At 44.6% G+C, this 63,537-nt stretch overlaps 1 protein-coding gene and 2 long non-coding RNA genes across 5 annotated transcripts; 2 read left to right on the top strand and 1 right to left on the bottom strand.

Moving 5' to 3' along the window:
• Nucleotides 1-8,075: 8,075 nt before the first annotated feature.
• On the bottom strand, nucleotides 8,076-12,594 carry LOC135580251 (uncharacterized). Of its 2 annotated transcripts, none has more exons than XR_010474759.1 (2): nucleotides 12,495-12,594; nucleotides 8,076-11,447 (listed from the first exon to the last, which is right to left on the bottom strand). It is a non-coding gene; the product is annotated as an uncharacterized LOC135580251 (long non-coding RNA). The 2 variants fall into 2 exon arrangements; XR_010474742.1 differs by having other exon boundaries at nucleotides 12,296-12,569.
• THAP12 (THAP domain containing 12) lies at nucleotides 11,970-28,219 on the top strand. 2 transcript variants are annotated; one of them, XM_065074098.1, is made up of 6 exons: nucleotides 12,050-12,330; nucleotides 16,499-16,649; nucleotides 21,328-21,448; nucleotides 23,070-23,177; nucleotides 24,145-24,181; nucleotides 25,360-28,219. In XM_065074098.1, the coding sequence occupies exons 3-6, from the start codon at nucleotides 21,434-21,436 to the stop codon at nucleotides 27,306-27,308; spliced, it is 2,109 nt and encodes a 702-aa protein (XP_064930170.1). In that variant the 5' UTR covers nucleotides 12,050-12,330; nucleotides 16,499-16,649; nucleotides 21,328-21,433; the 3' UTR covers nucleotides 27,309-28,219. The 2 variants fall into 2 exon arrangements, with proteins under 2 accessions (XP_064930094.1, XP_064930170.1); XM_065074022.1 differs by lacking the exon at nucleotides 16,499-16,649 and having other exon boundaries at nucleotides 11,970-12,330.
• Nucleotides 28,220-32,205: 3,986 nt separating this feature from the next.
• On the top strand, nucleotides 32,206-33,350 carry LOC110357530 (uncharacterized). Its single transcript, XR_002411245.2, has 3 exons — nucleotides 32,206-32,344; nucleotides 32,823-32,932; nucleotides 33,218-33,350. It is a non-coding gene; the product is annotated as an uncharacterized LOC110357530 (long non-coding RNA).
• The last annotated feature ends 30,187 nt before the right edge of the window (nucleotides 33,351-63,537 follow it).

Raw genomic sequence — 63,537 nt, 5'->3', positions numbered from 1 at the left:
CCCCCTTAGTCTCCTCTTCTCCAAACTAAAGACACCCAGCTCCCTCAGCCTTTCCTCACACGGGAGATGCTCCACTCCCTTCAGCATCTTTGTTGCCCTACGCTGGACTCTCTCCAGAAGTTCCCTGTCCTTCTGGAACTGAGGGGCCACAACTGGACACAATATTCCAGGTGTGGTCTCCCCAGGGCAGAGCAGAGGGGCAGGAGAACCTCTCTGACCTACTGACCACCCCCCTTCTAACCCACCCCAGGTACCATTGGCCTTCCTGGCCACAAGGGCACAGTGCTGGCTCATGGTCATCCTGTTGTCCCCAGGACCCCCAGGTCCCTTTCCCCTACACTGCTCTCTAATATGTAATTCCCCAACTTACACTGGAACCTGGGGTTGTTCCTGCCAGATACAAGACTCTACACTTGCCCTTGTTCTAGTTCATTACATTTCTCCCCACCCAACTCTCCAGCCTGTCCAGGTCTCTGGATGGCAGCACAGACTTCTGGTGTGTCAGCAACTCCTCCCAGCTTGGTGTCATCAGCAAACTTGCTGATAGTACACTCTATTCCCTCATCTAAATCGTTAATGTATATATTGAATAATATTGGCCCCAGTACTGACCCCTGAGGCACTGCACTAGATACTGGCCTCCAAAAACCATCCTGGAGGCGACCGCTGGAAAATAATACGAAAACCCCTTCAGGATGAGCGTTTGTGGTCGGGTCTCCACCTCACAACACTTCGTTTTTGCTGCGGGTGCTTATTTTCCACGCTTCGTCTTGCACGGTTTTCTGATGTGGCAAACAGGCCCCCCTGGGGGGACGGGAGGTTTGATGAAGAGGAGGGAAGGGCTCCTCCTCATTCCGCTTGAAATAAATAACTTACGCTTTTTCTATGGATAAACAACGTTTAATCCAATTCCTTAATTGTATTCTTTAAACACGTGTTCATTAGAGCATAAGCAAAACAGCGCTGGGTGCGCGGGGGATTCACTCCGCCCAACACGCACACTTTTAACAAGAAGAAGTGTGCTTAAATACAGTATGGTATTACATATTCATAATGACCCCAGAAACGCCTATACATATTCATGACCTTTCCCGCTTTTTATTAAAATGAGTCTCAAATAACCATTTACATATTCCCCTCCTTGACCCTCCCCTGTTGCGCCTGCGCAATGTCACTTGGTGAATTTGAGGAAGGGTCTTTAGGGGTCTTTGGATGAAGGCTCCTTCAGCTTCGTCACAGCGGACTTTTTACCTTTGGCTTGTTAGAAGGAACTGGCTGGAATCCAAGCTACCAAACCAACTGGAACCAGCCTGGTGCCTCCTTTTTGCTGTAAATCTTGGCTATCTTGTCTCCTCAAGGTTGCAGCTGGTGCTGTAAAAATTCTTATCTCGGCATTTAATGAAGTCCTGCCTTTTTTTTTTTTAGCACAATTAGTTACATACAGCTCTAAACTAGATATTAATTATGTGGTTTAAAATGTTAGCTTGTTAGTAGGCCCTTATTATATAGTTGCTTAACCCTTAAAATGTTAGTTCGCTCTATGAATATAACTTCCTAAACAAGTTTCGTAACTTTTTACATAGAACTTAATCACCTTTCCCAAGTTCAGAGTCCGTGCCTCATTTGGTTATACCTGTAAACATTAAACATCTTAGCATGAATCACAACTGCATTTTTCACACGCTTTATCCTATAAAATCCTGTTGTATAGTTTGGGTTCAGAGTGCTGGAAACAGCTGGACGTTTGCTGAGGTGAAGATGAGGGAATTGGATGGTGTGTGTTGGTAACACCTATTTCCACATCTTTATTTATTTAATTTTCCCACCTAACTACAGATAAATTGTTTCTTCCCCGTGATCATTAATGAACATTTTTCTCGCTTGCAATTTCCTATTGTTCTTCACAGCAGCATAAACCTCAAGTACTTGAGAACAATTATGCTGAACAGTACAGGAGAACTAGAACAATTTTCCTTTAATGCCTTCTTAAACAAGAATAAGCTGAAGGCAAGTAGCATTATATCTGCATAATATTACCTAATAAAAACAAATGTCCTCAGCTTTGTACAAAACTGAGGAAGATGAAAAGCAGTTCAGCGTCAGGAGTTGCAGTTTTCCTTTGCAGGTCGGAGACACCACAGCAAACAGATCGGAAAATGTGGCTTTTAGGTGGATTACCCTGGTCAATGGGAACAGGCAGGACAGTGTCACTGCTTAGCAGAATAAAATAAGCTTTTTGTGAGGTTTATTCATCAGTTTTAACTCCGATGCTCTAGCAGAGTATGGGTTTTATTGCGTCTGAAGTGTTTAACATCTGCCCCTTAGATTTGCAGAATAAATCATTGTGTGAGCAAAGAAACCATCAAAACTTCTTAAGAAAATGCATCTACCAAGGTGTGGATTTTAGTTGAATGTGTTCTTGGAGTTTGTGGGTTTATTAATGCACTTTGTTCTCATACTCTGCTCTCAATCTCTGCTAAGAAGGCAGCTCGGGGAGAGCACAAATACGTTTTCTTAGCTCTGCTCAGCAGTGATATTCGTTAAACTTAATTAGATCAGTTCGGTGGGGTTTTTTGGACCTTTTTTGTTTGGTTGGTTGGTTTTTTGTTTTTTCCAAAAGTGGATGAAACTAGCCAATGGGATCAAAAGGTATTATGGGCAAGGTGGACAGACATGCATTGACACTCACGTATGTGCATATATATATACTCAATACATATATGCTTAATTTCCTTCAGCACACGCAATAGAAAAGAGACGCATAATAAAAAATGAGCCAGTTACGTATGAAGTACCTGAAGCTGCGATTGGTCCAGAAAATCTGAAGGCCAAATTCTGAATGTAGTTACAGCAGTAACATCTCCATTTAGTTCAGATTAACCTACAATCATTTCTTTATTACCCATAAAAATGGGAGGGCAGAGATACCATGGGCAAAGAAAAAAAGACCCAAAACATACAAATAATGAGTCCTGAAAAGCTTAAGCGACCTGAGCTTTGAGGTGGTTGATCACCTGGGATGGGTCCACCAAAGTTGTCCCAGCAGATGCACCAGCAGGTTCTGGTTTGTGGTCATGAGAGTCTTTTCAAGTCAAGAAGACCTAACTGGACCCAGGAGCATCATGGAGCTTTCCAGAAGACTCAGTTAAGGTTATCTGGACTCAGGATGAGCGTACGAGCCAGTTTGGATCCTCTGTCCTAATCCAGGGAGGTCACCTGAAGGAGGCTGAAACTTGGCAGCATTTCTTTATGTCTGATGAATGAAATGTCTATTTTGAATTTGTCGGTATGAAAATAAAACAATATAGTCTAGACTTACTTCACTAATAGAGAAGAATAGCTAAACGTCCCACAGGTGAAATTTTCCCAGTTAATTCCTGTAATATAAACAAATTCACTGTGGGTGAAGGAAGAAAATGCAGAATGTGAAAATGCCAGTGTTTTTTTCTCGCCTGAGTTGCCTTCCAGATGTTAATCACTTTCTTAGTTCTCATTACCTACATCCGCAGTCTCTGACTGAGTCATCGGTTAAGGACGCCCAAAATTACAGAGCGCTTTCTGACAAAAACAACAGAGAAACTTGTCGATAGCAGCAACATTTTGTTGTTTCATAAGGAGGCGAAGCTCAACAGTATAAAAAAAACCTACAAAGTAAAAGTAATTTGTAATAATCTGTTTTATTTTGCAGTCGAAGCAAGCTAGGAACTCGCATAATTTAAAAGAGCCTCAAGGGGTAAAATCAGTGAATTTTGGTAGAAATGAAATGGGGATCTACCAGGACCTGCAGTATTCTTCATCTGATGGTGACCTAGTGAGCAACCCACACAAGTTGTGTCACCTCTCTTGCGCCTCCACTTCCCCCTTTTATAAAGCATTTAAAAAACTAATCAGTGATATACATAAGCCATGCATTATTATTTATAACAGCACACTGCTGGGTTTTCTGTTTAAGAAATTGCTCAATTATATGCATTTAAGCAACATATGTTCCCCCTTCCAATAAGGGAAAGAAATGTAGCAACCGTCAACCACTCTTACTTTGTTTTGTGCAACTTTGAGTACCCCCTCAGCTTGAACAATACGATTCTCATCAATTAGAGACACCGGTCTAATTAATTAAGCTTTCTGAGCACTAACAGAATAATCTCTGTCTTACCACACGTCCTTTTGTACCTTAAGACAATGGAAAGGGGAAGACAATGAGCTCGGAAGCATCAGGGGGGAGATTTTCAGGTGGAGAAGGTGATTTGTATGCAGCCCAGGTCACCAGGCTCATAGTTCTTGCTGGATTATTCACTACATCTCCACTCACATTGCTACAACATGATGGATACAGACTCCAAAATAATCCTTTTTTCTTTTCTTTTTTGAGCAGGGTTTCCTGGGTAGATGAGAGGCGCATCAGCTTGGTGCGAGATGAGAATGATGCAGCTGCTTCTTTTCTGCCATAAACACTAAATTTTCAGCTTCCAAGAGCCTGACGTTGGTAATTTCAAAAGCAAAATTGGAAAATCAAGGAAAAAAAAATATATATATTATTTGTATCAGTTTGACAGCAACTGAGAAAAGAAGAAAGAAACCAGCTATGCTTTTATACTAAGATGAATGCAACATTGTAAGTAATTTAAATGTGAAGAATTTAAAGATGGTTTAAATTATCTTCTCTGTCTTGCATAAGAGAGAAATAGCCTATATTCTAACAAAAATATCTGTATCAAAACCAGCGTGGTTAGCAGGACAAGGGCAGTGATCCTTCCTCTGTGCTCTGCATTGGGGAGGCCACACCTGGAGTATTGTGTTCAGTTCTGGGCCCCTCAGCTCAGGAAAGAGATTGAAGTGCTGGAGCGGGTCCAGAGAAGAGCAACAAGACTGGGGAAGGGACTTGAGCACAAGCCCTATGGGGAGAGGCTGAGGGAGCTGGGCTTGTTTAGTCTGGAGAAGAGGAGGCTTAGAGGTGAGCTCAGCACTCTCTAGAACTACCTGAAGGGCAGTTCTAGCCAGGTGGGATTGGTCTCTTCTCCCAGGCAGTCAGCAATAGGACAAGGGGCCATGGGCTTCAACTCTGCCAGGGGAAATTGAGGCTGGAGATTAGAAAGCAATTCTTTGCAGAGAGAGTGGTCAGGCATTGGAATGGCTGCCCAGGGAGGTGCTGGACTCACTGGCCCTGGAGGTTTTTAAGCTGAGATTGGACATGGCACTTAGTGCCATGATCTAGTCAATGGACTGGAGTTGGACCAAGGGTTGGACTGGATGATCTCTGAGGTCTTTTCCAACCCAGTCGACTCTGTGATTCTGTGAAAAGTTTAATTATTTCTTGGCCTTTTTTTGTTTCTGAGTTAAATGGTCTAAACAATGCAGTTCCCACTTGTCTGAAGAGATAATTCAGTGACTCGATGTGCTTTCCTGACATAAGCATCTCTATTTTAATTTCATTCCATTGCCCTCAGACCACTCCCAAACTCTCTCTTGCCCCTCAAACACTTTCCCCATCACATTTTTTTCTCCTGGTTAAGATAAAAGCAGAAGCCTCAGCAATGGTTGGGTGCTGGCAGTTTGCCAGAGAAGCCTTTTATATACACTTTGTCAGATACAGGGATTGTCACCCAGGACTATTTGTATTTAAATCCACAAAGGTATTTCAACTGCTTTCATGGAAGACAGCTGTGTGTTGCCAGTTAATGTATTTTTCTTCCCCTTATTGTAAGTAATACATATTATATTAAAAGTGTATTTATTTTACAAAGCGTAAGAGCTTCAGTGCTGAAAGTACCTAAATTCAGCAAGGCTTAAATCCATCAAAACGCCACCGTGCGTCGAACCGAGCGCTGATTTAAGCACTTTGCAAAAACTTGATTATATAACCTCAGATAACGAAAAATACCCACAACTTCATTGTGTCATTCTGCAGCATATCAAACAGCGAATTAAAGTCGGTGCCCTCTGCAATTTAGGGAGGCAGACGCAGCCACTTTGTAGCCTGCTGTATTGGTGCAGAACATATAAACTTGCTGCGAAGAAAGCAAATGCGCTTCTCAGAATAGCAAGCGTGGGAATAAGGTGAAGTATTAAAATTATCGCTTCGCCGTGCAACTTGTGTCCTTATCTATGGTCACATACGTGTATTACAAACCATCGGTAACTCTTGACATACTTCTGCAATTCAATGAACACACCCCAGATTAGCATTAAGTAAAATTCAGCCGCAATAGAACCTAATTTGCATTGTATTTTAGGGGAGATTGCGTTTTCTCCCCTGAATTGCACTTCTAACCCATGAAGAGTGACAGTGTATTGCGTCAAAGTCCAACACAACTCATAAGTGAATTATTTGCTCCTGATTTTGACTAATTTTTACGAGGCTAAGATGGGGAACTAAATAAATGCTGGGGAAGCAAGTGAACATATTGACTGGTAAAGGATGTATTTTATCACTCTGCAGAGACTGCAAAACAAATGCAGCTCCACAGCCAACAGGATAAGCAGTTAATGATTGTAATTACCAATGAAATTAGGCATTTGCTTATCTGGACAATCACCGACCTTGTTTCTCCTAGCAATACAATAATTTACAAACTCTATGCCCAACTGTGTTTGAAGGATCCTATTCATTTGCTGTGCCCTGGATTCAAGAAATTAATATTGATCCTGGAACGCTTTGTGAAAGGAAGTTTATTTAAACGTCCTGTATTGTTACGGGGTGAAAACAGCAGTGGAAATGAAAAGCAAGCTAGCGCTGAGTTTGTAAACCAGAAAGAAATAATGTTTCTGTGCAGTCTTCCCTGAAAATTTGGGAAAAAACTCATGTACTTTTTATGAGATTGGTCTTAATACTGGTAGTAGCAAGGCTTCTGCAGTCAAATAAAGACAAGCTGTCACTCCCAGTGACAGCAAATAGGGAAAATAAAAGGTGACTCAGATTCCCTCACTTGAAATCCTTCATGGTGAGATGTATGTCTGTCTGTCCGTTAGCATGTACTGTATCATCTGCTTGGGCTGGCTGAGCCCTTCAGAAGCTGCAGCAGCTCCAGTGGAAGCGAGGATGGGATTCAGAGCAGCTGCTTGTAATATTGAAGCCTGCTTTCCTGTGCAGGGAGCGTAGCTGTAGGCCAGAATACAGCTCAGTATGAGTAAATCACATAGTAAGGTCATTTTAAAAGCTACACCTGTGCACAAAACCACGTCATTTGGGCAGAGTCTGACACAACACCCTTGTGTTACAAGGACTGATGGTTTTAAACTAAATGGGGGGGAGACTCAGGCCAGACATGTGGAAGGAGTTTTTTTTACACTGAGGGTGATGAGAGCCTGTCCCAGGTTGGCCAGAGAGGTGGTGGATGAACCATCCCTGGAGACATCCCAGGCCAGGCTGGACGGGGCTCCGAGCAACCTGAGCTGGTGAAGATGTCCCTGCTCATGGCAGGGGGGGCACTGGGGGAGCTTTGAAGGTCCCTTCCAACCCAGACTACTCTGTGATTCTATAAAAGTACAGTGCTGCAACACCAACAGCCCTCTGGATTCCCTCATGTTGAAGACCTGATACAAAACCTATGAAAAATCAGCATTCTTTGAATCAGACAAGAAAAAAAAAAAGATGCTACTGAAATAGGGGAAAATGCGATGGGAAATGGGTCTGATAACCCTTGATTATCATCACAGACATCACTAGCTTTCATTTGCCAAAAAACTAGCCCTGAGGGAGGAAGCAGGGCGCTGCATGATTCCAACTGAGGGTTGTGAGCGAAGCTGCATGTTGGTCACTAACGTTGCACACTGAGTGTGCACCCACGTGGCCTCACAGATCCTCTCACACAGTGTTCAAGATTTGAGTCATTCCCCACCTTTCCCTTCCTGTTCTCCAGGACTGCAGACAAACCCTGGACATAAACAACGTGTTTTTCGTCCTGTCATTGTGAATTTCAGCACATCTCAAAGAGACACCTACAAAAATACCTCTGTGGGATTAACCTGATGTCCCTTGGGTTCTGACGAAAAAGTTATCCCAACAATGCGGCTGTAAGACTTGCAAGACAATATAATAGTGATAAGAGTCCCGAAAGCTTTTCAGACTTCAAATATTCTCTTGCAAACAAACTTTTAATAGCAGGAGGCCTGCATGAGTAGACAATTGCACTTAAACAGTACAATCAGAAAATAAAGGCATACTGACTTTTACTTTAGGATCATTTCCAGAAATAAATTAGAGAGCTTATTTTACAACCACTATTTATGATATACAATCCTGGATTTGAGACACAGCTGACCTTAAAGACACAGCATTCAAATAAAGCAATTAAGACATCCACATGAACACACAAAATTCCTTAAAGAATAATTTATCCAGAGAATAGAGATCATACATACAAGGCTACTAACACAGTCTATAATACATAATAGACAGACACACTTGGAAATACATTGTGAGCAATACTGCAATAATATGGAGGATTGTTTAAGACACAAAATTACCAGCATACAAATTATATATGTACAATTCAAAGGCTGCTCTGCAAGAAAATAAAAGGGTTTTGTGGTTTCTGTACTCTAAAAAAGAAGCTAATTTTTGGAATTTTCAACTTAGTAAACTAATTTTCTTTAAAAATAATGGGCTTCTAATAATATTGTTGGGTTTTGAAAATAATTAAGTTTGTGTTCTTTTGATTATATAGGAATTGCTTCAAAATTAGTCTCCCCATAAAAAAAGATCGCCTAGAAGCCTTCACTAAGTTAACTTTATGTGTAAGCCATTGCATTAATTTTATTAGGAAGGCTCATATGCAAATATATACACATTTAGGAGGTAAAAGCCATAACATGCTTGTGTAGCAATTCCAACACAAACTGTTCAATGATTCTATAATTCAAATGATGCAGTATCAACAGAAGCTTCAGTCAGAAGCAACAGTTCAGAAATATGTGCCATGTTTAATTTAATATTGTTATTACAATGTTCTGGTTTTGCTTGTCCAGAACCATAAGACAGAGTTTCAGTACATATGCACTTTCATTTGGTGAATCAGTTTGGAGGGGAAAAGGCCCTTCGATCTTGGGCAAAAGATAAGAGTTATTTAAGGGTGAAGAAGTACTTTTTCATACCAAAGCAGATTTTAAAAGAGTTTGAAAATTACACAGCTTCACATTAACATTATACAGTCATACAACTGAAGATGATCCTGCTCTCTTCTGTGTGTTCCTCTGCATCAGCAGAAACACTTAGGCAATCTGCACAACAAATCAGATGGCAGCTACCCAAATTACATCTAACCTAAAGGCAAATGAGTGTACTTAAAAAAAGGTTACTTATCTGATTAACTCCCTTGTACAGTTCACTATATACAAACCTTGGCAATTGCCCAGTAAAGTGCAAGCAGTCAGGTGCAGCTAAACTTATCTTTAGTATTGGCTTAATCAACTACTCAAAACCACTTGGAAGGAATGAACTGAGATACATGCCTGAGTTCTGGTAAAGAATTAACACCAAATAAATTGATGTTATTGATATTAGTCAAATGAAACATGCTTTGAGATTCCTATTTTGAAGGGTGCATGATGACAAGGCCTTCTCATGTAGACGACAGCTTTTGTTCTACTCATATCGAACAAAAAAGCTTACAAGTTTTGAAGACAAAAGGAATCAAGGGACTTCTTTTTTTTTGTTTTTCCTTTATGCCCTTTTGGCCATTTCATACATTTGGACTATGTTTTCTAAAGCCCAACAAATCCCAATATCAGGATGTTTTTTCGTGGCTTTTAAGATATACAAAAGGTTTATCAAAGCTGAATTTTTACACTATAGCACTACCACACCTGAAACAATTATCATTTGCCATCAGCACTCATACATTTCACAGCTGCTGTATCTACTTCAAACTACCAGCAGACCACATTTGGGGAATTATTCTTTTTCTTCTTCCAACTACCCAGTTTTCTGTTTCTTTTTCTTTTCCTTTCATACAGATCATCGATAAAGAGATTAAACAGAACTGGCCCCAATACTGAGCCCTGGGGAACAGCGCTTGTGACCGGCTGCCAACCAGATTTGGCTCCATTCACCACAGCTCTTTGAGCCCGCTCCTTCAGCCAGTTCTTTATCCATGGCAGAGTGCTCCCATCCAGGTAGAAGTTAATTAGAGCATTGTTTTACACCACCATGGAGTGGGACTTGCTCCAAAAATCCTCAAGACATCTTGACGAGGGAATAGAGTGACTATCAGCAAGTTTACTGATGACACCAAGCTGGGAGGAGTGGCTGACACGCCAGAGGCTGTGCTGCCATCAGAGACCTGGACAGGCTGGAGAGTTGGGCGGGGAATAACCTAATGAAATTTAACGAGGGAAAGTGTAGAGTCTTGTATCTGGGCAGGAACAACCCCAGGTTCCAGTATAGGTTGGGAAATTACATATTAGAGAGCAGTGTAGGGGAAAGGGACCTGGGGGTCCTGGGGACAGCAGGATGACCATGAGCCAGCACTGTGCCCTTGTGGCCAGGAAGGCCAATGGTACCTGGGGTGGATGAGAAGGGGGGTGGTCAGTAGGTCAGAGACGTTCTCCTGCCCCTCTACTCTGCCCTGGGGAGACCACACCTGGAATATTGTGTCCAGTTCTGGGCCCCTCAGTTCAAGAAGGACAGGGAACTGCTGGAGAGGGTCCAGCGTAGGGCAACAAAGATGCTGAAGGGAGTGGAGCATCTCCCTTATGAAGAAAGGCTGAGGGAGCTGGGTCTCTTTAGTCTGGAGAAGAGGAGACTAAGGGGGGACCTCATTAATGTTTACAAATATATAAAGGGTGAGTGCCATGAGGATGGAGCCAGGCTCTTCTCGGTGGCAAACAATGATAGGACAAGGGGTAATGGGATCAAGCTGGAACACAAGAGGTTCCGCTTAAATTTGAGAAGAAACTTCTTCTCAGTGAGGGTGGCAGAGCCTGGCCCAGGCTGCCCAGGGAGGTTGTGGAGTCTCCTTCTCTGCAGACATTCAAAACCCGCCTGGACATGTTCCTGTGCGACCTCACTTAGGCGTTCCTGCTCCAGCAGGGGGATTGGACTAGATGATCTTTTGAGACCCCTTCCAATCCCAAACATACTGTGATACTGTGATATAGAGCTAGCTGATGCATTCCTATATTGTTGCTTGGTACTGCATAGAGTTCTAGCTCAAATCCTGAAGCCAGTTGCCTATCACCAAGTCCAGTTACTTCAGATACAGACCAAGCTATACATCTTCCAGTTTTGGAGCCAGCTGAGCAGCTACCTGAGATTTCTTTGCTTATAATCTATGATAACAAGTGTGTATGCTTGTCCTTTTTTTTTCCTAAGCTTTGTCTCATTTTACCCTATGCCAGACCTGACAAACTCTTCATGCTGGGTACACTCCCTGTTGGATTACTTTATTGCTTGAAACATTTGTGGTTCCTCTCATTATTCATCTTGGCTGTGGCATAACGACACCTTCCTAAAAAGCAAAACAGAAGAAAATAATACAATCATTTTGGTTGGAAAAGACCCTCAAGGTCAAGTCCAACCATCAACCCACTAAACATTGTCCCTAAGAACCTCATCTCTGCATCCTTTAAACCTCTCCACGGATGGTGACTCCACCACTGCCCTGGGCAGCCTGTTCCAATGCCCAACAACCCTTTCCAGGAAAATATTGTTCCCAAGATCCAATCTAAACCTCCCCTCATGCATCTTTACGCCGTTTCCTCTCGTTCTATCGCATGTTACTTGAGAAACGAGACCAACACCCTCTTAACACACAAAGGAAAAAAGCTATGACATCATTCCACAGCCTCAGGTCATTTTTAAGGTAAACATATTCATTATACCACACATATATATATATATATATATATATATATATATAGTTCCACACCGCGGTGCGGCCCAGCGCTGCAGGCTGGCTTCCGCCTCACGGCGCATGCGCAACACCGCCCGCCGCCGCTCCCCCTGCGCAGGCGCTCAGCCCCGCCCCTCTGCACACGCATGCGCACCGCTCACGCCGGCGCCGCGCATGGGCACCCCGCCGCGGTGCACTGTGGGAAGGAGGCGGCTCTTGTCCCGGCGGAGGGTGGCGGTGAATCCTCCCGGCCGCTCACAGCAGTGTGGAGCCGCTTCCCCCCCTACCCCCCTCCTCCCTCCCTCCCCCCCGGCCTCCTCCTCCACCCCACATACACACCCTCCCCCCCTCCTCCCTCCGGCCCGCCGATTTAAAGGGGCAGCGGCGCCAACCCAGGGCGGGGGGGGATCATGCCGAACTTCTGTGCGGCCCCCAACTGCACCCGCAAGAGCACTCAGTCCGACCTGGCCTTCTTCCGCTTCCCCCGGGACCCGGTCAGGTGAGAGAACAGCCGGGAACTACCGGCGCCGCCTCGGGAAGGCAGCCCCGCGGTGCCGAGGGGCGGGTGGGGGGGCGGGAGGTGTTACCCGCAGCCTGAGGAGACACCGCGGCGGGGAGGCGTCTCCTTCCCTCCCCCTGCAACCCCTCTCCGCGCCTCCTCACCTCGGCGGGGGGGTACAGCGGGGTGTGAGGGGCCGGCGGCCGCTGCCCGGAGCTGCCGGTTCTCCCGCCGCGCTCAGAGCCGGCGCCGGGGGGGGGCGGGCGGGCGGCTGCGCATGCGCGGGAGCGGCCGCCGGTCGGGGCCTCCCGGGGCGGGAAGGGGGGACTCGTGGGAGGGGAAAGTGACGGGTTCAGGGTTTGGGAGTTCAGGATTCACAGAATGTCAGGGGTGGGAAGGGACCTGGAAAGCTCATGCAGTGCAATCCCCCCATGGAGCAGGAACACCCAGATAAGGTTACACAGGAAGGTGTCCAGGCGGGTTGGAATGTCTGCAGAGAAGGAGACTCCACAACCTCCCTGGGCAGCCTGGGCCAGGCTCTGCCACCCTCACTGAGAAGAAGTTCCTTCTCATATTTAAAGTGGAACCACCTGTGTTCCAGTTTGTACCCATTGCCCCTTGTCCTATCATTGGTTGTCACTGAGAAGAGCCTGGCTCCATCCTCATGATGCTCACCCTTTGTATATGTATTGATCACAGAATCACAGAATGTCAGGGGTTGGAAGAGACCTCCAAAGCTCATCCAGTTCAATCCCCCCGCCGGAGCAGGAACACCCAGATGAGGTTACGCAGGAAGGTGTCCAGGCGGGTTTGAATGCCTCCAGAGTAGGAGATTCCACAACCTTCCTGGGCAGCCTGGGCCAGGCTCTGCCACCCTCACTGAGAATAAACATTAATAAGGTCACTTTTCAGTGTCCTCCAGGCTCAAGAGCCCCAGCTCCCTCAGCCTTTCCTCACACGGGAGATGCTCCACTCCCTTCAGCATCTTTGTTGCCCTGCGCTGGACTCTCTCCAGCAGTTCCCTGTCCTGCTGGAACTGACGGGCCCAGAACTGGACACAATATTCCAGCTGTGGTCTCCCCAGGGCAGAGTAGAGGGGCAGGAGAACCTCTCAGACCTACTGACCACCCCCTTCTAACCCACCCCAGGTACCATTGGCCTTCCTGGCCACAAGGGCCCAGTGCTGGCTCATGGTCACCCTGCTGTCCCCAGGACCCCCAGGTCCCTTTCCCCTACACTGCTCTCCAACAGGGCGTTCCCCAACTTACACTGGAACCAGGGGTTGTTCCTGCCCAGATGCAAGACTCTACACTTGTCCTTGTTATATTTCGTTAATTTTTTCCCTGCCCTACTCTCCAGCCTGTCCAGGTCTCGCTGGATGGCAGCACAGCCTCTGGCGTGTCAGCAGGGTATGGGGGTGGAGGGTTTGGAGATGCAGGGTTTAGGGTAGAAGGATCTTGGGGTGCAGGGTTGGTGAGGGTTTGAGAGTTCATGTGTTCAGCAACTGGGGGTGCAGGGTTTAAGGGGGCAGGATTTGGGGAATCAGGATTTAAGGGTGCAGAGTTTGTGGGTGATCACTAGTGATCACTTGCTCTGCCTGGTATTTACCTTCATTCTTGTCCCTCCACCCTTCCCACTGTTCTCTCCTGTATTCTCTTTTCGTTTCCATCACACTCTTGACACAGACCTCACCCACTGAGAATATTCCAGCACACAATGATACAAACCCTGGTGTGACCTTTAGGCTCTATTACAGTGTGAAAATTGAGTGTGCAGCTGAATCAGAGAATCATTTTGGTTGGAAAACACCTTGAAGATCATCGAGTCCAACTATAACCCACTCCAAGCACTTCCCCATGTCCCTCAGGACCTTATGTGGAAACCCCTCCAGGGATGGTGACTCCACTATTGCCCTGGGCAGCCTGTTCCAGTGCCTGACAGCCCTTTCTGTGAGGAAAAGTTTCCAATATCCAGTCAGAACCTCAACTGGTACAATTGGAGGCCATTTCCTCTCATCCTGTCACTTGTTACTTGGGAAGAGTCACAGAACCCTGTTCCCTTGGCACTTGGTGGTGCAGCTTTGAGGAGTGTTGGGAGAGAATGAGAGGGGTATGTGGTTATAGAGATGCTGGAAAGCAGTTCCGCAGAGAAGGATCTGGGGTTCTCGTCAATGGCAAGTTGAATGTGAGCCGATAGTGTCCCTGGCAGAGAAGATGAACCCGTGTCCTGGGTGTATCCAGCACAGCATGGCCAGCAGAGCAGGGTGGGGATCGTCCTGCTTTGCTCTGGTCTCACCTGGAGCACTGTGTACAGGTCTAGGTGCCACAGGATAAAAAGATATAAAGCTACTAGAGAATGTCCAGAAGGGGCTACAAAGTTGGTGAAGGATTTGGAGGGGAAACCGTATGAGGAGCAGCTGAAGTCACTGGGTTTATTCAGCCTGGAGAAGAGGAGACTGAGGTGAGAGCTCACGGTGGCTACAGCTTCCTCACATGGGGAGGTGGAGGGACAGGCACCGAACTCTTCTCTTTAGTGACCAGTGACAGAACCTGAGGGAATGGCAGGAAGGTGTACCAGGGTAGGTTCAGGTTGTACATGAGGAAAAGGTTCTTCACCCAGAGGGTGCTGGACACTGGAACAGGCTCCCCAGGGAGGTGTCACGGCCCCAAGCCTAACAGTGTTCAAGAAGAGACTGTACAACGTCCTCAGACACATGGTGTGAACTGTGGGGTTGTCCTGTGCAGGGACAGGAGTTGGACTCGATGATCCTTGTGGGTCCCTTCCAGCTCAGGACATTCTACAATTCTATGAGAGGCTGCCTGGCCGTGAGTGGCCACTCCAGAGGGTGGCAGGTGAGGGGCTGCCTGGATGTGAGGGCTGCCTGGTTATGGGAGAGTTGGGGAGCTGTGATGGGCTGCCTGGCCATGAGAGGAGTGGGGGAATGCGAGTGTGGGGGGCTGTGAGGGGCTGCCTGGCTTTGAGGAGTGTAGGAGGGAAGGGAAAGGGAGTGTGCCTGGCTATGATGTATATAGGAAGATATGAGAAGGTACCTGGGTGTGAGGGGCTGCACATCTGTTAGGGATGTGGGACAGGAACAATGGGATAAGGCAGGGGAGCCCATGCATCATGGGGACCCTATTCAGGGCCAGCACGGTGGTGGAAGTCTGTCAGTCCTACTGTGTATGCTGAGGTGACGTGGCTCTGGACAACAACGTGTCTGCATTACAAATAGGACACTGGTGTGACAGGCAACTGTCACAGGCTTGCGAGGGTGATGGTTGGTGGTGAAGCAGCATGAGAAACAGCAAAGTGATGGGATGTTCAGGTTCCCAATGGGTAAAAAGCAGGTGTGGTGCACTGGTAGAGCAAGAAGTGTCTGAGTGAAAGGGCATGGAAAATGTCCTGAAAATAAATCATGCGCTTAGGCATAGAAACTCCTGTATGGTAGCTCACATTTAAATCTAGATAATGTTCTTAAAATCATTTACTTAACTTGTTCCTCACAATTTTGGAAGGTATTTAGGTGCTAGAGCAATACTGGTTATCTCTTTCCTAACAGTAGGTAATTAAGGCTGAAATTTTTGATGATTTACACATTATATTCTCTTGCTTCCTTCCTTCAAGCTGCTTGACCTGATTTATGGGAAATTTCAAAACCCATGGGAATTATGGGTACACAGGGTTTTTTTTTCCCTAAGAAAACAGTCTCCTGTAAGTGGTTTCAAATGAAGATACAAAAAGCTCATATAGGTAGTAGCTGCTGCTTAAAGCCGTGTTTTCCACTATGTTGTTGAGTTCTCCTGGGTGAATGCCTTGTGTTAAAGCCAGAATAACCAGACCTCTTCCTGATGCCCAAACACTGCAAGGCTGGGCACTGTTAATGACAGTGTGTTGGTCATACTACTTGCTGTCATAGAAACTTCTTACTGTTATAGGTCAAACTTGTCCAGCGAGCAAAGTACTTTATGCCAAAAATGTGTTATTTGCACTTGGCAGCTTACGGTGAGAAAGCTGAGTATAATGGCATTAGAGTACATCTTTAAAAATAAATTTTAATTTAAAGAAAATCATTGCAGAGATATACATAGTCCCAGGTAAATTGTCTCTACTACTTTACTGCTTTCAGTTTTTCTGCAATAACCAAATAATTCCCTTTACATTTTCCCAGTTCAGTGCTAAGCAGTTCCAGTTAGATGTTCCAAGTCTGTGAGAACAAACCAGTTATTTAAGACCAGTTTCAATTATTGTTGCTGCCTGAGAAAACAAGAAGGGCTGCACAGATGAGGCTTTGCAAAAGAACCAGCTGCATTTACTGAATGGTATGTGGTCTTTCCATATCAAACATTAATGTAAATAGCCTCTGCTACCCCAGTAAGGATGCATATTTTTATAGCTTTGTGCAGTCTGGACAGTAACATCTGTTTATTTAGCCCTATCCATGTTTCTGACTCTGTTTGTCATGGCCAGGTGTGAGTTTTTAGAACAGAATACTTTTTAAGCAAAGAGATGGTGTTCTCCTGCAGTTGACCAATATTGGGGTAACATAAAACACTGTCCACACTTAAATAAAATGCCATTTAAGCTTCCATGAGATGTCAGCAGATCCCTGAAAATGTGGAGTTTGTGACTGAAGAAAACCTTTGTAAAAGCTAATGAGCGATACCCGAGCAGTGCTTTAATATATTGCAACGAAATGGCTTTTAATTTGTTCCAAATATTTTGCAACTAAAGCATGTGTGCAGCTGTATACAGTGTGTTAGTTGAATACTAAAAAACTGGAGAAAGCTTTATACATAATTTCATTTTAAAATAATCTAATTGCTGCTTAGATAATACAATGAAGAGCTATGTTGGGTGGCTTCAGGGATCTGACCTCCTTTTTCTTTGTTCTTCCATTTCTCATTCCTTGGAGAGCATTTGATTTGGCGCCAAATTTGTAGTGAGACCAAAGGGCCGAATTCAGACTCCGATGGAGTTTGTGTCCAGTCACACAACCTCCACCATCTCCCTCTAGTCCTGCAGCAACCTGAGAAAGCATCAACGCTCCAGCCTTTGCCAGTGGAGTTTTCTAGATGTCTGGAGCTCCGGTTTCCCATCTGCTGTTCTGATGGGCTGATGATCTCAGTGCTCATGTCTGATCAGGATCCACAAACTGGGGCTCCACATGCCAAGGGCTTATTTTGAATCATCTGCTCAGTGTGCACCTTGTACAACAAGGTGACCCACCTAGTAGATGAGGGAAAGGCTGTGGGTGTTGTGTGCTTACACTTCAGTAAGGCCTGTGACGCCATATCCCACAGCATCTCCTGGAGAAGCTGCAGCTGATGGTCTGGATGGTGTATCTGTGACAGATAAAGAACTGGCTGGAGAGCTGGGCCAAAGAGTTGTGGTGAACGGAGCCAAATGCGATTGTTGGCCAGTCACGAGTGGTGTCCCCAGGGCTCAGTGTTGGGGCCAGTTCTGTTCAATCTCTTTATCAATGATCTGGATGAGGGGATTGAGTGGACCCTTAGTAAGTTTGCAGATGATGCCAAATTGGGTGGGAGTGTTGATGTGCTGGAGGGTGGGAAGGCCAGACAGAGGGATCTGGACTGGCTGGATCATTGGCCTGAGGCCAGTTGTCTGAGGTTCAACAAGGCCAGGTATCAGGTCCTGCACTTGGGTCACACCAACCCCAGGCAGCGCTACAGGCTCGGGGAGGAGTGGCTGGAAAGTGTCCAGTGGAAAAGGAGCTGGGGGTGTTGGTAACAGTGGCTGAACATGAGCCAGCGTGTGCCCAGGTGGCTAAGAAGGCCACCAGTATAATGGCTGGTACCAGCACTGGTGTGGCCAGCAGGGCTAGAGAAGTGATTGTGCCACTGTACTCGACACTGGTGAGGCCCTACCTTGAATCCTGGGGGCAGTTTTGGGCCCCTCATCATAAGAAGGAAATTGAGGCACTAGAGAGAGCACAGAGGAGGGTGAGAAAGCTGGTGAGGGGCCTGGAGCACAAGTGTGATGAGGAACAGTTGAGGGACCTGAAGGGTTCAGCCTGGAGAACAGGAGCTGATGGGAGACCTTCTCGTTCTCTGCATCTGCCTGAAAGGAGGTTGTAGCATGGAGGGGGTTGGTCACTTCCCTCAAGTAGAAAGTGATAGGACAAGAGGAAATGTCCTCAAGTTGCACCAGTGGAGGTTTAGATTTGATATTAGGAAAAAATTATTCCTGGAAAGGGCTGTCGGGCATTGGAACAGGCTGCCCAGGGCAGTGGTGGAGTCACCATCTCTGGAGGTGTTTAAAAGGTGTTTAGACGAGGTTCTTCAGGACATGGTTTAGTGCTAGAGTTAAGTTATGGTTGGACTCAATCATCCTGAGAGTGTTTTCCAACTGAAATGGTTCTATGGTTCTATATTGACTTCAGCACAGAAGGCAGTGGCCACAGCTGCTTCTATGTAACTGTACAAGATGTTGGGAAGGGAGAGGATTATTGGGTGGTTAACTTAATCTCTGTGAGCCTCGTTTCCCGTCTCTGAAGAGCTCACGGTGCCTTTTGCCATCATTCATGATTCTTACCTGCTGTTACTAGTATCTGCTTAACTTGTTCTCTGGTTGGCAGCAGCATTGAAGGCGAGGGATTCAGGCTGATTTTTGTCTGTCCTCGACAATTATGTGCCAGTTCTCTGGCTTTGCTCCCCGACAGCTTCCCTGGGTCACAGAGAGGCAGAAAAGACACCTGTGATCAGGCTCTTCCTCTGGATACCCCTCTGGACTGAAACCTTCCCCACTGACTGCAGGGAGGCTCATCAGCCTTTGTGACAGCCCAATGTGATCACATTTAATGAGTTATCTAGTAATCAGCGCCTACTCAGAAAGTATGAGAGCCTTATTCAATGTAATCTGCATGCTAAAGGTCTCCCATGTGAAAATACCATGTTTATACTGTTTGGTTACATGAAGAACTCTTTCCTGTTCTCTTGTTGGGGTGATAGCACTGTCCACGCAGGAGTGCAAGGCCAAAAAACTGATATATTTATTTGTTTTTTTAAAAACATTTCTTACATCATTATTAAGGCTATTATGTGTGGAGCTCCAAGAGCAATATTATAAATTATTCCTGGTTTATGGTGCTTGCTGCCACTGTTATTTTGATATTTTGCATGAACAAAAAAATTCAGATGAACAAACCGCTCAGCCAGCAGAGATCAGAATCCAAGTTTCCTCCCTTTTCATCTTCACAGTTGCCCTTTATTGCACTTTGTTAAGTTAGAGGTGATGCTGCATCCACTCAGAGCTGTGGATTTCCTCATTTGCGCTGCCCATCAAAACATCTGGCGAGACAGCCTTCATTCCTAAATTGTTGAATAATCCCTAATTATTTTCCTCCCTCCTTCCTCCTGTGAGCAATAATGCCATGTTTGCAGACAAAAATAATATTCTAATAAAAACGCTTTCTTTTAACTTCTAGCTGTTTCTTGGCTCGGGACCTGTCTTTTTTAATTTAGGAATAACAAAGAAGTTTTAAAGCCTTTTGTTTTTCAGTGGGCTGAGTAATTCTTTCACTTTCATGAGTTTCAGCAATGCTTGGGTTGTGAAGACATCTCCCCTACTGTGCCTTGCTGATATAGTAGATTCTTCATGTAACTTCTCTGTGTAGGTTCCTTGAACTTTGTGGACATTGCCAACATTACCAATTAAAACCAAAAACTACACAACACTTTAAAATATGAGTCCACGTTGAAAAGTATGTAGCGGAGTGGTGGATTGTGAAGTAAAATAAGGCACTGAGACTGTAGCGAAAGTTCCTTCTTCTTTTTGCTGTAGATTTGTTGTGATATTACTGTGATTCTTTATAATGTACTTGTCTCTGGTGTTCTTGAGTTTGTCTGGGGAAGGAGGAATGGGAGCTTGTGTCACCACTCTGTATGGTTAAAATAATGAACAAATCATCAGTTGCATTCATGTGAAGGTTTATAGTCATCTGTATCATATGTTTTCAACTGCTTACTTATGTGCTGTTGTAAACTGGTGGCTCTGGATGCCACTGGTTGTAAGCAAAGACATTGAAATAATGCTGCTTCAGAGGATTATTTTTGCAGGAAGGAAATGACTTTTTTAAAAAACAAACTTTTAAATACAAAGATCTCAATAGCTGCTGGAGTCTTGTTAATTTATAGATATCTTTTACCGCATAAATAAAATAGCAGATGAGTTTTACTGGAGTAGCTGTGCAGAATCAGTCTAAGTGTGCTGTTGCTCAAAAACCCATAGCAAGAAAGTGATTGCATGGACCCCGCTGGGGGAAATACGAGCTGACTAATGCATTTGCATCAATTATTGCAAGCGGTTTACTCACCAGAAGAAACAGTTTCTTGCGTATCTGCAAGGAGCTCTGTTAGCAGGTGAAGTGTTTCTTTAGCATTGTGTTATAGCTTAGAGAACTAATCTAAAGCAGAATTAAATGTAAAAATATGCCTGTAACAAAAACTTCAGGGGAGTGAGCGCTGTCTGTAAAACGTTTGCTTTTTGATTTTTATTATTTCACTTCTCAGAAATCTACTCTAAACTCCTCAATGACCACAATAAATAAGAAAAATGCTGTATTTTGGAGGGAGGCGGCGAAGACAACTATTGTAACAGCTGCCTTCGAAACTTTATGACCTTAGTCTACAAGCTCATCTTTCTTTTTTAACTTTCTAATATTAAATTCTTAAGAATTAAATGGTCAGGTTTCATGAGCAACTGCATTAACATCTGTTGCGTGTGTGAGACAAAGGCAAAAATATATGAAATAAGGGAAAAGATTAATGAATTTGCTGGGGCAGCGTTAAGTGGTGAGCAAAAGGAGAAAAACAGATCTTTAAAATCTTTGATAGTAAGTTACAGCAGAAGGTGTACGGAACTTTCTTTAGTCTCACATAAAGAGCAGGGCTCGCTGCGCTCCCAATTTTGAGTATGGTTTGAAATTGTGGGGGATTTTGTTTTACCTTGAAACTACCTAAATCTTTTGCTTACATGCAGGTGTCAAAGATGGGTAGAGAACTGCCGAAGGGCAGATTTAGAAGATAAAACTCCAGATCAACTGAACAAGCATTACAGATTGTGCGCCAAACATTTTGAGACTTCTATGATATGTAGAAGTGTAAGTAAAACCAAGCATTTGTTTATTGCCTCTTGCAAAATGTGACTGATGTTTTTCCTCAGAGTGCCGCATTTTAATCTTTGATCCTCTGGGTATTCCGGAATTAATTTTTAGTCTTAATTGAGATCGTTGTTGTGGTTCAGGGCACTGCACGGACTCACAGATGTTGGCACAAAGGATGAGGTGGAAATGAGCAGTTGGGGAAGAGAAAAGCGGAGCTGTTCCTGATGGTTTAATGTGTTCCATGGAGCCCTGGTCTTCACTGCAGTTCTTTCCTCATGCAAAGCAATGCTCATTTTGTTTATTGTCACTAGGTGTTACAACATTATATTAATTTATGGGGTGTAAGTATGTAAGTTTGCATACCTCTAATTATTTAAAATCATTAATGTGCTGTTACTGAAGTGTGTACATAGTGTGATTCAGTCAAATTACACACTCTTGTGGCCAAGAGATTTAAATATTCTTTGCATCTATCAAGCTTTTGGTTCCTGTTCTGTTTTATCCAGCTGAAATCATGGCACTGTTTCCTGGCAATGAAATAATAGCTTTCAATTCTTCTTGCTAACATGATAATGCTGATTTGAACAGCTTTCATAACAGTAAGAAATGGTGGATTTGGGACTTTGGATAAAGTTTTAATTCCCAGCCTGAATTTTATGTTGATACATAGGCAAGATCAGTCCTGTAATTATGAAGGATAATTAAAATAGCAGGTCAGACTTTGAGCTCCTGGTAGTGTTCCATGTGACAGGGTCTCTGATGAGCCAGCATCGCAGAAACAAACAAAAAACTGAATGTTGGAAGTGATTCTGAATTACAAATGAAGCTTTATGAAACTCAGTTTGTTTAAAATGTATTTCAATCTAATGACAGGTATAAACATAATCAGTTAAAATTCTCTACTTACTGGAAATTAGGCAGTTTAGAACACATAAGTCTGCAATATATCCAAATATAAACTTAAAATATTTTTCTTTAATTGCTAGAAACATTTACATGACCATCTAGAAGTCTTTTATTCCTCCTGCTTGTTTGACAGATGCATTTTCCTTCAGTGTTATCTTTCACAGTACTGATTTGTGGAATTTGTAAAGACTGATGTCTTATTCATAAAGAATGATGATTCTGTCTACATAAAGAAGCAGTTGGACATTTGCATTGTGAAAATGATTGTGTGATTGTTTCTGGAACTGTGAAATAAGTGACAAAAGCTAGAGCTCAGTACTAACAAAAGGTTTCCTTTCTGATGTCTTTTTATTGAGGAAAAAAAAAAAAGTCATAATATTACAGTATTAATCATTGCATTTGGGGTCCTTGATGTGAAGATAACAGGGAAGAAAAAGTGTTTGTGGTTTGAGTGGGGTGGTGCTTTATTTAAAAAATATTTCTCATTTTCAGTGTTCTCTTGATACCCCAAAATGTAAATTGCACAGCGTGACTTTCTCTTTGGTTTTTAAACTTCAGAAAGTGAAAATAATTTTTTAAAAAAAGGAATTAAAAAGAAAAGGAGGGTGGGCATGGTATGTGAAACTCTGTTTGCTTGGGGTTTTCCTTTTTGTGCATACACAGTGAGAATTTCCCAAAGAAATCTCTAATCCAGATGTCTTTCTTCTTACAGAGCCCTTACAGAACAGTGTTACGGGATAATGCTGTGCCAACTATATTTGATCTTACAAGTCACCTGAACAATCCCCACAGCAGGCATAGGAAAAGGATAAAAGAGCTGGTAAGTTTTTTCACGTCAGACTTTCTGCTTTTAATATAGTATTTCAATATTTTGTATACAAGTGTCAAAGAATAATATTTATCACTTGAGTATTTGTGTTTCCTGTACTGCTTATTCTAGTATCTTTTTGTTGATTATAAACTTAAATGCCCAAATATTATCCTGTTATGAATTCTATCTGCTAAGGAAGGTTGGATGAAATAACCTGGAAAATGAAATGTATTGATCCAGAGATTATTCTGTTTTCCAAAATAAGTGCATATCTTCCTTTTTCTTGTTACTACAGTGCTAAATGGATATAACTGATGCATAGTACCGTGAAATTCTTGCTACATACTGACAGTGATCATCAGTTCACGCGTTTAATTCTTGAACTCAGCACCGATTCAGACATGCTTGGTTTAGTTTATTGTTCTGAAAAGATGATGCATGTATAAAACCAAGATCAAGCAGTTTTTTAGTGGAATTGTGTCTCGTCGGTACCCCTGTGTGTCATTTATAGAAAAGAATGTCTCTAGGTCTCTGTGGTTATAAGTATACTGACAATTAAGAGGAATTCAACTCTTAAACTCTGCTTTTATGTAGGAAGATTACAGGCAATTTCTAAATATTTCTCCTTGAGTTTGCGTCTGTTTATTGACTGAAGATAAAGTTTAAGACTGTTCTGTCTACTGGCAGTGCATGTTCATATTGAAACAGAATTCTTTAACAGAATCTCTTTACTAATAATTATAAAATTATGGGAAGATTAGCAGTAGTAGCAAAATATTCTCATGAAGTTAGTAGATACGTGTTGTGGCAGCAATAAGCTACCTGAAGAAACCACCTTCTCTTGGACCTTCTAGCACTTTTTGGTTAATATTAACACTCTTAAAATGGTCTCATCTGCAATATTTGTATCCGTGTTTTAATGTTTTAAGGTGGTGCGCTAGACATCATTAATATAAATTCTTTTTTTTTTTTTAAGAGTGAAGATGAAATAAGAACACTGAAGCAGCAAAAGAGTAAGTGAGCGTAAAAACTGAGTTCATAAAATCCCAGAATGTGAGGGGTTGGAAGGGACCTGGAAAGCTCATCCAGTGCAATCCCCCCATGGAGCAGGAACACCCAGATGAGGTTACACAGGAAGGTGTCCAGGCGGGTTGGAATGTCTGCACAGAAGGAGACTCCACAACCTCCCTGGGCAGCCTGGTCCAGGCTCTGACACCCTCACTGAGAAGAAGTTTCTTCTCAAATTTAAAGTGGAACCTTTTGTGTTCCAGTTTGTACCCATTACCCCTTGTCCTATCATTGGTTGTCACCGAGGAGAGCCTGGCTCCATCCTCCTGACACTCACCCTTTATATATCTGTAAACATGAATGAGGTCACCCCTCAGTCTCCTGTTCTCCAAGCTCCAGAGCCCCAGCTCCCTCAGCCTTTCCTCACACGGGAGATGCTCCACTCCCTTCAGCATCTTTGTTGCCCTGCGCTGGACTCTCTCCAGCAGTTCCCTGTCCTGCTGGAACTGAGGGGCCACAACTGGACACAATATTCCAGGTGTGGTCTCCCCAGGGCAGAGTAGAGGGGCAGGAGAACCTCTCTGACCTACTGACCACCCCCCTTTTAATGCACCCCAGGTACCATTGGCCTTCCTGGCCACAAGGGCCCAGTGCTGGCTCATGGTCATCCTGCTGTCCCCAGGACCCCCGGGTCCCTTTCCCCTACACTGCTCTCTAATAGGTCATTCCCCAACTTATACTGGAACCTGGGGTAGTTCCTGCCCCGGTACAAGACTCTACACTTGCCCTTGTTCTATTTCATTAAATTTCTCCCCGCCCAACTCTCCAGCCTGTCCAGGTCTCTGATGGCAGCACAGCCTCTGGCGTGTCAGCCACTCCTCCCAGCTTGGTGTCACCAGCAAGCTTGCTGAACTATCACTCTGTTCCCTCCCTAAATCTTTGTTTAGTAAGGCTGACGAGTTAATGCAGGACAAATAAGTGTAATTTTATATGTATCAGGAGGATATTTGAGTTGCCTCTTGATTCAAACAGCCAGTCTAAACTCTTTTTGATATTCACTTTTAAACTGGAAACATTCTTCTCTGGAATTCAGTAACTTAGGGGTAATGGGGGCAGCAGTGGAAAGCAAATGTAATGTTTTATTCATGTTATCTTGACACTTACAGTATTTTACATTTTGTAGTTGATGAAGCTTTCGAACGGCAACAGGCAACTCAAGAACTGAACGAAAGCAATGAACAAAATACTGTCTCAGAGGAAGGAGGGGAAGAACAAGAGGAAGAAGCTGTTCCCTTAACACTGGAAGAAAGAGAAAACAAAGATTACCTTAAGTCTTTGTTTGAAATTTTGATCCTAATGGGTAAACAGAATATTCCTTTGGATGGCCATGGTGTCGATGAGCTGCCAGAAGGTATTTTTACTTCAGATAACTTTCAGGCTCTACTGGAATATAGAATAAATTCAGGAGATGAAGTTCTGAGGAAACGATTCGAGATGACTGCAGTCAATCTTGAGTATTGTTCAAAAACTCAGCAGAAACAAATGCTTGAGATCTGTGAAAGCTGCGTTAGAGAAGAGACACTGAGGGAAGTAAGAGACTCGCACTTCTTTTCTATAGTCACTGATGAAGTAGTAGACATAGCGGGAGAGGAACACTTGCCGGTTTTGGTGAGATTTGTTGATGATTCTCATAATCTAAGAGAAGAATTCATCGGGTTTTTGCCTTACGAGGCTGATCCTGAAATTTTAGCTGTCAAGTTCCACACAACTATTACTGAGAAGTGGGGTCTAAACATGGAGTACTGTCGAGGTCAAGCCTACATCGTCTCCAGTGGGTTTGCTTCTAAAATGAAAGTTGTGGCTACAAGACTCTTAGAAAAGTATCCCCAAGCTGTGTATACGCTGTGTTCCTCTTGTGCCTTAAATATTTGGCTAGCTAAATCCGTTCCTGTTGTTGGCGTTTCCATTGCGTTAGGAACAATCGAAGAAGTTTGCTGTCTTTTTAATCAGTTTCCACAATTACTGGTAGAACTGGACAACACAATTTCTGTTCTTTTTCAAAACAATGAGGTGAAGGGTAATGAGCTGAAGGAAATCTGCCGGTCTCAGTGGACGGGCAGGCATGATACTTTCGAGGTTTTAGTGGACCTCATACAAGCATTGGTGTTGTGCTTGGATGCCGTATGTAGTGACTCATCCGTCAGGTGGAACAACTTTATTGCCGGTCGAGCGTTTGTACTTTCAAGTGCGTTAACAGATTTTGACTTCATTGTCACTATCGTGATTCTGAAAAATGCTCTGTCTTTTACGAGAGCATTCGGAAAAAATCTCCAGGGACAAACATCAGATGTGTTCTTTGCAGCTGGCAGCTTAACAGCGGTGTTGCATTCTCTGAATGAAGTGATGGAGAACATTGAGGTTTACCATGAATTTTGGTTTGAGGAAGCAACAAATCTGGCTACAAAACTGGATGTACAAGTTAAACTCCCAGGAAAATTTCGCAGGGCACAACAGGGGAGCTTGGACTCTGAGATAACGTCAGAAAATTACTACAAAGAAATCCTTAGCGTCCCCACAATAGAGCATATAATCCAAGAATTAAAAGATATCTTCTCAGAACAACATTTAAAAGCTCTTAAGTGTTTATCCTTGGTGCCCTCAGTCATGGGACAGCTCAAATTCAATACGTCTGAGGAGCATCACGCAGACATGTACAAAAATGACTTGCCTAATCCAGACACGCTTTCTGCTGAGCTTCATTGTTGGAGAATCAAGTGGAAGCACAGAGGAAAAGATATTGAACTTCCAGCCACTATTTATGAAGCACTTCACTTGCCTGACATTAAGTTTTTCCCTAATGTTTATGCGTTACTAAAAGTCCTGTGCATACTTCCAGTGATGAAGGTGGAGAATGAGAAATATGAAATGGGACGAAAGCGCTTAAAGGCATATCTGAAAAACACCTTGACAGAGCAAAGGTCGAGCAACCTGGCTTTGCTAAACATAAACTTTGATATAAAACATGACTTGGATTTAATGGTGGACACCTATATTAAACTTTATCCGGAAAAAGTGGAATTTCAAGAAGACTTTATTCCCTCAAACAACTCTGAAGTGACAGAAGATGCTTAATTTTTTAAGCTCTAACCAATCTGTTGAAACAGCTTTTTCTTAGCTGAGTTTCAATGCTGAGGGGAAAAAAAATGTGAAATCTAAAGCAAAAATCACTGCAATTGCCTTTTAGGTCTCAGACTGAAGAAGCTGCGGTCAGTGACTCAAATTATGTTTTGTTAGTCTGCATTAAATGTGTTATGCGAACAGAACCAAGCCTGAAAATAAGCCCATGCTCTTGGCAGAGGTGATTTCTACATCTAATTGACTTAACTAGGTGCTCGTTTATTTTATTGCATCTTGGAAAAAGTACATTTTGATTGTAGATCCAATGGGGCTGTTACTTATTCGCTCATGAATTAGGATAAGAAAAAAAAACCTCAGAATGTTAAAGAATAATATAATCCAGTTCTGTAATAGGTTATTATTATTGAAAACCTTTTTAAAAAAGTCTTTGTATATTTAATTGGGATTTTGGAGAGCGGATTCAGCTGTTGCACAATCCTTGTGCTGTGGACTGTTCTCGGTGTAAAGTGAATGTTAGTGGTATAGAGGTACGTTTATGGTTTCATTGGAAGAGTCAACCTCTTTAATCTCTCAATGACTGTTTACATTCCTTTGTGTGAGACACAAAACTTCCTTTTCTTTAGGCTTTTAACAGGCATGGCAGGAATACTGAAATTCCTTAAAAGACACTAAAAACTCAGAAGTTATTCCACAAATGTTTAAATCTGTTCGTTCTCTCCTGACTCTGACACAACCCCGTGCATCTTATTGTCTGTTTATTTGTAAACTCGCCCAGGAAAGATTAAAGTAAGAGTTTGTTGTTTGTCTAGACGTCAGATTAAAAATATTGCTGTTATTTTTTGCAAGAATAAAACATTTTTTGTACAGTTTATTGCAATTTAAAATAAAATGTGAATTGCTTTTTACATAGTACTGGATTTCTTAGTAAAGCTGGGCCTCTCTGAGAATGGGTATTCTTGTCACAGAGTCACAGAATGTGAGGGGTTGGAAGGGCCCTGGAAAGCTCATCCAGTGCAATCCCCCCATGGATCAGGAACACCCAGATGAGGTTACACAGGAAGGTGTCCAGGCGGGTTGGAATGTCTGCAGAGAAGGAGACTCCACAACCCCCCTGGGCAGCCTGGGCCAGGCTCTGCCACCCTCACCGGGAACAAGTTTCTTTTCAAATTTAAGTGGAACCTTTTGTAAGGTGTCTTTTAGTTTGGGCAATTTTCTTTCTCACGTTTTTTTTTCAATTCCAGTGAGTGGCATTGTCTTAAGACACAGGAAACTTGGTGTAATTCTGATCTGTATGTTCTACTGAAGGTTTTTTAAATGATTTTAAGGTGGCACTAAATCCAGTTCTTTTAATTGTGGAAGTTCTCTCTAACTGAAGCAGATGGGAATGGATTAAATTCGAAATGGTTGAGAAGTTTTGCAGCTAGTCTGATAAATGCTGGTTTTATCACTTATTTACGGTTGTAATTTTATGTACTTTCCTGTTGCAGTGGGAAGGGCCTCCAGCAAAAGAAAATCAAATGATTGTAAGAGACTATGACAAATACAGTTATTGATGTTTTAATGCAGTCAAGTAATAAGAATAAATTAAAACCAAACCTTTAGTAGGTAAGCTTAGCTATTAAAGTGGCTATGTGCATCTTAAGAAATGCCTTCAGGAGCTTTTATTTACATTGGAGTAGTAAAATTAATTTTTAAATCTATTATCTTTTGTTTCCACTGCTGCTTGTGTATTCTGTCACGTTAATGCAGTTGTTGCCTTGGTCAGCCAAAAGGTGGTTTAGCTAAAAGCTTGCGCTGTTCCTCTAAATGCATGAAAACAGCTCAAATCTATGTTAATGCTATTAAAATAAAAATGCATTTTTAAGTTAGAAGTCATAGGGGAAAATAGTCATTTTAAAAGAAGATCTCAAGTACAGTTTTAATAAAATAAATATCTTTCCCATCCTGGGAATGCCTGTGAGCAGCGCAAGGTGGTTGTGATCTCTGAGATTGTGAGCGCCAGGTCAGTAAAGTCAGGTTGGATGAGCCCAGACTTACGGGCTTAACCAGAGAAGGAAAATTGATGCCCAGTGCCATATAACTGCCCAAAAGAGCTGAAAAACGCTTTCTGAATGTGTAAATGAGATCTTTTTGACCGACGTACTGAGACAAATTACAGAAGGGAAGCGCAGTAAAATGCTCCTTTAGCTACTGAAGTGTGTTCTGGAGCTCAGCTGAGACGTTAAGTTGTGATTAGCGTTGTTAATTAGCTGGCTCCAAGAGCCTTTGGTCGCTTGGTGTGCTCCATCATTGCGCTGCCTGCCACAGAGATGCTTAAATTGTCTGAGATCAATCAAAAGCTCCTTATTTAGCCTGTTTGAATTGTCCTGTTGGTGGGGAACGCCTTATTTTTTAAATGCATCAGTTTGGGGGTGCAGAGAAAGGATGTGATTGAAGTGGAATCCAGTAATGTAATTTTAAAGAGGACACTGTTGCTAGAACAGGTCGGAGACTGACAGAAAAGTGTCTGAAAATGGGACAAATAATCACTGAAGATAAACTTTGATTCCTCTTTTATTTAACAAACTCTTGACACAGAGGGAATTACCTTACATATCGTGCAATTTCAGGGCAATATGTATTTCTAAGGTGTACCTGAGATATTTACCATGCTTTGACCTTGTTTTTGGCACATTTTATGTCATGAAGCAATATATCCATTTAAATTAAGTATCGCTGCTGAGATATTTAAAGTGCATTTTCCTTGTGCTTTATGAAAGCGATCCTTGTTTCACTATACAAAATCTTACTTCCTGCATGTAGAATTCCTATTAGAAATCACTGATGCTTCTTTGAAAAATGTCTTGTAGCACTCTGTTTCCTGTGGTGGTATTTCTGTCACTGGCTGCAGAAATCCTGTAACTCCTTGTTTGGCTGCCAAGGTTCCGCTGTAAAGAAGCAGAGGAGCAGAGCTGCTTAATTCTGTGGGTGCAGCGATCCCGTTTTCTCCCCACGCTCTGTTTCTGTGCAACGCTGCACATCTCAGAGTTGCCAGAAACATCCCAGTCACTCCGAGAAGGTGAAAATAAATCTCTTGACTGGGTCTGTTTCAAGAAACAGCTGCTAACGTGGAATAACAATAGGTGTTATCCCAAAGTAGGCTTAACATTCAATAATTTCCAGACCTCTAATGCTCTCTACTCTCCGTAAGGAAAACAGTTCTTAGAAAGAACAGCAGTCTCCCCACCATTTTGCCTATGTATAAGCAAAAAGAATGGAGTTGCAAGTATTATGTAGATCTGTATTAGTTTCAGAATACATACATGTTCATTATAAGTTTACTTTGCAAAATAACATTAACCAAATGGAATTCAGCGCGCATGTTCCATAACGGTGCCTGTCTGTCTTCTGTTTTAGCTGGCAACAGTCAGTCCCTGCAAGTCCCTGAAGGCAAGGCAGGTACTAGCAAAGTTTGTTCAGTGACACTGAGGAGCAGCAGTGACAGAAGAGGTGCCTGTGTCGTCCCCGTTCCTCTGTTTTGTACCGTCCCAAAGTTAAACACGTCAGTGAGTAACTGCCCGTGTGATCTTATGGTAGATGATGCTCTTGTGTTGCAGTGGCTACTCATAAGTGCTTTGCGTGAGGTTAGAAGAAAGAGTCCTGTGACATCTCTACTAAAAAGATACTGAAAAGTGCTGATTTGCATTTGAAAATTGAGATCTCTGTCAATGGCTGGAGGCAGTTCGGCACATCTGACGATGGTTTCAGGTGTCTCACGGTCTCTCCCTGAGAGGTGACCTACTGAGTCTCTGGTCATCTGTGATGGCCCGTAGAGCTGGGACTACAGTCAGAGCTGGGACTACGCGCACAACTGCTGGAGTCTGACGATTCAGCTGCTGTCAACTCTTCAGCCAGTTAACGTCTGAGGAGCTGGGGAAAGGACCATCTTTCCTTGCTTCTGGAAGAACCTCTAGAAGATCTGCTCAGCAAGACACCACCTCTGGCATAGCCCACCAGCCTCAGCGAGGTTTTCTAGCAGGTAGATTCTGGAAACCAAGAGATTTCAGTGTCTACTGTCAACGGGACACGGCGTTTGAGGGGAAGAGCTTATCACCAACACATTGATTCTTTATTTTTTGTCCTCTTACTTCCAGAGCAGAGCTTCAAGCTTCATGGCTGATTCCTAGTGGAGCAGCAGAACACTTCTGTAGAATTGGCACTTGCTAACTTGGTGATGGAAAGATGTTTATGAGCTATTGGGAAAGAGAGGTGATGGGTTTGAGTCATAAGAGAAGCAGAGGAGGGTTGGGGAGATACGTGATGGAGCTTGGTAGTGTGATGCTCTCAGCCTGTGTACTATATAAGCCCAGAGCTAAGACCAGATGTAGTGCTGGTATTCTCCATCCTCACCTTCAGGCTGAGCAGACACAGGCTGGAGGACTTTGTGCTGCTGATAGAACAGGTCCCTCTCATGGAGCATGGAGAAGTGGCCACAAGGAGGCTGATGATGGTTGGACTCACGTCCATCCCTGCGGGTCCACCGTTGTGCAGGCAGCCAACTAAAGGCACGCTTGGCCTCCTTCCTAAGCTGGGGACTTAAGTTGAAAGTGAATCATCCGTTTCATTAAATCAGAGGCCACTTCAAGGACTGCGGCCCAATTATGCCACATGTTGTACGTATCCCATAAAGAGTATTTGTGGTGAAATGGGATCCATATGGGCAGATCCTTACTGGTGAGGACATCCCGCTGAAGAACAGCCTTGGGTATCTGCCTGCAGAGATCAGACTTAGCAAGATTCAGGCCTTGACTCTTAATTTATAGTGTTGAACAGCTCTCAAGAGAGGGAGTGATCCGTAGGAGGTTCAGTATAAAGTGGATGGTGCTGTGATTTGCATTTTTTCCTCCCAAGGAGTGAGGCTTGCTGCCCTTGTCTTGGTGTGAGGCTCTGTGCTCCAGGAATAAGCATGAATATCGCAGTCTGGCCTGAATTCTTCCCTGGAGGAAAGAGACAGATGATATCATTGTTGGAGTTGTTTGGACATCATAAAGGTACTTACTGAAATGAGAAAAATATGGTTTTCATTCCTTTTTTTAATAATAAAAAAGTAAGGGGAAGGTATGAGTGCCAGGAACCTCACTGAGAAAAGAATCCTTGTGCCCTCGAGGACTTCTCTTTCCCTGATTAATAAGCACTTCGAAGTCAATTTTTGGTTCATTTTGTGTGTACATATATAAAGTATGCAAAGCCACATGAAGTTACTTGTTTGCCTTGCAGACATCAACTTTGAGCAAAGCTTTGATTAAGCAGCAGCACATCCAGAGCAAAAGGCACACAGCTTATTCCTGGGAGACTTTGTCCACACCATACACAGCTCCTCCCGATCCCTGTACCCTATGATCCAAGCACACAACTGTTAAATTACCAAAATACACAAGCCTAAACACATGCTAATTATTAGATAGTTTCCACTCCTGCTCTGAAAAGTTTAAGTGGAAGTACGCAACTGAGCATTGACTTTGTTTTCAGTTTCGCTGTACATAACTACACCTTCCAAATCGATGTCATGTATAAGGCCGGGAATGCTGTTCAGTGTCTGCAGAGACAGCAGAAAGCTTGAAGGAATTACTGCTTGGCAGGTGAGCAAAGCTCTCTCCGTTTAGCCATTCTTATAAACTTTAATCCCGTAAGTGTATCACCATTGCAGAAAATGTGTTTATTGAGAAACCTGGGGCCTCAGTGTGGGTTTTGGCATATGTAGAGGCACCCTTCTGCGTTATTATAAAAGCTGGATTTGGAAAGTACTTGTAATACACACAATTTGACATCGGGTATTCTTGTATTTTCCAGACTATTTCATGTTTTAACAACGGGGGTAGCGGAATAGATTCTTGACGCTAATCTTGACTCTTCGCACCTTTCAGGCAGGACGATAAAGCCGGAGCCTGGATGGGGTTGCCCATGTCACAGTGCATCATAGCTCCTGGGAAACTCTTCAAAGTGAAAAAAAGATGCTGAAAATGCTGATCCAGTTATTTCCTGCATTATTTGCTTCGCCAAGGTATGCATAAGGTACTGCACACCTTGCTGCTACATGGTCCTTCAGGTCTCACCACTCTTCTCCCAGCACCAGTATGGAAAGACCTGCAAGGAAGACAGGTCTTTCCAGGACAAAGTGCTGGTTTTCTGCCCTGTGTGTTCTATAGGTTTGTGCCTGCTGTGCTCTAAGGTCACGCTTTTCAAAAGTCAGTGTTCTTGCATGCCCTTATTTTATATTTCTTGAGTGGAGATGCATTGAAAGGCTGTGGTTTTTATAAAGTGTTTAGCATTACCCCTCTCCGTGGGAAGGAGCTTTAAAGTGGTGTCAAGCTGGGCACACACAGTTAAAGGCACAAAAACCCACAAGGTTTTGAAAAGCTCTGCTTAGGAACAAAATTTGGCATCTGAGAAGAGCACTGGGACTGTATTGTTTAGTTACCTCGGTATTATATTGCATTACCCAGGTGGCTTTCGGTATACTTGTAACAATAAAATCTAAACAATTTTGAAATTTGCTTTTCTTGATAAATCCCCTCATTTTAATTGTGGTTTGGAGAACAGAAAAACCCCACTGTGTTCAGTTTCTTCTGTTAAACATTACATGTGCTAATTTTTTCTACCTTACTCCATTCACTTACCCATTCCCAAATTCACCCCAACAGTCCTTCACTTCTTTTTGTCTTCAAAGTTGCATTCTCTTCTCAATTCCAGTTCCATGTTAGTCATTGCATCTGATCTTTGAGGCTATTTCCTCCTCTGACCAGGATATATTTTGCAAGATGTATCAGTTTAGGTTTACTGTTTAAACAAACAAAACCACCCTTTTTCTCACCTAACCTCTTGTTTCTCCCCTCATCCTTAACACAGCTCAAACTGATGAAAAACATCTCTAGACTTTAGGCTGGTGTGTCCCCTCAGGTGTAAGTGCAGGAAAGAGCCCTTACCATTAATAGTATTGTGTATTAATCAGTAATCTATGATGCTAAATAGCATAACCACCAATGGATGATTTACCTGCAGCTACTTATTCTCCTTATTCTTTTTTGGGTTGACCTTCTTGTTGGCACAGTCGTTACCTGTTGTTTAAATTAAATACATGGCAAGCCATTGCAGATTGAAAAAAAAATGCGTTTATTTTCTGACAGATTGAGGATGTTCTGAGATGTGATGGTCACACAGGGAGTCCACTGCTGAGCACATTTAGCAGAAGATGTTGTAGCGATGAGGATTTGGGTTGGATACCTGACTGTATGGATCCATACTTTGCTGTCAGATCAGGTCATATAGATCCATGCGCTTTACTCTTTGCACTTCTTAATCCTTTCTGCAGGGACTCTGCTTTTAAAATGTTGATTTGTAGCGTCATATCCCACTCCCTGCTACTCTGCATGAATGGTAAATCTTGATCATGGCCTGCTCTGATGTCAGGTCTGTGGTCTATGCAGGCAGGCTTCAGCCAACACTCTGCCCATGCTCCATTATATTTGTAAGAGCTAAGAACACAGTCCCTCCTGACATCACTATCAATTTGGATTCACACTTTGTCAGCAGAGGAAGAATATTGGAAACTAGTTCCATGTGGTTTTGGTTACTGAGGCATCTTCTCCCATAACAGCACTGTCACCTTTTGCAATGACAGCAGTTTGTCATAGAATCATAGAATATTTGGGGTTGGAAAGGACCTTCAAAGCTCACCCAGTGCCACCCCTGCCATGAGCAGGGACATCTTCACCAGCTCAGGTTGCTCAGAGCCCCGTCCAGCCTGGCCTGGGATGTCTCCAGGGATGGTTCATCCACCACCTCTCTGGCCAACCAGGGACAGGGTCTCCCCACTTTTAAGGGCAACAATTTCTTCCTCATGTCCAGCCTGAATCTCTCCTCCTTTATTTTAAAACCATCACCCCTTGTCCTGTTGTAACAGGCCCTGCTAAAACTTCTGCCATTTATGAACATTTCCACTTCACGTGTTCCTTTTCACACTCACACCCTCAGATCGAGCATCTCTGCACAAAAGAAGGTGGGAACGGGTTGGAGACAGCAGCGTGAGTGTAGGAGAGGAGCGTAGGTGGGAAACATCCATTCGAAATATTAAATAACCACAACTGACTCAGAAACCTACCTCCCATGTTTATCTAATTACAAAAAATTAATATAGCAATTTCTTCATTTCCAGCAAATCAGTATTTCCTGAAGTATTGTGATACTTTCCCTGAGCTGAGCGGAGCTCCGCTAGGATTTTCATTACAGACAATTTGGTAATATCTTATTACATGTAAGAGTTGTGGTAAGTCAGCTGAAAATGTGTCTTGCATTCCTGGTTTGTCCCAGAGCTGCTGTGCAGTAGATGTTTCAGTGTGCTAAAGGTAATAAAGAGTTACCTATGCAGTTTTTAGAGATATTTGAATATATCGTAGACTTTACAGAGTAACCACTTCTACTGGGCTGGGAAAGAATTTGAGAGGAGAGCTATAAAATAATTTGTATTGTTGATTCAACAGTAATCCTGATTAATAATTTTAAAATACCTCTTTTAAATAAGCAGTCATAATCTGGCGTGAAACAGAATTTTATAAATTTTTAATCCTCTCAAGGTTAAATTGAAGATAAATTAAGACAAACTTGTGTGGTTAGATATCATCAAAATAAAATACTTCATCTTAAAAACACCGTTTCATTCATCCTGAATGAACCGTGCAGGAAAACAAAGCAATTCACAGAAAATTTTCCCAGTTTACTGAAAGTTTCAGTTCAAAAACTTGGGTGAATACTGTATAAAATCGTATGTCTGTACCACTCCAATCCAACCCATTTTCGTAATAAAGACAAATTAAATCTTCCTTTTGTGTTATTTCTCAGTTTGTCAGATTGCTCATCTAACTAAAGTGAGTGCACAGCTGAGCAGTGAGCAAATATTTTTTTCTAGGGTTGGGGTTTTTTACTTACTTTTGTAGATACGTAACAAGTGTTACTACAGCAAGTTGGGGGCAAGAACAATTTTGGTATTTGAACAACCTGAGATTCCTTTTCCATGTGGAATAAAAACATGTGTTGTATTACAGAGAGTCACCTTAGACCTGACGTTCTCATGTTTCCTTCCTGCATTAAAAAAAGAACAAGAAGTAAAACAACGTACTAGGAAGAAAGGCGGCAGTAATAATTTCTCACTAGGAATGCAATGGGCAAACTAGTTTTGCTTTCCATGCCAGAGAGATATGAGGTAAATACAGTCCTTGAAATCAGTGTGTTTCAGAGCTGACTTTCCAGATGCTGCAGTTAAATCTTGAGAAGTTGTTCCAGAAAGTTTTCCCAAATTTATGATTCAGTACAAGCTCAGCAGAATTAAGTGGGAAATTGTGGCTTTTTCTGTGCTCTCAGCACTTCACTGTACTTGTGTCTAAAAGGTGACAATGATGTCCGTATGTTCGTTTTGTGATATTATTTCATTGCCACTTCTTCATACACGATTCACCTCAAGTATTTGGCTAAGTGTTCCTGAGCATGCAAACTCACATTGTGACGTAGGGAATTATTAAAATAAAACCCTCATTGTGTAATGAAGGACATTTTAATTCTCAAGAACATTTTCCCTACAGGTGTTTGACAAGAACACCTGTTTTGGAGCAGCTTCTGAAGTATGCCAGACACAGCTCATGTGGTACTTAGAGGTCAAAGAGAGCAGTGATGTGTTCGACAGCTCTAGCTCGCTCTTGGTTTTATTTTCTTTTAGGAATAAACTGTGCCCATATCCCATTGTGGATGAAAAATTACTGGTGATTCCCTTAGTTCTGTAACTGTCATCACACAGGACTGGGGTACGAAATGGAAATGGAGGTGGGGATGGCTGGTGTGACCTCAGCCGCTCCTTAGAGAGCTTCTAGTAACTTGGGTTGGACTAGATGAGCTTTCAAGGTCCCTTCCAACCCAAACTACTCTATGATTCTATGAACTTGCAGAGCTTGACTTCCTCTCCCTGTACAATCAAAGATGGGACATGATCTACCCAACCTTTCTCACCTCCTCCACCCATGCCCAGCATAGTGGTGAAGATTCAGGAGAGGTTTACCTACAGGGTACCAGATTCCTTGCACTGTTGAAGAGACATCTCCCATCCTCCTTGACTCTGTGTTCCTTCTAGGAGGTCCCCCAGGTCTCTCAAATGAGTGAAACCCCTGTCTCCAGCCACATATCCAGCCACCTCATGAAGATATGCAATGTGTAGAGCTACAAAGCTGGTGAGGGGTCTGGAGCACAAGTGTGATGGGAGTGGCTGAGGGACCTGGGGGGTTCAGCTGGAGAACAGGAGCTGAGGGGAGACCTTCTGATCTCTGAACTGCCTGAAAGGAGCTTGGAGCCAGGGGGGGTCGGGCTCTGCTCCCCAGGAACAAGCGCCAGGAGCAGAGGAAACGGCCTCAAGTTGCGCCAGGGGAGGTTGAGGTTGGATGTGGGAACAATTTCTTCCCCAAAGGGCTGTGGGGCATTGGACCAGGCTGCCCAGGGCAGTGCTGGAGTCACCACCCCTGGAAGGGCTGGACAGATGTGTATAGATGGGGCTCTCAGGGACATGAGTTACCCACAGTGTTGGGTTAATGGTTGGACTCGATGTCAAGGGTCTTTTCCAACCAAAATGATTCTATGATTTTTATATGGCAGAGACCGGCATGTTCAGGCCTGTGCAAAGCATGAGTACCAGCTGCTAAGCTGCCGCTGAAGGACATGTCTTGTGGAAGTGGTTTCGCTCAGCCAGGCGGGACAACATGGAAGGACCAAAGGACTGGGTGTCACATGCAGTTTGTGCTGTTCCTTCTGTTTTTTTTCCCCATCACCTTCTCACCAGCAGTTAGATATTTAAGTGCAGTATTTTGTTGCGGTAGGAATGCTCACAAGAAACTTCAGCAAAGCCTTTTTCTGCTATTTTTTTTTTGTCTCCTAAACCACCAGGATACCAATTTATGTGTGAGTTTTTCCATAATGCACTCCAGCAGAGTTACTTTGATCCTGCCCAGTGGAAGGATGGCCCAGAGACCTTAAAATCTGTTTGCTTAGGTGTGTATTTTTTTTTTTTTTTTGCACAAACCCCTTTATTTCTGTCTCTTGTTTTTTTTAAGGAGAAATATTAGCCAAGTGAATTTCCACAACAGGTTTTATTTGGCTCCAAGTTCAACTTTATTGTGGTGCTGATGATGATCCTTTTTATTTTCCTTCTACAGGGTGGTTGTGACAGGAGCACCTAATTTGTGCAAGCAGACAGCTCAGAAAATAAGGAAAATGCAACAGCTGGAGAAATCCATCTCCGAGGGCTGGAATGGTTTCCTTGTGCAGATTTCTCCAAATCACAGCTAAGAAGGGGCACGGCTCGCTGAGAAAATGTGTGCCCTGTAAAATAAAAGGATTAGGAAGCCACTTTATAGCTTGTGAGATTTATGGTTTCAGAACAAAAGGCTGTAGTTCCCTTGGCCTGCAGCTCTAAAGGAGGCCAAAACAAACTGCTTTAAAGCTTTGGTTCAAAAGGAAGGCTCAGACCCCCCCTTATGTGGGTCTTTGTGAATGATGGGAATACTGGAAAGAGTCTTGTGTGTCCTGCAGCACCTCTAAGCTACCACTTTGTGTTGCTTGAATGCGGTGATATTGAAAGGTAAATTTGTTCCAAATGTCCCAACACAGTGGGAATGTCAACCGGGAAACCCAGTGATAGAGCAGTGATTTTTAAAAAATATATATTATGGGAAATATTGCAGAGGAAATGTGTGATGTGACCTTTTTTCTGTTTGTTGGAGAAATACAAGCACAAGACATGGCATTGCCTCGCTCTGTTGGAGAGAAGAATCAAAGTTTTTTGGGGATTAGCAGAACCCAAAAGGCTTCATTTCGTATCGATTTGGGTCTCCAAGAAGAGCTCACCTGTGTGGATTTTCTGATAAAGGATGAGTCCACATCAATATTTTCCTATAGTGAAGGGAGCTTAAAGGTCTCTTGTAGCTCTGCAGGACCTGTCCTCCTTCCCCATATTAGTGTGGAATTAGCCAGTTGATTGAAAGGTACCAGTACAAGGCTTGATAAACTCATGCAAGTACCCCAGGGCTTTAAGAATTCTTTTTCTTTCAGAAACTTGGCTAAAAACATCGAGTCAAAGAATAGCATATGTAAGAGCATGCAGAACTGTCTGGCAACTTAGTATATTCTAGCAGACAAATAGGGTAATTTACTTTTTTTCTATTGAAAAGCCAGGTATATTAGGATTCTTTTAGGTTTTACAAGTGATACGTATAGAAGGACTGGATAACTTACTAAAGACTAGATTAGTAAACTTGATTATTCCCAATAAGCATCTCCAATTTAATTTATTCTGAAGGATTCGGTCTTCCAGCCCAGTCGCATGAGGACTCGCTCTAGCGTGACCAGAGCAGTTCTGGCGTAGGAGTGTTTGTCCCTGCTTGATTGCTTCGGATTCCTTCTTGACACTGGGAACCCAAAAGGACTCCCAGGCTTCTGACAACATTTATCAAGCCCAGCTGCCAAGGAAGGATGCTGATTGTAGGCAGCCCATAGTATGTCATGGAGAAAACATTTCCTTCTTCTGTGCTTTCCAAGTCGCTGAGGTCCTTCTGTGCAAACACAGACAACGTTAAATTCCTGCTTGGCAGCCTCCAGCATGGCCCTGTGGGGTTGTCTGCCTACCACAGAGAGCCACCTGCATTTAAATGTATTCACCTTCTTTGCATTAATCTAAATGCGCCCAGGAGCAGTGGGGATGTGCAAGGCAAGCCAAGAAGGAGAGCATCTGTCACCAGCAAACGCGTCCAGATTTTCTAATGAGGCTGGTGATCGTGGATGCCTCAGGTTTAAGCTGGTTAATTTCCTCAAAAGACTTTCTAGCAGTGTGCTCATGATTGCTGTTCAAATGTCTTCTTTCACGTAATTTCAGATTTCTTGAATACTTCGGCCATTTTGAGAAATTATGGCAACTGAGAGGCCATCAAAGGGACTTAAAGATTGTGATAATTGTATTTACTGGATTAAAAATCAGAATAATTCAAGCTTACCTTTCTGTAAGTGATTGTATGCTTTGGTGTTCATATCTAAATGCTTAGACAAATGTCCTGGTTTTTGAATGCTCAGAGTTTGTCTTGAATCTCCCATGCGGATAGCCTGGATTTTTGAACTGACTTTTCGTGTTATTTAAAAGGTGAAAAGCAATAATTTGGGAAGTGGAATTGATGCCAAGGAGCCTTGTAAAACCCGTGAGTCTCCCATTTTCCGGCCAAGCGTTTCCCTCCACCTTGTGGGTTTACACTGCGAGAGAAAGTCCAATAATGATGAGAGAAGAGAAAGAAGAGGTTTCTGGGAATGGCAGCCAAGTCTGTCCTGAGGAAATATTTAGAGCTCAGTCTGTTGTGAATTTGAGCTCTTCAGGCTTGCACTGAAATGAAGTATCAAGTGACAAGAGCCACATTTACTGGTCTGTACATTACAGCAATAATAGAGAGACGAAGAGATCTTCCCAGTTCTGTGAGCTAAATAGTTACTTTTAGCTGATATCTTCCCCATTCCCATAAGACAAAGACACACAAAGTTGTCCAAACTTCTCCATTGTCTGTTTGGTTGGTTTGTTTCTTCTGGGAGATGATGGACATCCTTGGTTTGCAGCATCGCCAAAATCACCGTTCTCTCTAAAACTGCAGCTCAGTATCTTCCTGCAGACACTGGCCAGACCCAGCACTACAGGGAAAGCTGAAAAAATCTCTTTAGGATGTATTATGAGGTGAGATGCCTGAAGGAAAAACTTTCTCCTGGCCCCTTCCTAGTAGGTTGAGGTTCAGCCACACACTAAGCCACAGGTATTTACAGCCTCCCTTAAGCTTAATATTCCTGATCACAGCTCTGGATAGGGTTTTTATCCTTATACAGCTAATCTTTCCTTTGAAGGGTACTAGAACTAACCAGGACCAAGGCATGGATGGTTGTGTAGTCATCTACTATCCTGCAGTAGTCCATTGTGCATGGTTTTGACCATGCTCTCCAACAGTTTCCATGGTGAGCACAGCCCTTAGGTTGCTCTCACTGGGCAGTGTGATTAAGGCCACTGTGTTTTCACAGAATTACAGGAAGGTTGAGGTTGGAAGGGACCTCTGGAGATCATCCAGTCCAACCCACCTGCTAACGCAGGTTCACCAGAGCAGATCACACAGGAAGGTGTCCAGGTGGGTTTGAATGTCTCCAGAGAAGGAGACTCCACAACCTCTCTGGGCCGCTTGTGTTCTGGTGAGTATTTGGGTGTATGGATGTGGGCTGTGCTGTGCAAACGGTCTTTCAGACCAGAAAACATTCCCCGAAACATCTTGATTACTGAAAGAGATGTAGCCACTAATATTATGTGTCTCTCAGCTGCAGAGACATTGGTTGTCCTTCTGTTCTTGGATTGCTGCCTGCCTGCAGACAAGGACTGCTGGAGTTAGCAGACTTGGAGATAAGGACTTGATGGGGAAAGCAGCAATGTTCAGGCTGGAAGAAGCTTGTTTTCAACAGGGTGAGTAATTAGCACTAGAGCAGGTCACTAGAAGGAGGGTGGATTCTTTGCCATGTGGAGGCTTCAGAATTAAATTCGATATTTTCTTTAAGGTGATGCTCCAGCTGGGTGCAGATGGGAGCAGTGGAGACAGAGGGGCTGTAGCTTCCTCCAGCAATAGCTCTGCCTCATGGGTGCTCTTTGCTGCCCTATGTGCAAGGACCTTGTGATCTGTGTCACACAGGAGGTCAGGAGAGGGGACAACAGCAGCCCCTTCCAGAGGTGAACATCCTCCCCAGTTTCATTTTGGGCAGTACAAAGCTACGAAGATGCTGAGGGTTCTGGAGCATCTTTCTTATGAGGAGAGACTGAGAGAGCTGGGGCTGTTCAGCCTGGAGAAGAGAAGCTGAGAGGGGATCTCATCAGTGTGATAGATATCTCTAGGGTGGGTGTCAAGAGGATGGACCAGACCTTGTTCAATGGTGCCCAATGACAGGATGAGGGGCAACGGGCACAGACTGAAACACAGGAGGTTCCATCTGAATAGGAGGACAAACTTCTTTGAGGTGCCAGAGCCTGGAACAGGCTGCCCAGAGAGGTTGTGGAGTCTCCTTCTCTGGAGACATTCAAACCCACCTGGACACATTCCTGTGAGATCTGCTCTGGTGACCCTGAGTTAGCAGGTGGGTTGGACTGGATGATCTCCAGAGGTCCCTTCAACCCCAACCATCCTGTGATTCCATGAACACCCCTTGTCACAGTGAGAGGTGATGCTCTTGTGCTGGCACAGCCAATGCTTGACCAACTACTTGGTGGCTCCGCTTCTGCAGTTGTGCTTGGAGGTGGAGGAGTCTTTACTGAATGTGACATGTCGAAAGGAGAGGGGGAAAAGTGATGGTGAGGGAACCAAGTTATTCAACAGAGCACCTATGAACACAGCCAAAAAGTTTCAGATTATTTCAAAATGGTCTTCATCATTTGCTTAGTGGATTTGGTGTAGACACTACTGGCAAAAGTGATGCTTTTCTTTGCAGCTTAAATTGTGTCAGGAAACACTGTCAAAAGAAACATCACTACCAAAAAAAAATCACTACCAAAAAGAAATCACTACCAAAAGTCACTACCAAAGTTGAGAGGGCGACTGCAAAAAAACTCAAACCCTTGTATTGCCTTCATTTTCCACTGTGATCCTCTAAACCTTTTAATATTTTGCAGGTGCTATGGAATCACATAAAATATCTGATCCCAGTTGCTTTGAGGATCCCTAAATGTCTCTTTGGCCCAACCAGCAGGTGATTAGGTGTTTCAGTCTCTCACTGTTTCACTTTGCAATGCCTAATTGACTTCAGAGCCTAAACTGGGTTTTCCGAACTGATTCACTCACGTAAGAGCCTGCAGCTTACTGGATTTCAATAAGCCAAAATATTTAATAGTGCAAGTGAGTCAGGGTAGGACCACACAGGTAGTTGGGTACCACAGCCCAGGTGATGAACAGAGATTTGTTAAGCAGGCTGCTAGGTCACTCACTTTAGCTTTTGATTGCTTATGACCACATCCTTACCCAACAATGTTTCTATAAGTCTTTTAGATGTTGCAGTACTAAACGTTGCTAAATACCCATTAAAATCTGGGCCAGAGTCTTCCCTTGCCTGAGCAACCATCTTGCTGCCGCAACAATGGTCTCCCATCACTGGCCAAACGTCTTCTGTGAGATGTACGTGAACCCTGCAAAGTCATTATAAAAGCAACAATTTCTACCTAGACTAGCAGTTCTGTGTTCACGTCTTTCACTTGCAGTATTATGTTTTAGTCCATTGTATGTGACTATAGAATAAATCCAGAGTAAGGTCTACAGGCTTTACGAAGATAAGCCAGATTTTCGCTGCAGGCCAATTGGCACTATTACCTGCTCAACTAAGAAACTGAATTTTGCCATTGCTTTATTACATTCTTAAAGGCTGGGTTTTTTTTTTTGTTGTTGTTTTTGTTTTTAAACAGCTGCCAAAGTTGAATAGTGGCTGGTTTGCATCCAGTGAAGAACAGACTTGGGCTAAATGGAACAGCTGCACAAAGATGTTCAACATAATAGGTAATGTGAGTCTTTAAACAAAACCCAGTGCCATCAAAGCCAAAATCCGAAAAGCTCTTAACAAAAAACATATTTGTAAAGAACAGATGGAAATAAATTGTTCTGAGCTGTATAACAAGATCACATCAATAAGCCCAGCAACAATGACATACAGAAACCTCCACACATGACCGAAAAACATAACCAGAACCATACATGATACCAATATCTCCAGCTTCTTAAAAAGAGAGAATCAGGGTGAACAGCATCCTGGGTGGCTGAGGACAGACAGGATGCACAGTAGTTGACAGAGGTGTTTTATCTCCATAAAGCTGGGGTTTGTGAGATTTAGGAAAGCATCATTCCAATACATTTTCCAACAGATCAGTTAAAAATACAACCTTGAGCTCCCAACCAGTCCTTTTTATGCGTACAAAAAGCCAGTGATAATCGAGCTGTCCGCAAGATGAAGTAAAACTCTCCAGTATATTTCCCATGCGTATTTTTCTGTTATTTTTTGCCACTAGATGTCCCTGATGACTTCACAGTGCGCTGGATCAGCCGCTTTCCCTGGTGAAGAGGAGAGCAAAGTCGAGATCAGGCTGTGACAAAAGCTGCTTGTGACTTTAGTTCCCAGGGTTTATTTCTGATTAATTATACCTTTTGTTTAACACAGAGTCTGTGAGAGCTTTCTCAGCTATCTCCGTTTTTTCAAGTATCTGAACAGAAATAAAACACTTGCTGCCATCCATCGTTGCTCCTATTTCAGAGCACTTGTTACCTACTCTGACATTTTGATTTTCATCTCCTTCTCATCTCCCTGGTGGTCTCTTTTCTTATTTTAAGGGGGTTTGTTCTCCTTGGACACCATACACACCTATCAGTACTGTGGACAAGGAGCAGCGATGCCTTGCAAGCGCGCTGTGGTCAGCACAAAGGGCTGTGGGACATTGTGTAGAGCTCAGGGTGTCTGAACAAAGCATCATTTAGTGGAGGTTAATGACAGGCATGAGAATGATGGGAGAGAAGTCATAGAAACCCATAGGATCAAGTGCAGATGCTGATTCCAAGCTCCTGTACTCCAAGATGTGAGGTGGTTTGAGGCTGAAAACCATGTCAGACGGTGGCCTAAGCTGTGTAGTCCGGGAATGTGAACTGTATAAAATCATGGGATCGCAGAATAGTTTGGGTTGGAAGGGACCTTCAAAGCTCACCCAGTGCCACCCCTGCCATGAGCAGGAACATCTTCACCAGCTCAGGTTGCTCAGAGCCCCATCCAGCCTGGCCTGGGATGTCTCCAGGGATGGTTCATCCACCACCTCTCTGGCCAACCTGGGACAGGCTCTCACCACCCTCAGGGTACAACATTTCTTCCTCATGTCTGGCCTGAATCTCCCTCCTTTAGGTAAAAACCATCACCCCTTGTCCTATCCCAACAGGCCCTGCTCAAAAGTCTGTCCCCATCTTTCTTCTTGGCCACTTTTCAGTCCAGAAAGGCCGCACTAAGGTCTCCGCAGAGCTTCTCTTCTCCAGCTGAACACCCCAGCTCTCTCAGCCTGTCCTCCCAGCAGACCTGTTCCAGTCTCACATCATTTCTGTGGCTCCTCTGGCCCCTCTCCAGCAGGTCCATGTGCGTCCTGTGTTGAGGACCCAGAGCTGGACCAGCACTGCAGGGGGGTCTCACCAGAGCGGAGCAGAGGGGCAGAATCCCCTCCCTCCACCTGCTGCTCACGCTGCTGGGGATGCAGCCCAGGACACGGGTGGATTTCTGGGCTGCAAGCGCACGTTGCCGGCTCATGGCCAATCTTTCACACTCACCACCCCCAAGTCCTTCTCTTGCGGGCTGGTCTCCATCCCTCCATCCCCCTGCCTGTTGTGTCTGCATGTTGTCTGGAAGATAGCTAGTTGTATTCTGCTGGCTCACAGAAAGTTAGACAGGCTTAGTACATCCTTTGATGTTGTCTGCAGGATTGCCCTCAGTGAGTGACAGTTTATACTGAGAGTTGGGGAACAGTCACGAAATGGAGGTTCTGGAGACTGTAGCAACTGTGATACTCCAGCTCTTAAGATGTAAAGGGTACTCAGCTCAGAGGTTAAGCAATGTGTACCTGATGTTGAAGCTGACACCTGTGCTGTTTATCAGTATGGATGTAGTCAAAGCTTTATTTGCTTGCCAGAACAATGCTACCCACAGTCTCATCAGTAAACACTGGCCAAGTGAAGCCCAATCTTACCCCATGAGTCATGATCAAGGGCTCAGATTCAGCTCAGGAGGTTGTCTGGAAGCAAGGAGAGACCAAGACTCCAGCATGTGTCTCATGCTACCAATAACCCAAGCAAGAGCAAGCCTGGCATTTATGGTGGTGGTTTGTTCTTGTGACTTTAGCAATCCCAGGGCTGCAGTGGAGGCCACTGCCATTTTCCTGAGATTTGAAACCTGGTCCCATGGCTTTTTTGCCATTGATGCAACTGCAGAGACTAGTCCGTGCCCTAAGAGAGCTTTTCCCCTCTTGGACAGGCATGAATGTGCCCCATGCAGGCTTTGTGGGGGAACATGAAGTCTCAGAGTTATAATCTCTTCACCATTACAATGAATAGATAAACTCAGCAAGACTTCAAAATATCATCACTTTTCCTTTTTTTGCAGTTCACTGCTCTGTGTTTCCATTCATTCCTGACAAAAACGGGAAGCTTTCAACGTCAAGTGACACCTTCACGATTTCAGCGTGTTCCCACGACGGTTCAGGACAATGTCCAAGTGCAAGGAAATTCCGGAGATGCTCAGAGGCATATCACAGGGGAGGAGCTTGGAAGAAAATATCAGAAAGCTCATGTTTTAACAGGCTGCCCTCAAGATAATGGTGAGAAATAGAGAGTTTTGTCCCTTTTCCGTTATTTAACTCCGTATCTCTGTAGCAATTATCAGAAGGGAAGTGCTGCATGGGATAGGTGGGGCTTTGACAAACTGTGACATAAATTCTGGGCCTGGCAAATATGGTCAAACGTATCTTCTGAACTCACATGACAGCACACTCGATCTGGGTTTAAAACCAGTAAGTTCAGGAAGAGAAGGTGGGATCAAGAGCTTGGCCTGGTCCCTGACGCTGATATCGCATCTCCTGCGAGTGGGAGGATATGTGGCTTTCTCCTCTCTTTACCTGCTCCCACTAATGGAAAAGCTGCACCTAAAACTGATGTGTGTTTGAGCACAAATCCATTTTTCTCCTTTCTTCATTTATTCTGTTGGCTTTCTTTGTTATGATTTGGGTCAGCAGTAAACCTTGGCGTAGTACTGAGTGCTGTTCTGAATTGCAAAGGGACTCTTTCACATGCATCTGCATTCCTTAGTTTGACCATTTTAAATCGGAGAATAGTGATATTGACCAAAAGAGATTGTGACATTTAAATGCTTGACAAGCCCTGGGGGACAGAGGTGACACTGAACTGTGTGAGCTCCTGTGGGACACCGAAGAAGAAAACCAGTAAGGTTATATGTGTAAATCATGCTCTGGCCATGTAGGTTATTTCCAAGAATCAAATAGTCACATATACAAAAAACCCGCCTTAAACTTGTGGCTGCATCCACTGAACTTAAAGGCATTATCTGTGATTTGTCATAGAGAACTGATAATGACCTTAAAAGGAGTTACGTGGGGACTTTATCCTCCATTTGAAGGCTGGATGAATCTAGCTTAATTATCTAGTCATATCTAATTCAACATCAGGCCCACTGACTTTCATTCAGTGGTTTTTAGAACATGCTCCAAAACCCGTGGTGCCTGGATTACTTTGATCATAGGTGGAGACAGGGTATGAAGAAGCCAAATTGGCTCATTACTTAATTAAATTAGGGCAGAGGAAAGAGCTGGGACCCAAATGGGGATGTGACACTGTCCTTTGCTAGTCCCTACAGCTCATCCATCCAGTAGCTGCTGCTTCTCCCGCTGACTCCAGACAGATGCTGAATGGGCTTTGAATGCCTGGTTTATTGACAGTACTGTTTGCACAAAAAAAGTCATAAACACAATGTAAAGGGAAAAAGAGGTGAAGTTGAGGTGAGTTTTTTTAACTTTTTCCTTCTCCTCTCATAAATAATACAGACAATTCAGTTTTCATTTCAGTCTTGGTCTCTCTTTGCTTCCAGACATCCTCCTGAGCTGAATCTGAACCCTTGGTCCTGTCTCGTGGGGTAAGGTTGGACCTCACTTGGCTGGTGTTCACTGGTGAGGCTGTGGGCACCATTGATCTGCCAAGCAAATAAAACTCTGACTATATCCACACTAACAACCAGCACAGGTCTCAGCTGGCCATACAGCTCAACTTTTAGCATGGTCCCTGAAACAGTTTTAGCCAAGACCAAGCAGTCCCAAATCGTCCTGATCAGTACAGGTCAAATAGCCTTCCCAGTGATTAGGATGGACATGACCAACGTGTTCTGGAAAGCAACAGAGATTAATGATAAAGCTGTGGACTCTTGCGTCTCATCTGGCCAGGGAATGGGCCTTGGCAATGCTCAGTTTGCTGGCATAAAGACAACTGAGATACTTGAGTGCCTGCTCTAGAAGATGTTCTGGTAAGACAAGCCTCATAGGTCACAACATTTCAGCTTTTTTATGGGGTTGTTCAGTTCTGTCCCTTTCCTCTTATGAAGTACATGTGGGAGCTTAATCCTAAAATTGGCAGGGGAAGAGATGTGGAAGGAGCAGAATGAGTTTTATTTGAATCAATGGGTTTTATTGGACATCAGGGCTGATGTTTCCAGCTTTCCAAGGACACCTTGCATCGTGCTGCTTTGCTGAAGCATGAAGTCACGGAAGTTGGGCATAAGTTGAGCAATCAGTCACTCCTTTCTGCTTTAAAACTTTCAGTAAGAAGCACTGAATTCAAAGTGGGAGATCACATCCAGGGTGGATGCTGAAGGCAAGACTGCAGAAAAGATTTTGAGTGAAGTTTACAAACAGCTTCTCAAATGACTTGAAGTACGTTTCCTTGGCTGTATTTCAGTTGTTTCCCCAACTCATCGCTCCTTTGTCTTGTAAACTGTTCATACTGAGGGACAGCTACTTCTATACTTTGTAAGTATTTTCTTCTGGTTGTGTATCACATTTTGGGTCAATCCAGAGATGAGATTTCCGAACTGCAAGTAACGCACCTCCTTTAATATATTGGCCTGATATGGAGAATTTCTTACCTGGTGATTCCTGCAACAGCATTTCCAAATAGAGCAGGTAAAACCCCTTTTCCTAAGCTGAATCCTGTTTCTGTAAGAGTGGTCTTCACCCCCAGGCAGCTGTAACATCACATCACATCAGATTCCAGGTGCCAGCCTCACCAGCACTCAGTATACACAGTGTGTGTGACATTGTCATAAATCAATGGTGATCTTTATCGTTATCTCACTGCAGACAAGGACTGATGCTGGATCAATGAGGTGAAGAGAAGTCACCCATGGAAATGCAATCTGTCTGGCTGAACACGGATGAAGAGGAGACAGCAGGAGTTCTGGACTGGACTGATTGTCAGATATGAGGGGAAGAAACCTGTGAGATTATCCGACAATCTCTCCTTTTGCAATTAGGATGGAGTCAAACTGAAGGACTTGGTTGCACACTTGGTTGCAGAAGCAGCATGAGGATGGAGGTAAGAGGAAAAAGGTGGAGGTGCTCATCACTGGGGACAGTAGGATGCAGATAGGATATGTATACGTTGGGATTCAGGTCATCTTTAGCCATCTAAGGGCTTAAAATAAACATAGTTTGACCCTCACTGTGGCCTATGGGAAAAAGTGAGGCATTTCTAGGGCGTGGTTGTAGGTCTATGTTAGATCGTCAGCTTGGGGTGGGCTTGCTTAACTCAAATAATACCCTGCTCTCCCTTTTCACTACAGGAGGTGACTATCTTGTGCTGGACTTAAGTCAGTGAAAACTCCCCTCCCCAACCTCTTATGGAGGTAAAACCAGGAAAATCCAGGCGTGAATACCCAAGTGACAGCTTGTAAGAGACATGGCAAACAATCAGCAGCAAGCGTGAGAAGGGTGAGAACAGGAGGCTAAAAGAAGGGCTGCCTGAGGTGCCAAACAGGAGAGATTACTTGGAGTGGATCAAAGGAAAGGGAAACAGTGCATGATAATCTGGGACAGCCCTTCTCCAGGATGGGATCTACTGGGCTGCAAGCTTGAATCTGCAGGTAAGCAGCAGGAGCCAGAGGGAATGGGTGTCTTAAAACAGAACTGGATGAAGGAACGATGTGACCTCATGCAATGCTACGGACTCAGAGAAGAACAACGGGAAAGCAGCCTGGAGGAAAAGGACCTGGGGATGTTGTTTACAGCAGCTGAAGATGAGCCAGCACATGCCCAGGTGGCCAAAAGGCCACCAGCATCCTGGCTGGTACCAGCACTGGTGTGGCCAGCAGGCCCAGGGCAGTGACCGTCCCTGTGCTGGGACCTGGGGAGGCCAAACCACAAATGCTGGGGACAGTTTTGGGCCCCTCACACCAAGAAAGGCCTTGAGGTGCTGGAGCGAGTTGAGAGAAGGGAATGGAACTGGTGAGGGCCTGGAGCACAAGTGTGATGGAGCGGCTGAGGGACCTGGGGGGTTCAGCTGGAGAACAGGAGCTGAGGGGAGACCTTCTGATCTCTGAACTGCCTGAAAGGAGCTTGGAGCCAGGGGGGTCGGGCTCTGCTCCCCAGGAACAAGCGCCAGGAGCAGAGGAAACGGCCTCAAGTTGCGCCAGGGGAGGTTGAGGTTGGATGTGGGGAACAATTTCATCCTGGAAAGGGCTCTGTCTGGGGCATTGGAACAGGCTGCCCAGGGCAGTGGTGGAGTCACCATCCCTGGAGGGGTTGAACAGATGCGGAGATGAGGTTCTCAGGGACATGATTTAGTGCCAGGGGTGGGTTGAGGGTTTGACTTGATGATCTTGAGGGTCTTTTCCAAGCAAAATGATCCTATGATTCATTTGGAGCCTATTGGGACTACTGTCAAAGTAGGGCAGTAATCCATGGAGCAAACCCCCACCTGGCCTTTCTGAAGGAGGTGACTTCACCACAGTGAATAAAACTGCTGCAGCTTTTCTGAGAGGAGGCTGTGAAGATGCTTTTCAGCAAACACAAGTCACATCATGCATCCGGCTCCCACTTCTGAACTCCTTGGCTCTGGGGACCATGAGATGGCGCAGTTACCCTGGATATCAGATCATAGCTGGCTGCATGCTGGCCAGGTATCTTCCCAAAATACGTTTGCTCCTCAGCTGCATAACTTCAACCATGTTTTAAGCAGCTGCTGCTTTATATGCTGTATAGCTACATCACCTAACCCCTATTTTTTTACCTTCCCGGGGAGTCAATGAGGTTCTCTGGGACAAGAAAGAGCAATCAAGCATGTTGTGCTCTCCTGTTAGAAGTGTGCCGCTTGCAGGGGTCCCTTTCCTCTCCTTTTCTTAAATAGGGCTTTAAAAAAACAAACTATCGGCAAACACATTTTATGTTACCGCTCCCGAAAAGCACTATAAGGACATTTCTTGTTTTACTAGCTGTGTGGCAGAATCCAAAATAACAGACACAGACCACATGGCAGAGGGTGTCGGTGCTGGCTGCCCTCCCTCCCAGTGCCCCGTCTCCAGGAGTGGGAAGAAAAGATCTGAGAGCTACATCCTGTTTGGAGATAGTGTCCAGTGCTGTCAGGTGCTCTGGCTGGTTTCCAGGGAGGGAAGCTGCATTTAAACTGAAAGAGGGGAGATTTAGATTAGGTGTAAGGAAGAAATTCTTCACCATGAGGGTGATGAGGCACTGGAACAGGCTGCCCAGAGAAGCTGTGGATGCCCCATCCGTGGAGACATCCCAGACCAGGTTGGAAGGGGCTTTGAGCAACCTGGTCTAGTGGAAGGTGTCCTGGCTTATGGCAGGGGGCTGGAACTCAATGATCTTTAAAGCCTCTTACAACACAAATTATTCCATGATTCTATGAATCTCCCTCAAATTCCCAATCAGTTTGAACCGGATTTGGGTTTTTTTTCCTGCTTCTTTCCCAATGGTTGAGTCATTTCATTGTGTGCTGACAGATTACCCAAGAGGTGATGAATTTCAGTGAAAAATTTGCATCTGCTCACACACTGTGACACCCAACCCCATGCAGAGAGGACAACCCAAGTCCTGAGTTTCACATGAGCTCCATCCTGGGAATAAAAATGCTTTGGGATACAAAGAGCATTTCCTCCCTGGGACACTGTATTTTTCTCATTCAATGGCTGCAGCTTCACCCAGCCTACAATTTGCCTTCAAAAGGTATGGTGAAGCTGAGTCAGATGGATCTTCTTCAGCTCCTGGCAGTCAGTGTGACCATAATGTGCATGTGGTGTAACACGCATGGGTGCAGTATGGTGCTGTGTAAGCACTCATATGGGAAACACACCCCGTTAGTAGGTTTTGGTATTTATTCCCTAGAGCATTGCTGATCCTGAGCATGATATGGTGTGAACTCACCTTCCTGCTCTACAAGTGCCTTTTGCTAGGTCTATAAATGCCCCCACAACACGTCAGGCTCTGATTCTTATCACCTGTGCACTTGAGAGATCAAAACAGCCATTGAAAGGCTTCTTCAGACTCTGTTGAGAGTGCCCCAGCTACATTCCAGGACAGAAGAGGAGTTCCATGCTCTCCTAGGTAAGCACCACGCTGGCACCATCTCCTCCCTTGGCCATAAGGCTGACCAGAAAGTTCAGTGGGTGCAGATGCTGCCTTTGGCTCCAAGGAGAGAGGGGAAAAGTGACCCATGTAGAGCAAGGAACAGAGGGGACACTTGTTTGGGCATGCCCACTTCTGAAATGCTTTTACAAATGCCTTCCAAGCTCTGCACAGCGTCTACCATATCCCACTTCAAACAGGACCAGTGTCCCTCATGGGTCTGCACTGCAACCAGTACTGTTTGACATCTTAATCAATGACAGACACTGGGATCGAGTGCACACACAGCAAGTTTGCGGATGACCCCAAGCTGAGTGACACAGGTGACATGGCTGAGTGATGGGATGCCATCCAGAGGGACCTGGACAAGCTGGAGAGGTGGGTTCATGTGAACCTCATGAGGTTCAACAAGTTGAAGTGTAAGGTCCTGCACCTGGGTCGGGGCAACTCCCGGTATCAATCCAGGCTGGGGATGGAGGGATGGAGAGCAGCCCCCAGGAGAAGGACTTGGGGGTGCTGGGGGTGAAAGATTGGCCATGAGCCGGCAACGTGCACTTGCAGCCCAGAAATCCACCCGTGTCCTGGGCTGCATCCCCAGCAGCGTGAGCAGCAGGTGGAGGGAGGGAATTCTGCCCCTCTGCTCCGCTCTGGTGAGACCCCCCTGCAGTGCTGGTCCAGCTCTGGGTCCTCAGCACAGGACACACATGGACCTGCTGGAGAGGGGCCAGAGGAGCCACAGAAATGATGCGAGGCTGGAACAGCTCTGCTGGGAGGACAGGCTGAGAGAGCTGGGGTGTTCAGCTGGAGAAGAGAAGCTCCAGGGAGACCTTAGTGCAGCCTTTCTGGACTGAAAAGGAGCCTAAGAAAAAAGATGGGGATAGACTTCAGAGCAGGGCCTCTTGTGATAGGACACAAGATAATGGTTTTAAATTAAAAGAGGGTAGATTTAGATGAGATATGAGGAAGAAATTTTTTTCCCCTGAGGGTGGTGAGAGCCTGTCCCAGGTTGGCCAGAGAGGTGGTGGATGCCCCATCCCTGGAGACATCCCAGGCCAGGCTGGACGGGGCTCTGAGCAACCTGATCTAGTTGAAGATGTCCCTGCTCATTGTAGGAGCCTTGGACTAGATGATTTTTAATGTCCTTCCAACCCAAGCTTTTCTATGATTCTGTGATTTTAACAAGGGTTAGCACAGAAAAGTGCTTTAGTGATACGGGTTTACACTACAAGCACCACACTGAAGCAGTCAAGCCAGGAGCCTGGCTTGCCTCTCGGCACATCAGGAGCCCAACTAAACCACAGCAGCATCGGGCTCTGGCTGCACGAAGACAAGCTGTAAGGCAAAACACGGCGTCAGCCGTGCCGGTGGGCACCCCCGTGGCACAGCCCCCAACCAGGCTGGGGATCCGGAGGGGGCCCAAGAGCAAAGGCAGAAAGGTCTGGAGCGGGGACAAGGGCTGAGGGGCAGGGAGGGGGGAGTGGGGCAGAGCTGAAGGGGGAGCACAAGGGACAGCAGGGACACTGGGGAGTCTAAGGCTGCGAAGGGGAAGACAGCGGGTGGTCTGGTGCTGCCAGAGGGACGTCACTGGGGGTCTCCGGTGCTGTGCGTGCAGGAGGAAGGGCTGGGACCTGGAGCCTGGGGGTGGGAATGTGCTGGGATGGAGATGGACCAGGGTGGGGGTGCTCTGGGATGGGGTTGGACAGGGATGAAGATGCTCTGGGATAGGGACAGACAGGGATGGGGATGGACCAGGATGGGGACGCAGCAGGACGAGGATACCCCGGGGCCCTGCCGCCCACTCCGCATCCATTGGATGCCCAGGGCTCCTGAATGAATGCCCTTCAAGGTGTAATTAATTATATTTCTCGTTTTCTTCAGCTCCCAAAATTGCCCCCTTCCTTCCCTCAGCGGTGTGCGTGATGCTGGTTCCCACACCAGATACCCACACCTGCTGTATCTCCTGCTTGGGTGGGCTGAGATGTGGAGATGTGGTGCTTCCAACCCATTGTTTCATCATTGACCTCGAGGCAGTGTGTTGGGATCGAGGATGGGGGCAACTGCCATGCAGGGACCTGGCCACCCTTGGCATCTCCTTGGGTCGTGTTCGAGCTTTCCACCACGTTACTCAGATGCTCAACTCAGGCACCGCGTCTGCTTTTGCTGTTGGGTCCTGATTGCGAGCCGAGCCCTGCAAACCTACTCATTCCTCCTTGCTTACACACCGCAAGGTTTATTTGTTTTAATCAAAGGGGCCCCTGATAATTATTAACATATTTAATTATTTTTACTCTGAGTCACTCGGCTCGAGCGTGGAGTGATCACAAAGATCGCTTTACTACAAAGACACAGCCCTGGAGCATTTGCACCATTGAGTAACCGCCCTTCACAGATGGAGCTCCCATTGATGCCTGACTCACAGGCTGCCTTTCCTCCCAGTCTGAGCTGACTTTTGCTTCGCTGGGAAGTGCCGGCCCCAAAAGGAGCAAAATTGGACACATTCAGACCATTTGCAGGGGTAAGGATTTTCGCGATGAGGTTGCTAACTCCAGGGCAGAGCTGGCGGGGAATGATGCTCATCTGATCTGTGCTCCAGCCCTGCAACTCATGGGGGGTTGTTACTCCATCTACATCCCCCCAAAATTTCATCACCCCATCCAACACCCCCTCCCCCAGGCTCGCTGGTCTTTTTTTACGTGGCCTTGCACCAGCAATCAGAGCACGCTGCAATTAAGGGTGTTTGTGTGAGGAAACTCATAACTCTGCACTTCCACATGATTTATGAGGTTCCCCAGCCGAGCTGTGATCATTCCCAGCCCCGGCGGTTCACGGCAAGGCTACTGGGGTGATTTGGGTGTTTTTCCTCCCCTGGTGTCCACTGGGGATTTACAGGGAAGCTCTGCCTTTGGAAAATACCCCCCCTTGGTCCCCAGGGTCTGAGGGCTTCGGCTGGGGACCAGACCATATGTCTGGGGTGTCTTTGCATCGGGGTGCATCTCAACCATCCTGGGTGAGCTTGGTTCTGGCTCCCTTCTCTGTGTCCTGGGACTTTCTCCCCAAAATAAGACAGGACCCTGGTTTCCACAGGGCTGCCTTGGTCCTGAGCATCCAACATCCAGAAGAATCCATGTGGATGGCAAGCAAGAATTATTCGGTCCCACCAGTGATGTGGGATTGCATTAACCAAATCTGTGGATACAAGTAAACTGAGGGAAGGACTCGAGGATGCACAAAAGACACGTTGGCAGGGCTGAGAATGGAGCAAAAATCTCCAGACACCTTAAAGAAGATCTTGGCTCTTGCTGGAATCCGTATTTAAGAATAAGTTTTTGGTTAAATGCATATATAAATATTTATACAAAGCAAGAGAGGAAGAGGTGGAAAGAAATAAATTTCACGAACCAAAAACTGCACAATTTTAAACAAATCAAACCTTTTAATAAAAACCAGAACACTGATGCTACTTTAAAAGGACATAAGATAAGGGCAAGTCTCTGCTTTCCCTGGAGGGGAAAGATTGGAAAATAGTGATCAGGCTGTTCCTACTAGTGTTGGGCTCTAGCTCAGAAAACCTTTTTTTCTTTAGGTCTGAAGGTTTTTATCAGCATTTTCCTCAGCTCCGATAATAGCAGCACTTCTTTTGTCTTTGCTGTTTTCACTGCAGACTCCAGAGAGCAGAACTGGTTTCCCGATACGTAAAGGCTTGTCCGCACCAAAGCCCATTTCTAGTCTTAGTCAGAGCTTTGGGTGGGCAGCGGCCACCCCGAAGTCCTTGTGGTTTTAGTGTTGTCTTGTCCCTCTAAGATCTTTGTGTGTGCCTTCAAGCAGCCTCCAAAAGCCACATGGTGGCAAGCTGCCTGCAAGACCCTGTAGGCAGGAGGTGCATAAGGAGAGTATCAGAAGAATAGAATCATAGAAAAGCATGGGTTGGTAGGGACCTTAAAAACCATTCAGTCCAACCCTCCTTCAATGAGCAGGGACATCTTCACCAGCTCAGGTTGCTCAGAGCCCTGTCCAGCCTGGCCTGGGATGTCTCCAGGGATGGTTCATCCACCACCTCTCTGGGCAACCTGGGTCAGTGTTTCATCACCCTCATGGGAAAACATTTCTTCCTCATGTCTAGCCTGAATTTCCCCTCTTTTAGTTTAAAACCATCACCACTTGTCCTGTGACAACAGGCCTTGCTCAAAAGTCTGTTCCCATCTTCTTATGGGCCCCTTTTAACTACAGAAAGGCTGCAATAAATCTCCCTGGAGCTTCTCTTCTCCAGGCTGAACCCCCCAACTCTCAGCCTGTCCTCACAGGAGATCTGTGGGACCTGCAGTGGTGCAGCTTATGGGAGACAGATGGAGGAATCATTACAGCTGATTTTCCAGAGGTTTCATCCATACACTCTGACCACAAGCCTTCTCTTCTCCAGACTGAACAACCTCAAAGTGTTTGGAGATGATTTTTGCTCCTACACCTAAAGGGCAGGCTGGACTCTGTGATGTCCATCCAACGACTCTCTGCAAGGACCACCCCCACCTCACACCCACTTTCCTGGGGGTGTTTAGCAGTTATAGTTCTGCTTGCTTTGAACCCAGCAGAGAAAAAACCAAATGCATAAGTGTGGGCTGAATTCCCAAGCTCAGCTTTATCTTTACCCAGCGCAGGGAAGAGCAGGGTTTGGGAACATAACTGCAAAAATAAGAGGGACTCTTCTTGAGAAGCATCAGGAAGAGCCATGTCTCCTGTTTTCTCCAGTCATAGCAGCTGAGCGTCATCTCAGGACATGTCAGGATCCCAAAATCTCTGCCTTACTTGATCCTGAGTTACTTTTGATCCAGCTTGAGCTAATTCCCAGCTTGTGTGAGCGACCATGCCAGCAAAATGGAATGAAAGACTGTGAGTGGTGACTCTCACATTGGTACTGCTGCTGGGAACAAACCTGTGCCATCACTCCCCATCCCTTCTGCAAACCACCAGACAAAGATCCTTTGTTGCAAGGCCAGAGCAAGGAGGGGAAAAAACAGAGCCATTAAAGCTGAGGCTATATTAAGCCACAGAAAACCACAAAAATAAGTGCCTGCAATCCCAGCAGAGCTAAACCTGTCCTCTGACTTCCCCTCCGAAACCAATCTCGACCTGACCCGGGTGGGAAAACGCCTGTAGTCGTAACCACCCCGTCATGAAAACACAACGTGAGGCATTTATCTGAGCATTTGATTGCACAGCTCAGTGCTGTGATTTGCAGAATAACAAAGCCAAGACGCTGCAGGTAACAGTCAGGCCAAGAAGTCTGCGAGTTTCATTCCCTACAAGTGAGTTTTGGCACAGTAGCTACTTCACACCCAATTAATTACTTCAGCACCAGATTATACTTGCAGGCTCCAATAGAAGTGATAATAGGAACCAATTAAATTAATTTATATTTACTTTGCAAGCATATTTTCCTTTGGTAAATCTTTGCTTTAATTTGACAGATTGGACTCCAGCATTTTGTTTTTGTTAAGAGATACGACCCTAAATCTAGAGGAACAAATCCAAACCTGTAAAACTAAGAAGCCCTTCCCTTTTAGGTTCAAAAACATGTAAGACATGGAGTTAAAAAGAAAAAAAGAAAATGAGAGAAAAAGAAAGGGAAAGGGAAAGGGAAAGGGAAAGGGAAAGGGAAAGGGAAAGGGAAAGGGAAAGGGAAAGGGAAAGGGAAAGGGAAAGGGAAAGAAAAGAAAAGAAAAGAAAAGAAAAGAAAAGAAAAGAAAAGAAAAGAAAAGAAAAGAAAAGAAAAGAAAAGAAAAGAAAAGAAAAGAAAAGAAAAAGAAAAAGAAAAGGAAAAAGAAGAAAAGGAAAAAGAAAAGGAAAAGAGGGAAAGAGGAAAAGGAAAGGGAAGGAAAGGGAAGGAAAGGGAAGGAAAGGGAAGGAAAGGGAAGGGAAGGGAAGGGAGGGGAAGGGAAGGGAAGGGAAGGGAAGGGAAGGGAAGGGAAGGGAAGGGAAGGGAAGGGAAGGGAAGGGAAGGGAAGGGAAGGAAAGGAAAGGAAAGGAAAGGAAAGGAAAGGAAAGGAAAGGAAAGGAAAGGAAAGGAAAGGAAAGAAAAGAAAAGAAAAGAAAAGAAAAGAAAAGAAAAGAAAAGAAAAGAAAAGAGAAAAGGAAAGAAAAGGAAAGAAAAGGAAAGAAAAGGAAAGGAAAGAAAAGGAAAGAAAAGGAAAGAAGAAAAGAAAAGAAGAAAAGGAAAGAAAAGGAAAGAAAAGGAAAGAAAAGGAAAGAAAAGGAAAGAAAAGGAAAGAAAAGGAAAGAAAAGGAAAGAAAAGAAAAGAAAAGAAAAGAAAAGAAAAGAAAAGAAAAGAAAAGAAAAGAAAAGAAAAGAAAAGAAAAGAAGAAAAGAAAAGAAAAGAAAAGAAAAGAAAAGAAAAGAAAAGAAAAGAAAAGAAAAGAAAAGAAAAGAAAAGAAAAGAAAAGAAAAGAAAAGAAAAGAAAAGAAAAGGAAAATGTATGCATGTGCCTGGACTAATAAAAACCTACTGTGAAATGTGCTGGGAGGTGCCAGTGCGTCTTGGTGGAAGAACATGAGCTTGAGCTGGGTTGGGAGCGGTGACTGGGGAGATGTTCATGCCAGAGCTCGAAACTGAGATAAGCTCTTCAAGCAGCCATGCGTAGACAACACCCCGTGTGGGACAGAGCCACGTTCTGCTGTCTCCTGCTGTCCAGGAGCTGGCTTGCTAAGTGTAACTGGTTAAAATGAGATAGTCCCAGTTCCTGTCATTACATGTTGGCATAAACCTTAAAGGTTTAAATACTTTTGTGTTGTAGTAGCAGATGAATGTCTGCTCCTTTTGCAGCCAGATTGGATGTCTCTACAGCACATCTGCCTGGGAATATCTGAAGGCCTTTGTGTCCTTTGTGAACTTGAACAGGGCTCTGAGCAACCTGAGCTGGTGAAGATGTCCCTGCTCATGGCAGGGGTGGCACTGGATGAGCTTTGAAAGTCCCTTCCAACCGAAAGTGTTCCATAATTGTATGATTCTATGATTCAGAAGTCAATGATTTATAAACCATTGCATTATTGCATGCATGTCTCGGGGAACAACCATAGTAAAGGATAGTGCCAGTCAGCTAAAGAGTGACCTGAGAGACAGAAAAAGTCACAAAACCCAGTCTGTGCCCCAGTGTATGATGCTGTATGTTTGCATCCTGTTGGCCTTCCCTATCCCACCAGCAGCTCTTCCTTCTTCCCTTTTCCCCTCTGGCACTGGCCCTACCAGCTTCCAAGGGTTAGAACCACAGAATCATTTTGGTTGGAAAAGACCCTCGAGATCAAGTCCAACTGTTAACCTCACACTGTCACTAAACTCTGTGTCTAAGAACCTCACCTACACATCTTCAAAACCCCTCCAGGGATGGTGACTCCACCACTGCCCTGGGCAGCCTGTTCCAATGCCTGACAGCCCTTTCCATGAAGAAATTTTTCTCAATATCCAACCTCAACCTCCCCTGGCACAACTTGAGGCCGTTTCCTCTGCTCCTGATGCTTGTTCCTTGGGAGCAGAGCCCGACCCCCCCTGGCTCCAAGCTCCTTTCAGATCAGAAGGTCTCCCCTAAGCTCCTGTTCTCCAGGCTGAACCCCCCAGGTCCCTCAGTTCCTTCAGTTCATGAAGTGAAGACTTTCTTGTCACCCTGTTCAAACTGTTCCTGAAGCGTTTAAGGCGCCTCCTAACCTGTCTTATCCACTGTACTCTCTTGAGCGTCTACTACAGAGAAGTCCAACTCAACCATCAAAACCACCCTTGGAAACCAGACCTGGGGATCTAGCAAAGTCCACCACTGCTGCAGGACAGGTTCATCTGGTGTTTTCCCACAAGCTTCAAGCAACAGACTGGGAACTGCAGTGTGAACGACATCGTCCATTGTTAAAAACCTCCATCAAAATTGGTAGAGTTCTTATGGTGGCTTCCACTGATGGCTTGAAATCATGGACCCCATTAAAGGCAGCAGAGCTAGGGGCACCTGAGACGACCACATGGTCCTGTGACTAAGAGATCAGGAGAGAAATTTATTTGCTCTGTTGATGGTGGGCTGGACATGTGCAGGATGGGAACAAATACACATCCTCATGGACGTTCACCTTGTCTGCATGTAGAGGAGCTGGACTGAAGTCTCTCTTACCTCCGAGCTGGCAGGAATGGGGACACAATGGAGAAAAACTATCCCTTTCTTTCCCTGCAGGATGAAAGTCAGTCAGCTCACCAAAGTTGCCAAAGGGGCTTTTGGGGACACTTTAATGTCTTTGGAAAGCCATTGAGCTCCTTTCGGGCTCTGGAAATTTGCTACTTCCAATGTTGCTGTTTTCTCAGCCTAGCATAGCATGTGGATTTTACAGCTGTAGAGTTGCTACTCATTTTTCACCCTCTGGATGGTGATTTATGGTTTCTGGAACAGAGGTTAAACCCTCTTCCTCTCCTTGTTAGTGCTGTTTCACACGCTTCACACAGATCGGTGCCGTTGCACTCGGAAGAGTTTGTTGGCCAAAGTCCCATAAAAGCCAATTTTTGTTTTGGATCTCCCTTGCTCTAAGTCTGTCTGGGAAATATGTAGGTATTTGATCTCAGCAGACCCATGAAAAAAAAGTCTCCAGTGCAATGCAGTGAAGAAGGACTAGAAAATAAGAAGTGTCTGCAGGACAGCACAGGTACTCCCATCTCCTCTGGCATATACTAGTGAGGCGACATTATAGGGCTGCCACAAAGTGCTGGGCATGTCCCTGTTTTCTTTGCACATGTGAAGCTGTGTTGCCCACTCAACAGCAATGCTTGTGAAGATAGACATGCATTTGGCAGGTCAGCAACCTTGTTTGCTCTCCTCCAATTCTTCTGCAAGAAAAACAAACCAAGGAAATAAAAACGTTGTGTTAAGTGAAGGACATGCTGCATCCTTGCAGTCTGGACTTCCCAAAACCTATTTTAGTTAATTTCCCTTTTCTGACTTGCTCTTTTCCCTCTTTAATGCTCAATGTGCTTTCTGCTGGTGATTACAATAGAGAACTGAAGGTGAGCAGTCTCTGTGGCATCAGCTGTGGCATTCCAACAGGACTGGGTTGTGGATGGGGTCATTGCTGAATGCCAGAGCTTGGTCCTGAGCTGAAGGCACCAAGGCTGGTTTGTCCATCCATGACCCATCCATTGGTGACCCATGATGGATGAAGCTGCTGTGGGTGGTCAATGTCTTGAATGCAGAGGAAGGCTCCAACACATGGTTCTTCATCTGCAGTGAGACACTTGTCTGCTTTACCACCACACCCCATGAGCCATTGTTATGCTTGGCTTATTCTTCCACCAGATGCAGGTTTTCTGATTTAAAGGAGAATTTAGAAATGAAAACTATGCAAGGAGAGATTTACAGGCTGTGTTACCGCTGGGCCAGGCAGTGAGGGCTTTAAGAGCTGAAGTCAGTGTGCATAAATATTCAGGTTCTGCTTTTCACCCTCCTTGAACTCCGTCAGATTGACTGAGAAGAGCCTCTGTGCTCTCCTGTCTACTGCAGTTAAATCTGGACATCCTGCAGAGCAAGAGATGAGACTCAGCCAGGCTGTGCCAGAAGAACCCCAGAAGGGAAACTGTATGAGCCACCATCTCTGGGACATGGTCAGGAAGCCATGAAGATATCACATTGTCATTTCTGTGTCTTCGCCAGCCCTTCCCCATCCTCAGTGGAAGCCTCTCGTGAGTCCTGAATGTGTCATTGCTTTTTCTGCTGGCTCTCTCTGTAATGTTGGTTCCTGCCTTAATAATTTCAGCAGGGGAGATGATGGTATCAAACAACAGGAACGTTTTAACACTGTCAAAGGCCCACATCAGACTGAGAAACAAGCCTCTTGGGTTTGTTTGAATTCCTGCCTCTTCACCCCTCACCCTTTTCTCTGCCTGGGTCCCTCATGTGCATTGACTGCATCAATAAAAATTCAGTTTCTAAGTTGTCCAAGCTATTGCTATGTCAACCTGTTTTGAAAGGCCCCTCAAAAAAAAAAAAAAAAAGTAAAAAGTCACAAAAAAGTTTCAAAAGCCTATGAAAAACAAGTCTCATGTTAGATCTCCACCTGCTTCACTTACCAAGGGAAGGTCAAGAGGAGGCTCAAGGAGGATAGAAGTTTGTCCTCAGGAGAAAACACCCAGAGGCAACAGAGCCTTGTAGTCTATCAGAGGTCTAAGGCCGGAACCTAAAAGCAGACATATTTCATTTCAAAATGAGGCCCAGTGCTTTAACAGTGGGAATGATTAAGTGTTGAGACAAAATAACAATGAAAGTAGTAGATTCTTCCTCTTCAGATATTTTCAAATTGTGAGCAGATGCCTGCTGGAACAGAGGTTTTAGCCAAGCACAAGTTATTGGGTTCCTTATTGGAGTATGCAATTTTATGGTCCGTATTATATGGAGCTCAGAATAGATGATCTTATGGCCCACTGTGACTTTAAAATCTAAGAAACAGGTAGTTCTGGATCGAAAGGAGCCAGGTTTCCTCTGGATTTGTGTCTTGAGGCTGACTGACTCTGCTGCCTGAGAAGAGACAAAATCAGATTGAAGCTTTTCGCATTTAACAGCCGTGCCGTTAAAAACACAGACTCTACTTCTGAGTTGAATTTGTCTGGTTTTGGTGTGGTTATAGGTCTGCCTCTCCCCGACTGACTGGCTAGAAAGCCTTGCTATCAGGGGGGTACCAAACAAATCCTCTTTGGCCTCTGATCTCCTTCAAGTGTGGTTGACCTTGGCCAACGGAGTAAGATGCTGTTACAGGGGGAATGGACAGAGATGAACACACACACACAGTCTGACAGAGAGAAGATTGCAACAGCTTCATTTTTCCAGGCTAAAAGCAGAGAATAATGAAGGTTAGCATTAAATTAAAATAAAATTTATTTCTTCAGGTGGAGGTCAATACATTTGAGAACATCCTTAGTTGAAGCTTTTTCCTCTGATAGCAGA

The sequence above is a fragment of the Columba livia genome, chromosome 1 (assembly GCF_036013475.1).
Source record: "Columba livia isolate bColLiv1 breed racing homer chromosome 1, bColLiv1.pat.W.v2, whole genome shotgun sequence".
NCBI lineage: Eukaryota > Metazoa > Chordata > Aves > Columbiformes > Columbidae > Columba > Columba livia.
This window is presented reverse-complemented; position numbering and strand designations above follow the sequence as displayed.

Bases quoted from the DNA above. Each gene is read 5' to 3' on its own strand.
- THAP12 (XM_065074022.1), top strand. From the start codon at position 12,242: ATGCCGAACTTCTGTGCGGCCCCCAACTGCACCCGCAAGAGCACTCAG. The intron at 23,178-24,144 runs GTAAGTTTTTTC...TTTTTTTTTAAG, and splicing joins GGAAAAGGATAAAAGAGCTG to AGTGAAGATGAAATAAGAAC. The intron at 24,182-25,359 runs GTAAGTGAGCGT...TACATTTTGTAG, and splicing joins AACACTGAAGCAGCAAAAGA to TTGATGAAGCTTTCGAACGG.